Below are 72089 nucleotides of genomic sequence, written 5' to 3'. Positions count from 1 at the left end.
TAGCTTTGACAGATAAGTGAGATTGTGATCAACTCTGGGATCCGGAGGAGAAAACATTTGTTACAGAAATAGCTTTTATGAGTATTCCATGCAGTTTTAGGGTTTTTTTGGGAGGGGGGGAGGTAAATAGCTTTTACACTTTTTGTAGGGTTTATGGCAGATGTGGGTATTTAGAAGTGATCTACATGCATTGAGGGTCAAGAATTGACTAAGATGTTAGAAAGGTATAAAGGACAGCATGAAAGAAAGCCCCAAAATGCCTGTGAGTGAGGATTCTAAAAAAAAATTATAGCTAGTATCTGTAGGAGCGGGAGGAGGGGGGCATGCAAAAAGACCAGATCAGAAATGTAGGGTCTTAAAATTAAGGCTACATATGGAACTTCATGTGGAGATAAATACGCAGTTTGCAAGGCTGGTAGTAAAAAAAAAATCATTTTCCCTATAAAAGGAGGAAATTTGATCTGAAAGTCATTGGTAGACAAATATAGAACCTTTATTGTGCTAGAATATGATGACCTGTACTCTAAGGGCCAGATCCTGAACCACTGAACATGATTGTTTTGTCATGGACTTCAGAGGGTGACAGACTAGCCCATAAAATACCACCTCCCCAAGAGCTTTTCATTTTTTTTTCATGTTTGTTGTTCCCTCCTCGCCATATCAAACATAGATTTTTTTTTTAATGGAAAATTAAAGAGGACTCTATATACTCTCTGATTCAGATTCTTTTCCATGCTAAACCCTGTTTATTCTGCAACTGGATAGATATATAATAGCTTTAAAGTTCTCTATTTGGTCATCATCATACAGCGGCACTGCCTGGCACGCAGTCCTGCTCCGACTGTGGCATGACATGTGGACGTGCTTTAGTTTCCCCTTTCAGAGTCCCCTGAAACAGTCCAAGCAGGGCCGGCTCCAGGAACCAGCTGAGCAAGCTCGTGCTTGGGGCGGCAGATTCCAAGGGGCTGCATTCCGCCCAATCTTAGGGCGGCATGACTGCCCTATTTTTTATTTTTTTTGCTTGGGGCGGCAAAAAAGTCAGAGCTGGCCCTGAGTCCAAGCAGTCTGTCTTAACTCAAATGACCCGTGTGGGGTTAATTTATTACAAAAGAACACACTCCCCCTTGCACATAAGCCCCAACACAGAATCCAGGCAATACATCAAACACAACCCTGGCATCCTTCACCATAACCTCTGATCTCCAGCATAGCCCTCTCAGACCCTTTGGCTTCATCTCTTCATCTGTGCAAGTCAACAGGCATCTCACTCCACTGCCCTCAGACTTTAACCCTCTCCAGCCATCCTTGGCCTTGGCTCTCTGGTTCAGGGAGGTGCCACAAGTACTCCTGTTCTTTTTGGCTCAGAAAGGACAGCTGGCTGAGTCCCCCACCCCCTCCCCCCCCCACACACTGCCTTCCTAGCTCTCAGTCCTTTCCAACCTCCTGCCACTGGCTTCGGCTTTTGAAAGTAAGCAGGCTAGCCCCTCCACTGGCTTCCTGATAATTCTCTCCTCTTTCCAGGGAGCTGTCTGCTCTCTGCAGCTTTCCTCAGAGATCTCCTCCAGTCTCTGGACTCTGGCAGACCTCTCACCAGGTGTCTCTCTCTCTGAATCCCTCCCCTCAGATTCTTCACATTATTTTGTCTCCCCAGGTGCTGCCCTGCCCTCTTAATTAGCCAAATGGGAGCCCCTTTTCTGACATAGGAGAACTGGAACTAATTCACTTACAGGACCAGCCATCCTGTGCCAGTCACCCTGGCTGAAGGTTGGGCTGGGAGTTTGGCTGAGAGAGTTGAAGAGGCTGGCTGGAGAGGGGCCTGACTGGAGGCTGGGATTGAAGTGGCTGGAGGTCGTCTGGCAGGCTGCTGGCTGGAGGTTGGGCTGGGGCTGAGTGCTGGTGTCTGGCTGAAGACAGTGAGGGTAGGCTGTAGAAACAGGCTGGCTGGCTGTGGCTGGTCCCCAGTTGAAAGGAGGCTGAATGTTGAAACTGACAATAGATTGGGGGAGGGAAAGAGAAAGTTGCTTTGGACTATGAAGGAGAAGAAACGGGATGATGAATAGTCTCAGATCAGGAGAAATAAAAAAGGACTAGATATATCAGGATTTGAAGAAGGAGGAATGAATACAAATGAAAAGCAAAAACAGGATAAAAGTCAAATTTAATAGTCATAATGAGCTATGGGGAAGTAAGCAAACTGACCTAAATTGAAATGTTTAGAACAATTTATTGATGTGCCATAACCTGGTAATATTGAATACAGGAGCACCTTCTAGATTTAATTCAGTGGATGGATCCTTTTCTGCTTTGGATCTAGGAACTGCAACAAATAATAATATAGCTAGTAAATGGAGCTGGGAAATTCATAAAGAAGATAGAATGGGAAGCAATGTACTTACTGAATACAGTACAACAGATGAGGAAATGTCAAAAACACAAAAAGAGTTCCTAGCTGGAATTTTCAGAAAGCTGTGTGGGGCCTTAAATGTGATGAATATTTGCACAGTTACTGTACAAGTGACAAGCTCGGCAGACTCTATAATGTAATAAAAGGAATTACAGCAGCAACTGATCTGTCCATCTACAAAACCTCAAATTGCCCTGACTTAGAAATCTGGTTCCCTGTGGAATGAGGATTGTAAATTAGCAATCAAGGAAAGAAAGAAATCATACAAGCCAGCAAAACAGACAATGAATAGTAAAGGCTTAATGAATTATAAAAGATGTAGCCTAAAGGATTACTAAAAAAGAAGTTGGAGAACTTCTGTGGGAAATGAAACAAAAATTCAAGGTTTTCAGAAATATATAAGCAAATTCAAAGAATGAATAACAGGAGTACTTGTATGAATGTAATTCAAAGTAAAAGTAAATCTGTATCTGGTCTTATTGCAAACCATGAAATTTAGCTCTCCAACTTAGGAAGGACAGACATTTCAGCACATAGTTCATAGAGCAAGTTTAGCATTTGACTTAGCACTAAGGCAAGAAACCTATCCTGTAAGGCAGTGGCTTTCAACCTGTGATCCACAGACCCCGGGGGTCTGCCGACTATGTCTAGGATTTCCAAAGGGTCTGTACCTCCATTAGAAATTTTTTAGGGGTCCACAAATGAAAAAAGGTTGAAAACCACTGCCGTATGGCATTAGCTTAAGCAGTTAGCATAAGGCTTTGACACCTATGAGCCTTAGCATAAGTAAGTGACCCAACAATGAAACAGAGCTATGTGGAACTGGGAACATTGTGCTTGAGGGGGTGGGGTTGTACAAAGTGATACCAGGTAACCACAAATTTGGCCTGGCAACAAATAGATGCGCATGATGATAAGTTAAAATCATTATTATACTAACCTATATTATAAGAACACCACAACACTATTAGGGTGAGGAAGATAAATGTGGACAAAGAAGGATGGACATTTGTATGACTATTCATGGCAACTGTCAGGCCCTATAATAGGCTAGACCACCATGTAAGGGGGACAGCTGAATCATTAGACTCATTAGGCATGCAAGGGAGGGAGTAGATTACCACTTGTCTCTTACCAGCAGATCCGCAAGAAAGGGTGTGAGTATATGTAAGGAGTGGTACAAAATATCAATTTAATTTTATATTATTGCTATTTTTTGTGTGGTTTGGAGCATTTGTGTCTTTACTAGTTGTGCTAACAAAATTTCTTAAAGTTTTGCTTTGCCCTTGATGTGAGTGACATCATTGTGCACATTGGGGTTCCCAGCCAGACACTGATCTTGATAACCTTGATGCAGTTGTGCCTGATTCTGGGACTAGAACCCTGCAATCCCCAGCTCTTTAAATTAGTAATTAATTTAAAATCAGTAATAGAATCACTTAAAGAATTGGGCAACAAGCAAAAGAATTCCAAAAGGTCAGTAGTGATTTGAATCAAAACAATGAGTTTTGTGAGGAAAAATAGGAGGTTTATTGAGGATAACTGTGAACTATTAAATGGCTAGAGAAAATATACTGATGATGTGCCAATCAAAGTTTTAGTATGCAGGAGCTTATTGCAGCCATTAGAAGAAAGGAAAATAGAGGCCCAGGTAAAGATAATAGAAGTAACAAAATGCTGCAACACTTGTCAGAAGGGAGTATAAAGAGTCTATTGCAGTTATATAATGACAATGGGAAAAAATGTCTGTTGCCAATAGAGTGGAAACAAGCATTGGTGATACCAATTAGTTAGACCAGGCAAGGTACGTACGACACCTGATGCTCACAAGCCTACTGTCCTCACATCCAGTGTGAGGAAAATCATGGAAAAAATGATAAATGTACGACTAGGGGAATAGTTGGAGAAAAATATTGTAATTGAGGTAAAAAGTTGTTTTAGAAAAGGAAGATGCACAGTTGACCATATTGTCCTGTGGCACCTTTGAGACTAACAGAAGTACTGGGAGCATAAGCTTTCGTGGGTAAGAACCTCACTTCTTCAGATGCAAGAGAAGTGAGGTTCTTACCCACGAAAGCTTATGCTCCCAGTACTTCTGTTAGTCTCAAAGGTGCCACAGGACCCTCTGTTGCTTTTTACAGATTCAGACTAACACGGCTACCCCTCTGATAGTTGACCATATTGTGAGACTAGAAACAGAGGTACAAAAAAACATAAGAACGTTATGATAATAGTCTTCCTGGACATTGAAAAAGGTTATGACATGCTATGCAGGGAAGGCCTCCTATATAAACTAGTCAAAATTGGAATAAAAGGGCGAAGGCTGAGGGACTTTTTAAGTGACAGAACTATAAAAGTCAAAGTGGGAACAACTTTATCAAAAACCTACAGACTAACAAATGGAATTCCATAAGGGAGTATTATCATTCCTACTTTGTTTTCCGTTATGATAGATGACCTTGGAGAAAGTGTGGAGTTGAGAATAGGTATTTCCCTTTTCTTAGATGACTGTACTATGTAGACTAAGCATAAAAGACTTAAAGTAGCTGTGGAAAAGATAATTGAGGCACTCCAGAGACTTTCTACATGGGAAAATGGTTAAGAATTTAACTTCTCACTTGCAAAAACTAAGGGAATGCTTTTAACCAGGAAGAAAGTTAGGAAAGAGTGGGACTTACTTTTTTATGATGAAAAAATTCAGATATTTCACAAGTTTATTTTCCTAGGAGTAGCGTTGGATAATAAATTAACTTGGAAAGGTAACATAGACAATATCATACAAAAGTATAAAAGGGCTACACCTATGAGTCAGCAGGACATATGGGTATATGCCTGTGGACAGGGGACTCCAAGAGCTTTTCCATGCCCATGAGCTGTGAACTTGTGTTTGGGACAAAGGATGTACAAGCTACATGGCAAAGGATATAAAAAGGCAGCTGCATCTTTTCCATTTTGTCTTCACTCCTGTTTCTCACCTCTGGAGTATTTTCTCTACAAACTGAAGCATTGAACAAAGGTTTGATAGACCCATCCAAGCTGTGGATGTGTTCCAGAGGGACTTTACAAGCCAGCACACTCACCAATGCTACTAAGAACCTGATATATGGACTCTGAAGTCATATGCATGTATCTGATTGCTTTGACCATTTAACAACTCTCTTCTTTTTCCGTTCTTTTATAATAAACCTTTAGTTTTAGATACTAAAGGATGGGCTGGCAGCATGGTGTGTTGCATAAATATGCCCTCTGACCTAAGATTGTTGCCGATATTACTTTAGTTCTGGCACGAGAAGAGAAAGTTTGAAGAGGTTGCCGTTAATCCGATATTGGATGCCAATGCCCTGTGGTAGATGGTCTTAGGCTAATGTTTTCATATCTGCTATGAAAATGCAGAAAAGGGTGGGTGCCAACCTTGTTTTACGCCACTTTGGATGACAAAGGGCTCAGAGGTAGAGCCACTGCACAGGATGGAGGCAGTCATCTGGTCATGGAGGAGTCTTACAATGGTGATAAATTTGGTTGGGCAGCCAAACTGTTACATGATTTTCCGCAGAGACTCACAGTTGACAGAGTTGAAGACATTGGTCAGGGTCAGATCGATAAAGGCCATATATAGCTCCTGGTTTTGTTCTTGACATTTTTCCTGGATCTGCCTGGCTCTGAAAATCATGTTGGTTGTGCCTCGTGATGGTCTGAAGCCGCACTGGGACTCTGGAAGTACTTCCTCTGCAAGAGGGAGCAGGCGATTCAGTAAGATTCTAGCAAGAATCTTCCAAGCGATGGAGAGGAGGGCAATGCCTCGATAGTTGCCACAGTTGGCTCAGTCCCCCTTTTAGAAAACGGTGACAATGTTAGCATTACGTAAATCAGCAGAGATTTCTGGGTTTTGAGGTCTGGAGTCGATGGTGTCATCAGTCACATTCGATTCTCGATTTAGAAGCTTTTGATAGTGTTCCTTCCAGCACTCTTTGATGGATTCGTTATCTTTACGAAGGCTACTACTATCTTCGGATCTCAGAGGTGTGAGGCCACGTGAGCTTGGCCTGTACAGGGTCTTCGTCTCACAATAAAAGCTCCACATATCATGTCTGTCAGGGAATGTTTTGATTTATTTTGCTTTTTCCTCCCACCATTTGTTTTTGATTTCTTGGATCCTCCTTTGAACTTCAGCTTTGAGCTGATGGAAAGAGCTCTGTTTCTGACTGGATAATGGTTGGTTTTGCCAGTCACAGAAAGATTTTCTCTTCTGATCCAAAAGGCCTGTGATCTTAATGTTGTCAAACTACTCCTGTTTTAGTCATCTTCAACACTCATGTTATCATTTCCAGGTGTGCATATGGCCAGTTTTTCACTGAGGAGTGTTTGGAAGGTCTCTTGGTGCACTGAGGAATGAAGGCTGTGGATGTTGTATTGTCATCTGTGTAATTTGGGTTGCTTTACATGTTTCGGTGCAATCCTGATGGACATGACTGATCTCACCAGGTAATGGTCAGTCCAGGAATCATTGTATCCTCTCATGACACGGGTGATTTGGACATCTCTTAGATCCTGTGTTCTTACAATGCCATAGTCGAGGAGGTGCCACTGTTTTGAGTAGGGCTGTTACCAAGTTATTTTGTACTTGTTGCTTTGTCTGAAGATTGTGTTTGTGATCACAAGGTTGTGCTCTGCACGTTTGCTGGTAGAGAGAAGAATGCCATTGGAATGGTCTTGTCCACTCCTTCCTTCCCAATGGTGCTACTCCATATGTTAGAATCTCAGCCAACTCTTGCATTAAAGTCCCCTAAAAGTATTATCTTATCTGTTTTTGGAATGGATGACAAAATTTTATAAAGGTCAGTGTAGAAGGATTCTCTCTTTTCTTGTTCAGCGTCAAGAGTTGGTGCATATGCACTGATGATAGTGACAAATGTCTCATTGACCAATTGGATGTGGAGGGTCATAAGGCACTCGCTGATACCGAAAGGGAGCTCAGTCAGCCAGTTGACTAGAAGGTTTTTGATTGCAAAGCCAACAGCATGTATTCACCTGTTGCTTGCTGGTTTTCCTTTCCAGAAGAAAGTGTAACTGCCGCCCTCTTCCCTCAAGTGGCCTTCATCTGCATGTCTTGTTTCGCTGAGAGCAGCAATGTTGCTGTTGTACCTCGAGAGTTCTCTGGCAACAATTGCTGTTCTGTATTTGGGACTTTCACTTTTTGATTCATCTAGTAGGATACAGACATTCCAAGGTACAAGAAACATTTTGGTTTTTCGACTGCATTGGGAGTGATCTCTCTGGACACAGTTATCCAGTCAGGTATGGTGGGATAGCTTATGTTTGGGGCACCTTTTCTAGCTCCTTCCCCATATTGGCTGAGCAGAGGGGTTCCTAAAAAGGTCTGCTCAGTCATGACTGCTGCTGCCGAAACGCTCCCCTATCCTGGTCCATGGAAACATGACAACCATCTTATGGTCACCGCCTGCATATGGGTCTGTGATTAGGGACTGCTGGTGATCACTTCACCTATCCCCGTCATCACTTGCCCACTTGCTGCAGGACTCTTATGGATAGGGGTGTGGGAAAAGTTCTTCCTGTGGAAGAAACCTGCACGTGAGTGCACCAGCAGCCACACAAATGTTGGCGGAAGAGGCACCTGTGTCCAGTAGCAAGGAGATCCAAGATGACTGGGGGTTTCTCCTCCATTGCAGCCTTTGTCCACCTTCACGGCCATTGAGAGTTGATGCTGCTTCATCCGCCTGTTCTGCCATTGAGGTCTTATACTGGGTTGTATTGTGCTGGGCTGCACTTTGACCTTACCACCATGGGTGACCCTACCAGGAGTACAGGACTCCAGAGGCATTGCTCTTAGGGTCTTAAGTATACGCATGCATCTCCACCATGCCAATGTGGCAGCCCAAGGAGAAGTATTTTGTATAGTAAACAGATTTAAATAACTTCTCACTTTACTGGGCCTATATGCTCATTGTAAGCCAGAGACTGGGATGCAATAAAGGGAGCTGTATAGTTTTTTTATTTTATTTTATTGATAACCAGTGTGGGGAATCAGGAGCACAGTTTGTGACTGGTTGGTGAAATTACCTACATTGTTAAAACCACCAGTTTTGGTAGAATCTGCTCTCCTTTTTGGAGCCTGCCCTGACCTTGGCATTTTCAGTGTGGGCTACTCCAGGCATGTTGGGCCACATGCTGTTACTGATATATCCACTCCAAATCAATCTTTCCCTTCCCTTTATATGCTTCCTCTGTATTTCCCCTTGCAAATAAAGTGTACCTTGATTGTTGGTTCATACGATTATCAGGGGACAGTCAAAACCACATAGGGAAGTAAGGTAAGGTTCCTGACTACCCTAAACAGTCAAGTGGAGGTACCAACAGTTAATAGCTAAGAACCCAGACCCCTGAAACGCACTGTGGTCACAGCAGAGTGACAATGAAGAAGGGCTCCTATTGATGATTAGCTGCCCTTAGGGGCATGGCAACCATTGCAACACACTTCCTCACTTTATCAGGGTCAAAAAGGTGGTAAAGGAGATAGATAAAAAAGAAAAAGTAAGAGTCATGGGAAATCAAATTACAGCTAGACAGTTGTCCCCCCATTTGTGGATTTTGAATTGCAGGGAAAAATGCACATTGTGATCAATGACATTTTTGAATTTATTTATGAAAAATGAGAACAGCTTCATCAAGTCTATACAGTTGGCTCAAAAGATGACAGTATGGGTAGATGGGGGAACAGCTTCTTGTGTCCCTAGTCTTCGATTCCAGAAATCTAAAAGGTTGTTGAATTATATGACTGTTCCGACAGCTGAACTAAGAGGGGTAATGTTAACATTAACCTGGATTAGAGATGTTTGAGTGGCTGTAGCTGTAATTTTATTTGATTCCTTGTCAGGGATAATGACGATCAGAACAGGGACTTTGGAACGCAGAAATGACATAAATGAAATAACGTTCCTAACTACTGAAATAATGCAAGCAGGTATCTGTGTAACAGCATGGATTCCAGCACATATTGGAATACCTCGAAATGAGATGGATGACAAAGCAGTAAAACATGCTCTAAAAATGATTAGCTCCTTCAATTTTAGAAGGGTAGTTGAAATAGTTTTTACCAAGAGTAAAATGTCTATCTTTGATGGAGCAGTGTGTGTGTGGGGAGAGGTATATACATAAAGAAGTAAATCCATCAGTTTAATTATATAAACTATTAATCAGTTGGGGCATATTCAAAAGTCACATAGGATTAGATTCTGCAAATGGGATCCACACAGGCACACCTCTTGTAGCCTTTAGACATACACAGTGTTCAATAGACTCACACGTTATATGCTAAATATGTCAAATAGCAAGCGTAATGAGAATATTCAGCACTTATGTTGATTTCAACTTAGCTCCTCCTCCCCCTTTTTTTCAAAATCACTGCCTTTGAATTTAGTTCACCTGTGATGTTCTAGTCATTGAGCACGATGCTAAGACATTGCTGCTACCCCTGAACTTGCTGCAGTAGGTAGCCAGCCTATAAGGTACTAGGCAATTGGTGTTTTTAAATACTGAATATGATATTTTGCAAGCTTATTTTACTTTTGTTGTTTAACAGCATGAGGGCTAATATGCTAAACAGTTCATAGCTCAAAGTGAAAAACTAGAAAATAGAAGTCAAATATTGTCACGTCTTTGAATAAAAGATGTCCAAAGCTTAGCAAAGGTCTAATTTGTATTCCTACATGTAACCCTGTTCTGTATGGATGTCATCTAAAAGAGGATATGAGATCTGTCGCTGCTGGCTAGTGACAATATTACTTTGAGTTACGCTGGAAGATGCTATGGACCAATTTCTGCTCTTCTTTACACAGCTGTAAAGCTGGAGTATTATTCTTAAATTCAAAGTAGTTATTTCATATTTAAACTGGTGAGACAGAACAGAATTTACCTCACTTATTTTGAAACAGGCAAGCTAAGGAAGAAGAAACACAACATCTAATTTCATGTTTTGTTACTGAAAAATCTGAGCATAAATGCAGGCAGTTGACTCTATAGAGGAGGTAATCATTAGAATAGAATGGGCTGGTCCCCTTATAGTGATGTTACAGAACATTCAATTTCTGTTCTCTGGGGATGAGAATATTCTGCCTCTTGGAAACTGAGAGAATGTTTTACTTTGATCACTAGCAGCCTATATGGCAATTGATTGTTGTGATGTGGGGCTGCAACTTTGGGTGCAAAAGCCACTCCACAGAGATGGGAAGGGAAGGACCTTTTGGGGTTCTATAAGGGACACAAAGGAAACAAACTGTCTTGCTAGCTGTGGGAAGGCTTTCAAGAGTGCTCTAAGTTCCTTATTCATTTGGATGGAAAATAGCATCAGAAATGTTATCATCTGTGATGACAGTAACTTCTGTTGAAGTAATGGTACTATTTATTACAGTCTGACTTTGCATCTTCACTAAACTTACTCCATATAATTAGGACAAGTTTCTCATACAACATGATGATAATCAGATTACCTTAAGTAGTGCTTATTCAACCATGCTGTAGTTCCAACTCTTACAAACTTGATATACATAAATGTTGAATGATTCATGGCTCTAAGTTTGAGTTCATTAATACACTTGACTAAATGTACTGATGAATGATTGAGAAGAAAAAGTTAATTTGTCACTTTCTACCATTAGAATCAAGCATGATTTGCTATTTCCTAGCTTGCATACCATTTGTCTTTTTAACGGCGATGTATAATAAATGAAAATAACATATTGACCATTGCCAAGGACATGCTTGACCAAGGTCATTTTGAATGAACTTAACTAAGTGCTTACCTTGCCCTTTTAACATCCATGGGGATCATCACATTGTGCTAATACATCTAGCATCAGAAATGCTATTTATCAGCATGTATTGAAATTATGTCATGGGGAAAAGATTATTGATTACAATGTAGTCCTTTTAGCTGCTGAGCAAACCAGTACAGTCTGTTCCGCTGGAATCTCTAGTTTTAAAATCATTCATAAATGTAATTGCTTCATGCCCACATTAGGATAGAAAAAAAAATTACCAAGAGCCAAATATTGCAGGCCTTCATGTTCTCCACAATTTCCATTTCCCAGGTTGTGTGAGATACAAAGCATGTGCGGTAAGTAGCTTCTTCAAATTGTTGCTGAAGAAACTGGCTCTCCCACAAATGAAACATTTGGCTATGCTAGATGACAGGGTTTCTAATGCCCTGAAAGAGTTGCAGACTGACCCCCTGATCTGTGCCTGGGTTTTGAGGGGTTAAATGTATATTCCAGGTGCACACAGTATAATCCACATTGCGTGAACTTACCCAGGTTGTTTTGGATCCTGGCAATGGGGATCAAGGTTGTCTTGAGTTTCAACATGGTATACAGGAAAACAATGCTTTGTTAATTCTAATAAAACAGGAAAAAATATAACCAAAGCCAGGCAACTGCTACATCCATATTCCCTATACCTATATCTTTTTATGTATCCACTAACTAGGTTGAAAAGCAACCGTGCTGTATCTCCTATCCTGCCTTTCATACCAATCATGCTACTACTTGTAGTACTACTTGTAATAGCATAGGCTCAAGAAATGGAATTGCTTTCTAATGTGGGAATTAGCTACACCTCTCTCGTCAATACTTACTGGAGCCCTGGGGTCTGGCCAGTCCCAGAAATGCATCACCACTGCAGAGGGTGCAAGAGGCTGACTTGGGTTTTTGAACATGTGTGAAATGCAACTTTTCAAATTTGGGTGGATTGTCAAAAGAAAAGACAAAATGTGCATCCCTTATTCCAGGGATCGGCAACCTTTGGCACATGGCCCATCAGGGAAATTCGCTGGTGGGCCTGGACGGTTTGTTTACCTGCAGCATATGCAGATTCGGCCGATCACAGCTCCCACGGGTTGTGGTTCGCTGTTCCAGGCCAATGGGAACGGCAGGAAGTGGCAGCCAGCACATCCCTCGGCCCACAAAGCCGATCCCTGCCTTATTCAAAGAATATCCCATTGCCAAATCTCAAGATCTTGCTCCAAAGCATTGGGGCATTTGACTTTTCAAAGAAAAAGTTGCAGAATGTTTTTTAACATAGGCAAATTGCATTTTTCTCAACCTTCATTCTGAGAAACAGCTGAACTGTTTTGGCAAATTTTCCAAAAAACAAAAATAAAAAAAACCCAGCTTTTTAGAGATACCTGGCATATAAATTTTAGCCCAGACTGTTAAAGTTTTCCACAGATATAAACAACTAAAAATCAGGTCTTATAATGGGAAATGTGCAACCTTGATAGGCAGTGCTACCAGCTCAACCCATATTATAACTTGTGTCCAGTCAAAACTAACCACCACAGCTTAAGTTTTGAACATGTAACAATTTGCAATCTAGAAGCTAAGAATTATTTGTAGAACTTTTAGGTGAATTTTGCATAACAAATAAGCATTAGACAATTTGTAACAGAATGTTTTAAAATGTTTGCAATAAATCGTTTGCCCAGTTCTTATAACAGTATTGAATAAATCAATTGAAAAGGCTCTTAAGCGTTTAAAGCTAACAATGACTTTAGCAATTGTTTAGCCCACATGCTGTTACCACTGGGTATGGAAAGGAACACTTTCCAAGACTTCATTTTTTAATACAATACATACTTAAACTAAGGAATACTGAAATTGTCATGTAAAATGAAAGTCTGATGCCTCTCATCTTTTGATTTTGCTGGGGTTATTAATTGAAAACACATGAGAAACATAGAAGAAAATATAGTGGCTTAAAGAATGTTCAGTGATAAAGAACACATGTATAATACCTCTCTTTGGACCATTTTCAATTCTTCACATGCAAGTGATTTCTTCACATTCTTTACAACATTTGATCAGTAACACTTTTTTTTTCTGAGCCACTCCAAATAAAATTGTGCTAAATTTGAATACAATCAGTGTTCACCATCATCATACTACCAGCAGGGGAATGGTACAATAATGGTTAAAATAGTATCTCAGTGGTACTGGAACAGGATTACGGTGGCAATATTGTCCTTAAACATATGTTGCTCAATTAGTCTCTACTCCTGGGAGTTTTGCCATTAAAAGCAATGAACATAAGATCATCCTCATAGCAAATACTAAAAGGACATGGCCTCCTTGCAAATTGAGCGCCAGCCGGATCAATCTCTAGTTAGGTCCTTAAGGTGGTCTGGCTGGATACTCAATTTATCCATGTGATCACCAATTTAGCCATGTGATCACCAGCTATGTAGTCAAGTATCAGAGGGGTAGCCGTGTTAGTCTGAATCTGTAAAAAGCAACAGAGGGTGCTGTGGCACCTTTGAGACTAACAGAAGTAGTTCTGTTAGTCTCAAAGGTGCCACAGCACCCTCTGTTGCTTTTTACAGCTATGTAGTGCCATTCTTTGGTAAACATGCTTTGTAATTCATTGATCTTCCATCCTTATAACACATCCACATCAAGAAACCAATGCATCCACATCCACCAAAACCAATGCAGCACTAATGGAGACAGATGCTGTTTTTGGCTATGAATATCCTCATTGCTGATCTTGTCCTACTGCTTAATATGGAGCAGCTGACAAAGATGATGAGAACTGAAAATATCAATCTTCAGCCTTCCTTAGCACCACTTCACTGCCATTGTGATAGACAGTACCCTATGTTCACTCTTTTTACAAAACTATGTTACATTTTGTATACAGTATGCCTTGTGAGGTATCATTTGAAAACTCGTAATTTGTTGAGCATTATTGTCCTAGTAAAATATGTGTGGCAACATTGTATATATAAAATTCTACTGTATCAGGCATGTTCCATTTCTGGAGAAACAACTTCAGACCAGTTCCCCAGAGTCAAAAGGCTAGTCAACACCTCAGCCAAGTGTCAACAAAATCAAATGAACTATCGCCTGGTTAAGTGGCCTTTCTTTGGCAGGAAGAAGGGTGTGATCAAGAACTTAACATGTTGGCAGTGGAACATCTGGGGGTTCCTGTGTAAACAGACTGACCGTTGCCTGAACCTCAGCTGGTGATGATTCTCAGAGGAGGAAAAGATATAAAAATGAGGAAGAGAGGCCCCAAATCACCTCTCCCCCCTCATCTCTACTCACAGCATCAACAACATTTGAAAGACAAAGGAAGCATCAGTGAACTGGGGGAGATGTCTTGGCTGAAAGATCAAGCTGGACTGCTTTAAGCATTTGGTGAGAAAAACCTTTTTTGATTTAAATTCACTTAGTTTGTAAAATTAGGTGTTATTTTGCATTTTACCTTTTATTTCTTTGTAACCAATTTTAACTTTTATACCTCATTTCTTTTAATCACATACAATCTATCTTTCTGTAGCTAATAAACTTGTTTTATTGTTTTAACCAAACCAGTGTGTTAGGTTAAAGTGCTTGGGAACTCCATTTGAAATAACATGTTTGTGCATATCATTTTCTATTAGTGAAATTGCTGACTTTCTATGAGCTTGTATTGTCCAGAAGGCTGCTGGGCGGTATAAGATGCACATTTCTGGGGACAAGTCTGGGACTGAGAATTTGTGGTGTCATTCTGCAATATAATTCACAAGTCACTGCTAGAGCACACACATAATTCAGCGGAGAGTGGTTTTGCATGCTAGAGGCTATATGTGAACAGGCCAGAGTGATTGTTCTCACAAAGTTGTCCATTCCTGTTCATCTTTCTGATACTAAACTCCCCGAGTTTGCTTGCTCAGGTATTATTGTCCTTCTTACCTGCACATTATAGATGCCCAGGATAATGATAATATCTTTCCTTGGGGCTTCATTAAGGATTGTCTGCAGTTGATAGTAAAAATTATCTACAGCTGCATTATTGTCCTTGGTATTGGTAGGACCGTACACTGCAGTGATGGTAAAGTTCTGGAATCGGACACTGGTCAGCTGCTTGTTAATCACATGCCAACCCTGCAATGCCCCCATCAGGCACTGGATGAAATTACAATAGCCACCCTTTGCTGGAGCAACCTGTTGGGGCCTCCTGAGAACAAAAATGTATGGGCCTCAATGTAGGATCAACCCCTTATTAACTACAGAGTGCCAAGAATTTACACATCAATTTGATTAGGATTTATTCTTAGGTAAAATGTCCAACATTGAGTTCTGTCACCTGCTTCAATAATACAGGAATTCATTGTTTTGCACGAGAGAAGCAAATTGATTAAACATTGTTTAATACGTACAGAAATATCTTCAAACTACAAGCCTAATATCTAGGTGCGGGTGCCTCTAAATTTTCCTAAATGTTTACTGCAACGTATCCAAACAGACCTAACAACCCAATCCAATTAACTCCAACAGCACATCACCCCCAAAAATAAATATTTACATTGCCTGCAAAATTTAAAATACTTAGTGTTTATATAGACAGTGTTACCATAGACTTTGGTCTCTTGCATAGAACTAAGCTGACTATTCTCTCTACTCCCATTCGTAATTTGTTTTTTGATTTTTTTCTAGGGTTTGTTTGGTATCAACAGAGATCAGGGTTTTTTGTTGGATCTTTGCTTTTGGAAAAGCAAAACAAAGAATAGATTAATGTACACAGAAACTTTTAAATCTAGGTTTAAATCTTTATCAGATATGTTCACTTTCTTTTCATCTTGCTTCATAAAGGAATCTGAGATGCTATGTAAAAGGAGCTCTCTAAATACTAGATTCTGCCACCCTTATGTCTGAGTAACATCTTACTCCACAAATAGCCCCATTTCAATGGGGTACACTCAGAGTAAGGTGATTCCCAGTAAGGGTGTGGATGGCAGAACCTGGGCTAAGATTACTTGGTATATTGCTGAAGTCAGCAAAATTTATATTTTGAAAACCATTTTCCATTGAAATATACCTGGTTTTGGATGCTTGGAATCTCCATGAAGGTAAGAACATAAAAATGGCCATATGGAGTCAGACCAGTGGTTCGTATAGCCCAGTGCCCTGTTTCTGACCGTAGCCAGTATCAATGTTTCAGAGGGAATGAACAGAACAAAGAATTTCAAGTGCTCCATCCCCTATCATCTAGTCCCAGCTTTTGGCAGATGAAGGATTACAGACACACAGAGCATTGGGCTGCATTCCCGACCATCTTGGCTAATAGCCATTGAAGGACCTATCCTCCGGGAACTTATCTAATTCTTTTTTAAACTCAGTTATACTTTAGGCCTTCACAACATTCCCTTGCAATGAGTTCCACAGTTGACTGTGCAGTGTGTGAAGAAATACTTCCTTTTGTTTGTTTTAAACCTGTTGCCTCTTAATTTCATTGGGTGAGTCCTAGTTCCTGAGTTATGTGAAAGGATAAATTATACTTCCTTATTCACTTGCTGTATTCCATTCATGATTTTATAGACTTTAATTACAACCACCCTTTGTCATCTATTTTCTAAGATGAACCATCTGACTTTTTAATCTCTCTTTGAATGGAAGCTGTTCCATACCCCTAATCACTTTTGTTGACTTTCTCTATACCTTTTCTAATTCTAATATATCTTTTTTTAAATGAGGTGACCAGAACTGGATGCAGTATTCAATGTGCGGTGGGGCCATGGGTTTAGATAATGACATTATAATTATAACCTGTGCCAGCACTGCTACTGTCTCCTCCACCTGTGCCTGTAGCCAGACAGAGTGCCTAAGCATGGATGCCTCTACCCAGATCCTGGTGTGGTTTTGCAAAGACTGTAACTTGCAATTTCCACTTACGGATATCCAGGCTGGGGGGACCATCCAATGTGAAAGGTGCCTGCTGGTGGAATCTCTCAGGCAGCAGGTGAGAGAGCTACAGGAGGAGGTGGCTAGGTTGAGGAGCATCCGTATCCACGAGCAATTCCTCGACAGTGTCCATGTGGAGACAGCTGAGGTAGCTGTCCCAGTACACAGGACTGCTGATACACCACTGGTGGAGGAGGAGATGGCTCAGGGTGGACGCTGGCAGCTGGTTACTTCTGGCAGCAGGCAGTGCTCCACCCTTGCTCCGAACCCTCCTGCCGTGGTTATAGGTAACCGTTATGCTCTTCTTGATACAGGAAAGAAGGAATCACTCCCTACAGTAAAGGAGGAGAAGCCTCGTACCCCTAAGGCTGGAGAGTCTGCTGCCACCACTGCGAATAGGAAACGTAGGGTAGTGGTGGTCGGAGACTCTCTGCTGAGGGGGACGGAGGCGCCCATCTGTCGCCCTGACATTTCATCTCGAGAGGTATGCTGCCTGCCGGGGGCCCGTATCCGAGACGTTACGGAGGCATTGTCGAGGATTATCCGGCCCTCTGACTACTACCCCATGCTACTCATCCATGTGGGCACAAATGATACTGCGCGGTGTGACACTGAGCGGATCAAGAGTGACTACAGGGCTCTGGGAGCACGGGTGAAGGAGTTTGGAGCACAGGTGGTATTCTCTTCAATTCTTCCTGTTAAAGGTAGGGGCCCGGGCAGAGACAGATGCATCATGGAGGTGAATGCCTGGCTGCGAAGATGGTGTCACCAGGAGGGCTTTGGCTTCCTAGACCACGGGATGCTATTCGAGGAAGGACTGCTAGGCAGAGATGGCGTTCACCTTTCGAGGAGAGGGAAGACCCTATTCGGACACAGACTGGCTAACCTAGTGAGGAGGGCTTTAAACTAGGTTCGACGGGGACAGGTGAGCAAAGCCCACAGGTAAGTGGGGAACATGGAGACCGGGGAAATGAGTCGGAAACAAGAGGGAGTGTGGGCTATATTGGCAGAGAGAAAGGAGAGTCAGGAAAAAACTGGGAGGAAAGATCAAACCAGTATTTTAGATGCCTATATACAAATGCGAGAAGTATGGGGAATAAGCAGGAAGAACTGGAAGTGCTAATAAATAAATACAACTATGACATTGTTGGCATCACTGAAACTTGGTGGGATAATACACATGATTGGAATGTTGGTGTGGATGGGTACAGCTTGCTCAGGAAGGATAGACAGGGGAAAAAGGGAGGAGGTGTTGCCTTATATATTAAAAATGTACACACTTGGACAGAGGTAGAGATGGACATAGGAGACGGAAGTGTTGAGAGTCTCTGGGTTAGGCTTAAAGGGGCAAAAAACAAGGGAGATGTCATGCTAGGCGTCTACTACAGGCCACCTAACCAGGTGGAAGAGGTGGATGAGGCTTTTTTCAAGCAACTAACAAAATCATCCAAAGCCCAAGACTTGGTGGTGATGGGGGACTTCAACTATCCGGATATATGTTGGGAAAATAACACAGCGGGGAACAGACTATCCAACAAATTCTTGGACTGCATTGGAGACAACTTTTTATTTCAGAAGGTTGAAAAAGCTACTAGGGGGGAAGCTGTTCTAGACTTGATTTTAACAAATAGGGAGGAACTCGTTGAGAATGTGAAAGTAGAAGGCAGCCTGGGTGAAAGTGATCATGAAATCATAGACTTTGCAATTCTAAGGAAGGGTAGAAGGGAGAACAGCAAAATAGAGACAATGGATTTCAGGAAGGCAGATTTTGGGAAGCTCAGAGAGCTGATAGGTAAGGTCCCATGGGAATCAAGACTGAGGGGAAAAACAACTGAGGAGAGTTGGCAGTTTTTCAAAGGGACACTATTAAGGGCCCAAAAGCAAGCTATTCCGCTGGTTAGGAAAGATAGAAAATGTGGCAAAAGACCACCTTGGCTTAACCACGAGATCTTGCACGATCTAAAAAATAAAAAGGAGTCATATAAAAAATGGAAACTAGGACAGATTACAAAGGATGAATATAGGCAAACAACACAGGAATGCAGGGGCAAGATTAGAAAGGCAAAGGCACAAAATGAGCTCAAACTAGCTACGGGAATAAAAGGAAACAAGAAGACTTTTTATCAATACATTAGAAGCAAGAGGAAGACCAAAGACAGGGTAGGCCCACTGCTTAGTGAAGAGGGAGAAACAGTAACAGGAAACTTGGAAATGGCAGAGATGCTTAATGACTTCTTTGTTTCGGTCTTCACCGAGAAGTCTGAAGGAATGCCTAACATAGTGAATGCTAATGGGAAGGGGGTAGGTTTAGCGGATAAAATAAAAAAAGAACAAGTTAAAAATCACTTAGAAAAGTTAGATGCCTGCAAGTCACCCGGGCCTGATGAAATGCATCCTAGAATACTCAAGGAGCTAATAGAGGAGGTATCTGAGCCTCTAGCTATTATCTTTGGAAAGTCATGGGAGACGGGAGAGATTCCAGAAGACTGGAAAAGGGCAAATATAGTGCCCATCTATAAAAAGGGAACTAAAAACAACCCAGGTAACTACAGACCAGTGAGTTTAACTTCTGTGCCAGGGAAGATAATGGAGCAAGTAATTAAGGAAATCATCTGCCAACACTTGGAAGGTGGTAAGGTGATAGGGAATAGCCAGCATGGATTTGTGAAGAACAAATCATGTCAAACCAATCTGATAGCTTTCTTTGATAGGATAACGAGCCTTGTGGATAAGGGTGAAGCGGTGGATGTGGTATACCTAGACTTTAGTAAGGCATTTGATACGGTCTCGCATGATATTCTTATCGATAAACTAGGCAAATACAAATTAGATGGGGCTACTATAAGGTGGGTGCATAACTGGCTGGATAATCGTACTCAGAGAGTTGTTATTAATGGTTCCCAATCCTGCTGGAAAGGCGTAACGAGTGGGGTACCGCAGGGGTCTGTTTTGGGACCGGCTCTGTTCAATATCTTCATCAACGACTTAGATATTGGCATAGAAAGTACGCTTATTAAGTTTGCGGATGATACCAAACTGGGAGGGATTGCAACTACTTTGGAGGACAGGGTCATAATTCAAAATGATCTGGACAAATTGGAGAAATGGTCTGAGTTAAACAGGATGAAGTTTAACAAAGACAAATGCAAAGTGCTCCACTTAGGAAGGAAAAATCAATTTCACACATACAGAATGGGAAAAGACTGTCTAGGAAGGAGTACGGCAGAAAGGGATCTAGGGGTTATAGTGGACCACAAGCTAAATATGAGTCAACAGTGTGATGCTGTTGCAAACAAAGCAAACATGATTCTGGGATGCATTAACAGGTGTGTTGTGAGCAAGACACGAGAAGTCATTCTTCCGCTCTACTCTGCTCTGGTTAGGCCTCAGCTGGAGTATTGTGTCCAGTTCTGGGCGCCGCATTTTAAAAAAGATGTGGAGAAACTGGAAAGGGTCCAAAGAAGAGCAACAAGAATGATTAAAGGTCTTGAGAACATGACCTATGAAGGAAGGCTGAAAGAATTGGGTTTGTTTAGTTTGGAAAAGAGAAGACTGAGAGGGGACATGATAGCAGTTTTCAGGTATATAAAAGGGTGTCATAAGGAGGAGGGAGAGAACTTGTTCACCTTAGCCTCTAAGGATAGAACCAGAAACAATGGGTTTAAACTGCAGCAAGGGAGGTCTAGATTGGACATTAGGAAAAAGTTCCTAACTGTCAGGGTGGTTAAACACTGGAACAAATTGCCTAGGGAGGTTGTGGAATCTCCGTCTCTGGAGATATTTAAGGGTAGGTTAGATAAATGTCTACTAGGGATGGTCTAGGCAGTATTTGGTCCTGCCATGCGGGCAGGGGACTGGACTCGATGACCTCTCGAGGTCCCTTCCAGTCCTAGAATCTATGAATCTATGAATCTATAATGTTTGCTGTCTTATTATCTATCCCTTTCCTAATGGTTCCTAATATTTTGCTAGCTTCTTTGACTGTCATTGCACATTGAGTGGATGTTTTCTGAGTACTATCCACAATGACTCCAAGATCTTTCTTGAGTGGTAACAACTAATTTACATCCCATAATTTTGTGTGTATAGTTGGGATTAGGTTTTCTATGCATTACTTTGCACTTATTGACATTGAATTTTATCTGCCATTTTTTTGGCCAGTCACCCAGTTCTGTGACACCCCTTTGTAATTCTTCAATCAGCTTTGGACTAAACTATGTTGAGTAATTTTGTATCATCTGCAAATTTTGCCACCTCACTGTTTACCCTCTTTTCTAGATCATTTATGAATTTGTTGAACAGCACAAGTCCCAGTACACAGGGCCGGCTCTGGCTTTTTGGCCGCCCCAAGCAAAAAAAAAAATGGAGCGCGGGTGCAGGGGGACTGGTTGGGGGAAGGGGAGGGGAAGGGAGTGGCTGGGGGAGAGAGAGAAGGGGGCGGCCGGGGCTGCAGCGGGGGCACTGCCATGCGGCCCCTCCCGCTGCGCCGCTTCCTGCCGCCTGCCGTGAGGGCTCCGCTCAGGTCGGCGGGGAGGGAAGGAAGAGGACTGCCCTGGTTCTCCACGCCGCCGCCGCCGCCCCCTATAGGGCGGCCGGTGCGGAACAATAACAAAAAACAAAAAACAAACAAAACAAAAAAAAGCAGCCGTGCCACCCTAGGACTGGGTGGAATGTCGCCTCCAACAATCTGACGCCCCAAGCACCAGCTTGCTCAGCTGGTGCCTGGAGCTGGCCCTGCCCATACAGATCCTTGGGAGATCCCACTATTTACTTCTTTCCAGTGTGAAAACTGACTATTTAGTCCTACCCTTTGTTTTCTATCATTTAACCAGCTACAGATCCATGAGAGGGCTTCCCTTATCCCATGACTGTATAGAAGTGTATTGTGAAACATTTACAACATGATTTAAGGGGAAGCAGAGTTTTACCGGATGCTATTACTTTTGAAGCAAAAACTCAGGAAAAGATACCATTAAGCACAACAACTATATATTATTTTATTAAATTATAGTACCACATTTAAAACCTCCTACAAGTTATTTTCATTAAGACAGAACTGGGTTAATCACAGTGAGGTTTTTGTGCAAGAGAAGCTAACCTTTCCCCCCAAAAATCCCAAACAAACAAACAAACAAAACACCCCAGACAAAGCAAAAGACAATATATTCCACTTGCAATTATTTATATGGATATAGGAAATAAAAATCAAAGGTAAGGTAAGCCCAGCATTTTTTTTTTGCATAATATGGACCAAAACATATTACAAAAAATATTCTTGGATTTTACCTGAATTGAAATTAAGGACCTGCAGAATATGATACTTTCATTTAAATGAAATACATTCTATGCCTTCTTCCCCACATTATCAATAACTCTTGAGGTAAGATATTACCACTAATTGAATGTGGGGAAAAAATAGCCCACATGAACCTCGTCTGAAAAATCAAGCAGTTAGGGAATAAATCTACAGCATAAATTACTGTGGGAGACTCAGTGCTATGCTCCTTGACTGTTTTCATGGGTAAATTTTAACATGTATAGCCCTAAAAATCAGTTAACCGGGGAACAGCCACCCATTTTGGCCCATATAGGTCACCTTAGCCTCTCTTATTGAATACAAGTAGCAGTCACACTCTGCTTACAGAGCATTCCACAAATAGGAAACCAAAGCATGCTACACTTGCAATAAACTCTTTTGGATCAGCGTAACTTACTCCTTCTCTTTCATCCCTCTATCCAGTAAAGGTTCACTTTAAAAGTGGGCAAAAAAAGGGGAAAATAAAATATGCTTACGATAAATAAAACAATTCATTCAGAAATTAGCTTTATAACTAGGAAAAAGCTTTACTCAGAAACACTTACATTTCATGTGATGAGTGTATTTTGTTCTGCAGATAAGAAACATGCCATGGCACCTTACAGTTGCTATGGTAACGACATACAGGCTGAAGCACAGGAAATCATTCTGATATCACATAATAGGTATCCAGCTCTGTCTATGGTATTTTAATTACCTGATCCAAATTTCAGAGGGAAGGAGATGGAGCGGTATTTTATTTTATTTTTTTACTTATCTTCAAAAAGTGCCCTAGTAGATCAAATATTTCGAAAACAACAGAACGTTGGCACCTCTGTGAAAATTTGACCTGGAGAAGAGCCATAAGAGTATTATGACAGAAGTCTCTAATTTCATCTTTCTAAATTTTCAGGGAGACCTCTAATTTTGCAACTGAAGTGTTCTGCCTGCAGTCAACTGTGTTCCCAATTGGTGGGTGCCATCAGTGGCAGATGCAAGTGAAAGGTAGGTGTTTAGATAACTCTCTCAGTTGTGGGCACATAACTACCTCGTGTGAGAGCATAAAATGTTCCAAAATCTCCTCTAATATTGGGTCCCTTAATTCTTAGGTACCCAGATAGAAACATCAGCAACCAAAAACTAAAGCACTTAGACACTTCTGAAAGTGTGGGCCTGTCTAAATTCTGCTGCACAATTATATCTGAACATTTGCACAGCAAATTCCCGTAATAAGATGCCACTATACCATCACTTGTGCCCACAGCTGAGTAACAATCTGTGGTAGAAAATATGTCCCTCATCATTGCAGAAGGCCTCACCTGCTTTAAATGCCTTTGGCACCTTTTGTTTTACAAAAGATGCACCTTCACTTTTGTGTCTATTTGACATAGAACCATCACCATATTCAATAGACATCTTATGCTCCCACCCTGCATTGGGATCTATTAACTTGGATGGATTCAGCATCTGTGCAGAATCCAACTGCTTTCAGCCTGTCCTTGTGCCAGCTTGGGCGCATAGCTTATTACCTATCTATATATGTGACATACTGGCAATGTATTTGGTTCTGTATGTGTTACTCCCATCTTTTTTTTTTCTTTTTGCTTTGTTTTTTGCTTTGCTTTTGTTTTGCTTGTTTGTTGTTTCACTATTGAAGCCTGATCTAGCAAGTGCATATTGACAAGTTTGGTGATATCACACCTAGAAAGCGTAGCTGTGAGGGACCTGGAAATTCTTAAGCTTGCTAACAAGATATAGCTTTGTCATGCTATTCGTCCACGCTGCTAGCTGCTTGCAGGTTTGTGAGCAGGTGGAGCACTGAAATATAGAAGAACCTTGCTCTCAGAAGCACACAGTGAATGAGATTTTCATTTTACATTTCAATCTACTGCATGCACAATAAAAGGCAGGAAGACAGCGTGAACAGACAGTGCATGTGTATGTAACTGCAAATAAACCTAGCCCCATTGTTGTTGTTGGAAAGTTGCCCAGCAGAGCTGTTGACATTTTAACAATATTGCAGCTCATTTTAGGGAGCTGCTAAGGTTTTTCATGCGTAGGGAAATGTTTGAAACAAGCTGTGAAGGGTTCTCTGTCATAGAGATGGTGCTTTTTAATAAGAGCCCAGATTCTGATCCTACTGCATAAGTGTAAGTGAGTAAATGTGTTATGAGTATTTTATGGCTGCTACTCCTGATGCAATAGATGGGGAGAGGATCCTATCCCCCTATTGCTACTTCACAAGCAGCAGCAAAAATGTAAATGATTCAATATGTCTGCAGATTGCTTGAACAGCTCTAGAAACTGGGGGAATGACAAACACACATAATCTATTGAGGATCAGTCTGCAAGCCAGGGTGACCAGGATTGATGACATCATACCAGGCATCATGTAGTGAAGTTCCCAGATATGGTTCACTCCTGCAAATTCATGAATCTCTGGGGTAGCCCAACAGGTGACACCAGGTAGTGTCAAGGCATGCACCCCTTTGTGCATCGATGGCCAGTTTGAGAGCACGGTGTGCTGGGGTGTTTTTGTCCATCGTGGCGACATGACTGAAGAGAATGCAATGCCACTTTTGAATGTAGTGAGCAATTGGAGGAAGGCTAGGTCTCTGCGGGACTATGACATTTTGCACAAAGTCAAACCACTTTATGTTCAGGATTTGGCACTGACAGTGCACATGGAACGTTCTAGCTGCTCCAAGTCTGTCTGTAAGAGGATCCAGGTCTATGACCCATATAGTTGTACAGGCAGTATACAGATTTGATCTATTCTGAACTTTGTCTCATGGCAGAGACAGTTTTGCATCCATAAGTGAGACATGGACTTCCTGCAGGAGGCGGTGAGACCTATTTGTCAGAGAACATCCCATTTGTTGTAACCACTTGAACTCTGCTTGCGACCTCGGGAGAAGAACTCATCAGGGCTCAACACAGTGCTCAACCCTACCTGCACTACGGATTCCGAGTTTGAGGTTCTGGACCTTGGTCTTCTGCCATGAGACATTCAATGAAGGTCTTCGAAACCTTGAAGTACGGGGCTGAAATTCTCTGTTTTTGCCACAAACAAGGCAACATTTTTGGCATAGTCTTGGTCAGTGAACATTTATTGACCAACCTTGATTCTGACATGTGGAGCATCAAGACCTAATATCCAGCTGATAGTTTGGCAGAATAGTGGCTGGGTGAGTATACATCCCTACCACACACCTAAGGTTTTTAGAAACACAGTGAAAGACATGAACCAATGCATACTCATTCCGGTTCTGTTGTGAAGATTGCACATCAGCTTTAGCAGAACATTTAGGACATCAGCTCCTTTAAGTGTGAGTAGAAGTGGTAGCCTGCCAACCAAATCAAAAGCTGCTTAGATATTGATATATGCCACGAGAAGCAGGCAGTTAAATTTTCAACTGAGCCAGAAGCTGGAGGATAAAGACTGACCAGCAGTAAAACCTGATTGCTGTGGATGATGATGTCTCTTAAGAATATTAGCAAAGATGTTTCTAGAGACTGGTAGCAAGGAGATTGGCCTGTAGCTACGAGGATTATTTGATGCAAGATTATTTTCCTTTGTACAGGGTTACTATGATGTAGGCTGATGCTCACTGGTTCCAAGGCACTCTTGAGCAGCTCAGGTGGAATACCCTCAGGTCCAGCAGCACATCCATTCTAAAACATTTGGATGACCTTTTGTACTTCCTCAAGCGATGGAGGAGCAGTGTTTGTCCCTGGATCTGTTGAAGGTCACATGGCTTTGGACAGTTATCAGCAGGTGTGTGGTGTGACATGGCAATTTCCTGCCTGATCCTTGGGAGACCTTACTGAATTAAGTTTAATTAGTGTTGGGGTCTATATTAAATTAATGGTTTATGTATTATTGTGGGCCAGGATAATCAAAGGACTATATTGAACAATGTGGCAGACAAGAATGATTTCTTGGGACAATACATGTGAAGTGGATTTCCTGGGAAATCTCTAGGGGACGGTGAATACTAATCCCCCATCCCCAGTTATGAAAAAAAAACAGCCTTTTGAAGCTATGCTCTGAGGAGTGGGGCCATTATCTGCTGATCACCTGTTACATGAGACCAAGATGTATAAAGGAAAGACTGAACTATTCATGGGTGTGCCTGTTCTGAGTTAAGGCTGTAATGAACTTGTAACCACAGAAAATATCCGTTGTGGAGTTTGAAGGACTGACTCCTACAAGATCACATGTTGGAGCTGGTGTGATCCCTGTGAAGCTTATTAGTGCAAAAGTAGGTTCTTTTATTGTTTTAATATATTCTCTTTGTAATGCTTTCACCTTAAGAATAAATGTGCTTGTTTTGAAATGGCTGTTTGGTAAACTATAACTGCTTGCAATCATGCTGTTCATAAGCCTTCCAAGAGAAAGCAAAGCACAGATGCTGGACTGTTCAGGCAGTCTAGTTTGCTGGGGATATCACAGTGCAGGCAGTATGTGCATCCTGGAAAAAATCTCTGATAAGGATGGAGAGATATGCTGGTCTTCACCCAGGAAAAGGTATGGTTCAGGATCAAGAAACCAATGTTGGTGTCTTTGGTGGACCATGAAGGGGGAAAAATAGGTGCAGTTGCCCTGAACTGTAGCATATGGTTCAGTATGCTTTCATAATGTGTTTTCCATTTGTCCAGGACCTCATCTGCTGATGAGACATCTCCCCATTTGCATGCTTATGCTTTTTTCACTAACATATCAAAAACATCTTCAGAAAGCCAGAGTTGCTTGCACGATCAAAAGCTGATTGTTTCAGCAGGGGTGTGTGACATTGCCTGGACTGGTATATGTAATGCTATCTTCATATCACCCAAGAGCATACTGAAATGATATATGTGATTTTCAATTACCTGTGTGTATTCCATGGCTTCAACAGGATCCTTGGAATGATGCTGGGCATTGTGCTGTTGATGACACCTGGCTTTTGAGGAGTTGGAACATGTAGTGGGAGCTGAGCGGCAACTAGTCTAGGGGCTGAGTTTGCTGATGTTTCTGTGCCACTGAAGACCAAGTGAGATTTCACTATGGAGCAATTTCAGATGAGGATGTGATCAATTTCTGTCATAGCACATCGCTGGTTTGAAATCCAGCTCCAGCTATGGTTATTGAGGTACCTAAAGCAGGAGCCCATGACAATGTCTGGCACACAGTGTCAGAAGCTAAGTGGTTGTGGTGTTTGGGGAATCTGAACCAAAGGGGACATATTGTAATAGTAAGATTTTATGTTTTATATTTTGTATGATTTAGAATGAGGGATGAAGAATAATGAGATAATTTAGCATGTATTAAATGTATTGGTGTATGGTTTGATCATCTCCTGTCAGCCACCCTTTTTGAAGAGCAAAAAGGAATGGCCTAATGGGCCATTTGGTAAAGATGCATCAGCCAGAATCTGCATCTGAGCTAATTTCAAGAAAATAACAGATGTTTTAAGGTCACTACTTTGTTGTAGGTTTAGCATTTTAAAATAAGTAAAAGAATGCCATGATTGTTTTCTTGTGCATTGCAACTTGATGTTCCTGTTTAAAATGTTCTGTGTAAATTAATTCTGTTTTGTGTGTGAATGAGGAATGTGTGTGTAAAGAGATAAGTGTGAAGGCCATCGCTGAGCCAGATGTATGAGGGAGGAACCAGAGACAGATGCAAGGGCTCCAGGAAGTTGCAACACGCCCATGTTGAAATGTCAGAGGAGGGCAGATTGATTACTTTAAAGATGAGACAGGCACCTATCAATAGGGACACGATAGCTGTGATAAAGAATGAGAAGGACAATTTAAGAAAACAAGCACTTGTCAAACAACAATTGATTACAGCATGATGGAGCAAAACTCATTGGTCCCAATGAAGGAAAATCACTATCTAAATAGGGTGCCTTGCCATGAAATTTTGAGTTCATCCTGCCAAGACTTCCCCGAAGCATTGTATCATGACCTAAGGAACCCGGCTCCTCCCTACCCATGATCAACCTAGCTGGCCACTAGATTGATCTGGACTCTGGACTGGTAACTATAAATCGATTGGTGGGACTGTGTGTGTGTGTGTGGTGTGACTGAATGCATATGCTAATAGTTGTATCTTCAATAAATGTGGCGTATTGCCTTTTCCCCTGAAAAAGATCCTGTGTGCTTCTCATAAGCATAACATTTTTGGTGGAGAATTGCGAAAGGGGGAAGACATGCACTGTGATTTTTGAACATACTGCTAAATATTGCTAAAAGATATACCATACGTATAAAGTGATCGATCATTCATGTGTGCACACCCCAGGTCGTACATGTGCCAGACCATAATGCGGAGGGTTAGAGTCCTCGCTCCTACCCATCTGTTGCAGAAAAATTGCATAGGTGAATATACTCTCGGTCATAGCAGGATCGAGCCCAAAAGGTAGGGGTCTTAGCGTTTTCCCCCGCCTGCTCTGTTAGGCAGAGGTTTTTTTAGTGGGTATAGACTTTTCTGTTTTGTAAGTCCCAGCATAAGTGTGGGTATGAAAGAGTTATAAAGGTAAAAGAGATTCATAAAGAAATATGTCCAGGTGGTATTTTCTATGTGAGACCCAACTCTGAAGGATATAGGAGTGTGGGCAAATAGTGGTAGCACCAGTGTAAGAAATGTTTAAAAGGAAGCAATCAAAAGATGATACTTTGTTCAAAAGATTACTCCTTTTAAACAGATCTTGTTCTGTTAAACCAAACTCTGAAGGATATAGGAGTTGGGCCATATAGTATTTTGTGTGATTGATATTGTGGTGATTTCACAATTTTGAAAGAAATATTTAAGGAAAGGAACCAGGAAGGGTGGGGGCTAGTTGAGGAGCCCACCCTCCTTGCTAAATTGGTAGTGGAACAAAGCCTGTGTCCATGAAAAGGAATGGTTCAGCGAGGAAAGCAGGATCGGGCCCAGACAAGCAGGTAGGCAACAGATAAAAAAATTGGAAAACAGGTTGGAAGCCTTGAAGGCATAGTGGCAGGAGTAAGGAAAAAAAAGTAAGTAAGGGCATGGGGATTTCAGATCCCTGGAACAATATTTGGAATGGTGAAATCTGAGTTGATTAAAGTGTCATTTTGGGAGATAAGCAAGTGATTTAAGGAAAGAGAGTGAGAAGTTAACTCTGCGGAGGCTGGAGGGAATTAAGCAGTTGAACATTGCAAAAACGTTAAAAAAGAAAAGTGTTATAGAAAGAGAATTCTTGGTTTCTTTGCAGCCATTCTGAAGGAAAAATGGCCCCTTTTCCAAAGGAATGTCTATAAATAAGCCAGGCAAAGAGACAATCTGATTTAAATCATTTGACTACGAACAATTTAGTCAAATTCGCTAAAAGAACATAAGGGGTTTCTATTGGAACTTAATTGCCCCCAAATGTATATAAATGTAATCTATGTACAGCTGTGTAAAAATTAAAGCAGTGTAAGGGATGTTAAGAAAACAGAATATGTGTGTATAAATATATTGTATAAATATGTGGAATGTTTAAACCAACACTCCTGGTTTGTAAAACTCTTGTTTTGTAGGTATAAAATGAATTGGTTTTGTTTTTAAATAATATCACTAAAATCCTACTATTACAATATCATGTTTTCATACCCAGTTTGATCATAACCAGTCACAACACCGAAATCTCTGAGCAGGAGCATTGTGTCATGTTGTGGAGCTGACTGGATGTTTGCTGCTAGTTCGTGTAGAATGTGTCTTTTTTCCACAGATGATGCATCTTCTAGTGGTGCATTAGCCACAATGAAAGATAAGTGTCCATGCCCATGTTGAAGTTGAGCATAAATTAAGAGTGGGGAGCTGTGGTTTCACATGGTTAAAGTCTGTGCTAGAGGTTGTCTAATAACAAGTGCCACACCTTGAATATGGTGTGTCCTGTAGAAATGGAATCCTTCCATAGGGATTTGATAATTTTGTGCCAGGCAAGCCTCTGTGATGCCAGAACTAAAATTCATTTGCAAATTCAACACCATTAATCTGGGCTTGAATAGGGATTGGGAGTGGCTGGCTCACTACAGAAGCAGCTTTTCCTCTCCTGGAATTGACACCTCCTCATCTATTATTGGGAGTGGACTACATCCACCCTGATTGAATTGGCCTTGTCAACACTGGTTCGCCACTTGTGAAGTAACTCCCTGCTCTCCATGTGTCTGTATATAATGCCTGCATCTGTAGCTTTCACTCTATGCATCCGAAGAAGTGAGGTTTTTACTCACGAAAGCTTATGCCCAAATAAATCTGTTAGTCTTTAAGGTGCCACCAGACTCTTTGTTGTTTTTGTGATGCCAGAAATTACAGTCTTGTAGTGGGTGAGGCCTTTGGCAATGCAGTACCATTCAGTATTAACACATTGCATGTGGCAACATAGAATTCACCTTTGAGGTCTGGTTTGGACTTCTGGGGAGTTAGGGCCATCAGGGCTGTGCCTTCCCTGAGCGGGGTTTGGGTCATGCCCATCATATGCATGCAAACCCCGTTCCTCCTCTGAGAGCTGGTCATAATAAGGGGTTTATCCCTGGGGCTGTTGTTGCAGTTTGTCATGGCTGGTTGCCCCATTATTTTGCTCTGCCTCTTTTGGACTCGGAGATGCTTTGGGGGGGATGGAGAGGGTGAACCATCCCCCTTCCTGGGAATTCTTCTGCCAGATGACATTGGTTCCTGAGGATGTGGATGACGGTTCTGAAGATCTAGCTCCTTTTCCGCCCTGTGCAGTGTACGCATCAGCAGTCATTTACCTTCACTACCATTGGGGAACTTGGATCTCATTCACTGGGTCTGCTGTTGCCTTCCCTCAGTACCCTGAGCAGGGGACCTTGTTGGGTGCTGTCAACACAGTCAGAGCCAGTCAGACCTGGGGCTAGCATGGGCAGGGATGACCACCCCCTGAAATAGAGCATCTAATGCTGCTACTTACCTGTATAGGGTGAATGATTTACAAAATTGAGACATGCTTTATTTGTTCATCAAGTTATTTGACCATTTCATTGGAATCAGTAAAGTATATGAAATTGCTTGGAAAAAAATCAGTTTCAGTGGTTTCCAGGGGTGGTTCAAGTTATCACTAGTCCTGTAGTATAGGAATTTTTGCATAGATAATTGTTCACCAAGCAATCCAGGGCTGGATTTCTGTAATGCACTGTGCCTAGATATGAATCTCTAGACCTAAAACTTCAGCTGGTGCAGAATGCAGCTTACTTAGGGATGGGCGCTGGCAAGATCCCTCTGCCTTGTAGTCTGAATTAGTTTCTAGTATTTTTCTGGGTACAGTTTAAAGTTTTAGAGACTGCCTCTTTTCTTAGTTCCATGGCAATTGGCTCAGGCACTCAAATTAATAGTCCTTGGTTTAAATGAGAGCTCCTTGCTAGCCGGGCATTTTCAATGTGAACGGATCTCTGGTCTAGAGCTCATTCCCTCCCTGATTTAAAACATTTCTCTGTTGACTCAAGCATTTGGCAAGGCCTATCTATTTTCCCAGGGTTTCTGTGAGGGGATGAGTTGAGAAAGCAACAAAAGGGCTACAAGGCAAGAGATTTTTAGTTTTGGTGGGCTTGGGAGGCTTTGTATGGTGATACCACTCTAATTAGAGTTCTGTATGCATTATTTTATAGATTGCAACTGCAGTTGTAGAACTGGATAGTTACATTTCTCTAAACTAGAATGAATAAAAAAAATTCTGGGGATGGGGAAAAATAACTTGAAAGAGACTGATCTCAATGTATTCCTGCTCCTAGGGTTGAAACCTAAAGTCGCACACTGTAGTACATGTGTTCCCACCACTCTTCTGGCCAATTCATTTCTGACCATAGTTAGTGTAGATGCCCCTGTGGTGTGCAGTTGTGGTGACCATTCTTCTACCCAAGCATGCTACAGTGAATTGGTTTGTTGCCCATACTAACATGATCCTCCATATAGAGGCAATTATGAGACACCTGTGTTTGTTTGTTCAGGCAGGGGGTGAGGGGGTGGATCATGCTAAGTATTTCTGATTTCTGAAGAAGAGTTAGATTGCATTGAAACCAATCTGGAGAAATGTTAAACCACTGAAACCGAAAGTTTGTCTTAATAGAGCTAAGCATTCTTAACTCACTTTCTCGAAGAAATATTTGGAACTGTATTTATTCATCAGATCTTTCCTGCCTCACACGCTCTACTAGTATCTTCCCTTTCACAGAAGGTTACCAAGGAAACTGGAAAATTAACTTGGTATATTCTTACAGGTTCTAAGAAAGGAAACAAAGCTGGAAATCCCAGCTGCCTTCTTTTCACAGCAGCAGAACTTATCTTCCTCACTTGTTTACTGTTATATGGAAACTTTTCTCCACCTGCTGACTATAAGGAAAGAGCTTCAGGGGTTCAAGCAGAGGACTGGGATGTAGACAACTTATATTACATTATGGGTCACTTGTATGATAATGTCTGTATTGGATTGAGAGTGGTTATTATAATACTGTGACATTTTAAGAGTGCTAGGTTATTTATTAGTAAACATTTTTGTGTGGGACAGCCTATCTTGAACTTGTTCAGAGCAGGGGGTAGGAGGTAATCCTACATGATCAAGTAACATTCCCAGGATACATCTATGTTAAAGATGCAAAAACGGTGCGGGTGTGAAACTGAGATACAAGTTCAACAAGTGGGCAGTATAGCAGAATGACACTCTGACACTCCTTTATATAACCACTGAGCTGTACAAGTTGCCAACATCTATACCTTCTCACATTTTAGGCAGGCTGAAAGCTGACTCATGAAGAGCATGTCTAAATGCATGCATAATTATTTGAAAACAGTCACCATATTATTCATACAGAAAAATGCACTCCTTAAAGGGCATTGAACATCTGTGCAAGCTGCTTTGCTTCCATAATTAGCTCCTTTAGGAACATGAACCTTATTTGGACGAAGTCCATTTTACCATATGTGAAACAGACCCGTGGCTGGTGAAATCCAAAGGAGAATACCAGTGTCCATTGTCAGTAGAGATAAGTAAGTGTCTGAGTCCAGAAGGCTGATGTAACCATCCATTATCACTCTTAGTAATTGATCCCAGATGATCTTTGTAAACAAGGGCAATGTGTGAATTTTATTAGGAATTTAAGGCATCTCTCTCCACAGTATAAATGAAGTTATGTGTAGAAGTGAGTAGAGAAAGTTTCAATCTTTTCCCGTTACCAGTCACATATCTCCTGAGTTTTAGACTTGTCATCTTTGCACTCATATTAGATTGATTAGTTTCTACAAGCGTAAGCTAAAAATGAGGTGCAGAGCTGGCACATAAAAAGAAACCCTGGGATAAATTAACATCAAGCTCATCTGCAAGAGTTGAAAGAGGAAAAGACTTTTCTCCTTTTAGCAAAACCTTGTGGGGAATAACCAATGGTTGAAGGGTAAAAGCTCTCCTGAACTGGAGGAGTGAGGAAAAAGCCACCCTAAGTAATGAATATGTTATACAGTATAGAGTAGGCTATTGCGTATTAGCTGAACAAAAGAGTGATACTATTCTTTAGAGTTCTGCTCTGAGGTTTCGTCTTTGATTTGTTGCTGTATTTTACTTATTTGTTGATATTTAACTATATTAATTTATATTTAAAGAATAAGAAGGATGAAATCCCTTACTTTCTGGGTGGGTGACTGCATTGTACAAACTCCTGTTATCTGTAAGTTTGTTAATGCCTCCTTTAAACAAGCTTTTGTCAACTTCTAAATTCAGTGGTCATCTTAAGAAATAATCACTTAGTATGGTCTCTCACCTCCCTCTTTGGGCAAGGTTATTAAGAAGATTGTGACAACAGGCTTACTCCATTGGTATGTAATTTCCTCTAGTCTTTTGGGCTTCAGGCCTTGATATGGAAATAATGTATAGTGCTAATGGATTATCTCCTCACACCATCATCAATCATATGTCTATGCTATGTCTATGTCTATGGGATGTGGTTGACATGACTGCAGGATCAGGTAGGGGTGGACAGAATTACTTTCAGATAGCTTCATTCATTCCCCTCAAAGATGGTTATCATAGAATTGTTGGACTGGAAGGGACCTCGAGAGGTCATTGTCCAGTGCCCTGCATGATGTGGAGTTGCTCCTTTTTAGGACTGTCGCTGATAGTCTTCTAAGACTCATTTTGCTCATCTTGTTCAATGTGTGTGAGGCTACTTCAGGTATGAATTCTTGATTCAAGAACAATACAAATCCACAATATCCAAACCTTATATTGAAGAGAAGCACCAGGCGACATCTACCATTCTACTGCAGTAGCCAGTTATGTACTGGCTGTGTGCATGTAAGGGCTCTGATGTTGAGACAGCTTAAAGATTTGTTTAGAACATTTTCCTAGAGTGAAGCAAAACACTTTTATTCCAGCTTCATTCCATTTATCTGGATGACCCAAGATGAATAGAGGATCATTACTTTTAACACTTGTAGAAGGAGGATAGTGTTTTGTTTTGAAGGAAAAGTGATGTGTAAAAGGTCAAACAGCATTGTCTTCTCCTAGTAAAGTCTATACTACTGATGGAAACTTGAGCTCTGAGGTGGACAAAGACAGGAACACTGCTAATATCCATTTCCATCAGATTAGCTATTGACTAGACATAACTTCTCAAGTTGTCTGCTTTGAAAAGGTTTCCCCTTGAGTTGTCAAAAGGCACAATTTAAGATCATTTTAAATTTTCAGGGGACATCCAGTAGTAGAAAATTCGCTCACACCGAGAAGTGCAAAGAAATCAGGCAATCAGGAGATTATGTTTCCACAGTTCTGAAGAAGAGGAATATGCAACTTCAATATTTAGGAATTTAGAATTTTATAGAGAGAACCCCCAAAGGAAAAATAGATTTTTTAATCCTCCCCTCATTATAGAATACATCTGCAAAAAGTTGTCTGAATTACTCAATTAAAGAAATAAGGGTAAATGATATTAATAAAACAAAGGCAGATACTTATGAAAAAGAGACACTAAATACTAACACATTATATATGCTTTTAAAAGGAAAATAAAAATTTTTCCTTTCAGCTAATATCTGTCAGTTAGAAAAGGGACACCTGGACACTTTGGATGTATTAGTCCTTTCCTTCACCAGAAAACCTATTAGGATGGGGGGGGGGTCTATATATTCAACATATTCCATAGGCAAGACATAAGATTAATTGTTAGCTACTTAATACAACAATTAGGAGGATGCCATTTTAATAAGGGATATCATCATGTAGAAAAATAATTTGCCACTTATTGCTTGTAATATTCTTAATGAAATGAAATTCTCATGAGATAACTGGTTGAATGAGGAATTAATCCAGAACTGTGCTTGCTGCTGTATTTTCCATGTTGTTTGTTTAAATTCAAACCATTTTAAAGGGATGCAATCTATGTTTAAAATAAACTAGGGCCCAATTCTGCACTCCTTATTCAGGCAAAACTCCCAATGAAGTCACACCCAGTGATTTTGTAATATTTGATGGTCTGTTAAAAATGGTATTTGTGGGCAGGAGTGGGAAACTGTAGAATATCAAATTAAGCACTTGTGTATGTAAACTTTTGCTAAATACCATAGCATAAGAATATTACATTGATTGATAAATTGAAGAAAGCAGCCTGTATGGAGTTAAGAAAATCAGGGATTGTGGTTTTAAATATCAAAGTATAATATTTCCTCATTCATTTTACCCCGCCCCCCCCCCTTTTAAAGGGCAAGTGATAACACAAGATAAGATGAGTTTGGAAAAACAATTTTTTGCAATAATTTGTTTGCATTAATTTGGAAGGGGACATAAAAAAGCCAAAATTTATGTTTTTAGACAACTGCAAACTTTTAGCTTTTTTAACAAAGCAAAAATCCCTTCAATTTGAAAACATGAAATTTTCATTGGTTTATTTTTCATGTAAAACACATTTTTGAGCAGCTGTAACAGCTACTTCCATTCATTTTTGCTTTACATTTTCATGTGCTTCTGCACTTCTAGGTACAGCTGCCGCTGTACGTGGAAATATCAAAACTATCACAAAGTTTGACCCAGTCAGACTACAGTGTTCTTGAAACCTTGCAAAGAAAAATGTTCTTGCAAGAAGACTAAAATCCCCACTGGCAGCATTGTTTCACAGCATCTTTACAGAAGGAATGTAAGGCTTTTTCTGGGAAGCTATTTCTAACTGCGTGGATGATTTTTTTTTGTTGCATTTTCCTTTATTTTCATTAGTTTTTTTGTGGCTAGGCTAATTTAAAATAGGGAAATAGGGCCCCATAACTGCATTATGTTTGTAAGGAAAAATATTTTGCATCATTGGATGCATATATGTATTTATATATAAAAAATCTTTATGCCAAATATTTCATACTTTACTCACAAAAAACTCTCATTAAAGACAAGAGGAGTTTTTTCTACATAATGACCAAATTATTTGGTATTGTGAACCTGATCTTTAAGTGATTTCTGTAGCAGCAATGGGAAGATTACTGAAGCATCCCAAGAAGACTGGTGATCTGGATGTGTCTGTTAATAACTGATTATTTTAAGATGGGAGCATTGAATATTAACGACATCTAGTCAGAAAAAGATTCCCATCCCCATTGGAAAATTGATGAAAATGGGACAGGAAGGGGCAATCTTTGATCTACATTGTCTACCAAATTTGAAAACTGAAAAATTTTGGCTGAAAACAACAACAAAAATATTTTGAAAATGGTGCTCTAGTGTCTCATGGGAGTTGTAGTTTGAGAATTTGAGGCACCCATTCTCCTTACAGGCCAGGTTCTCTGGTCAGGTTCTCTCTCCCATGATGCCCTATAATCTCTCTTCTTGGGACGGCAGGTAGTATATCATGGGAGATGTTGTACACACAGGGAGTCTGGCCTTTAGAAGAGAATGGGGACATGAGACACCTGAACTACAGCTCCCATGAGACACTGTGCCAGCATTTCCAACCTGAATTATTTCAGTTTTAGGGCATTCCGTTTTTCAACGGAAAATAAATTTTCTAGAGAAGATGGATACTTTAGTGAACAATTTTTTTTTTCATCAAACTCACTTATGTTGAAAAACAGTTTTGATGGAAACTTTTTGATCATCCCTAGTGCTAAAAGGACTTCAGTGATTAGCTAATGTAATCCAAATCAATACCTGATTTAAGTGGATTGTCTTCAGGGAGAGTTGCGCCTGCTTGTTCATTTGACATTAAAAATCTGTCATCCAACTGTTATAATTTTAGGGCCCAATCCTGCAAACATGAGCTGATCCTGCAAACATGAACAGATCCTTCTTTCAGTAGGATGAAACATGAAAAGTTACATGCAGGTTTGCAAGACTGGGACCTTAATATCTTTCCAGATCCTAACACCCCTATTAAGTAATTGACGAATGTTATGTGCAAATAACCCATCTTCATCCGAATTAATTGTGTTCTGACAAAGGTGTTACCCTAAATCTTCATACTACATAGGCCACTTAATTTAAATGTATGCTGTCAGGGTTCCCTCCCCACTCTGAACTTTGGGGTACAGGTGTAGGGACCCGCATGAAAGATCCCCTAAGCTTATTTCTACCAGCTTAGGTTAAAACTTCCCCAAGGCACAAATACTTTCTTTATCCTTGGACGGTATTGCTGCCACCACCAAGTGATTTAGATAAAAAATTAGGAAAAAGGGCCACTTGGAGTCCCTGTTTCCCCAAAGTATTCCCCCAAGCCCCCTCACCCCCTTTCCTGGGGAGGCTTGAGAATAATATACTAAACAATTGGTTACAATGTGAGCACAGATCAAACCCCTTAGTTTTTAGGACACTGAAAATCAATCAGGTTCTTAAAAGAAGAATTTTATTTTTTTGTAAAAAGTAAAGGAATCACACCTGCAAAATTGGGATAGAAGGTAACTTTAAAGGGTAAATAAAAAGATTTAAAACACAGAGGATTCCCCTCTGACTCTGCTTTCCAGTTTCAAAACAGGAATGAAATTACCTCTTAGCATAGGGAAAATTTAAAAGATAAAACAAAAGAGAATCTAATGCATTTCCTTGCCTTACTTACAATTTTTGTAATTTTAGATGCTCATTTCAGGTATGTTTTCAGGAGATGTTTTTTTTTCTGCCTGGACCCTCTCTCCGTCCAGAGAGGGAACAAACAAAGAGAGCACAAACAAAACCTCCACCCCACCCCCAGATTTGAAAGTATCTTCTTTTCCCATTGGTCCTTCTGGCCAGGTGCCAACTAGGATAATTGAACTGATTAACCCCTTACAGGTAAGGCAATTTAGTACAGCTGCCCTGTGTATATTTATGACATGCCCCTCCCACCTCAAATCACAGGCACTGCTGGACAGCCTGTTTCACACTGGCTGTGATTTCTTCCTGGAGCTCTAGGAGAAAACAGAGTTAATAAGACACATGCACATCTAGACATACTACTGATTATATAAGAACTAACAATATTTTTTACATTTCAAGGAAGATTTTAATCAGCTGATTCTCTGAAACTTTCAGAGGAGAGTGCATCAGCCACTTTGTTAGAAGCCCCTGAAATGTGCTGTATTTCAAAATCAAAATCTTGGAGAGCTAAACTTCACCAAAGAATTTTTTTGTTATTTTCCTTGATTTTCCACTTCAGCGCAGCATGATCGGTTTGCAGGTGGAAACACCATCCCCAAACATATGGGTGTAGCTTTTTCAGAGCATACACATGGTGTAACATTCCTTTTCTGAGATTGACTAGTGGCTTTCTTTCTCAGACAGTTTTTTGCTGTGAAACGTGACAGGATGGAATTCTTGATCTGGTCCTTCCTGCATTAAGATTGCTCCCACACCACGCTCGGACACATCTGTGGTTACTAGGAAATTCTGAGGCCCTTAGGACAGGGTCAGACATGAGTGTCGCTTTAAGCTGGTTAACGGCCTTTTGACACTCTTCAGACCACTGAACTGCATTTGGCTGTTTCTTTTTGGTCAGGTCTGTCAGTGGGGCAGAGATTTGGCTGTAGTGCAGTACAAATCGCCTCTAATATCAGGCCAAGCCTAAGAAGGATTGGACCTGTTTCTTTGACTTTGGAACAGGCTACTTTTGGATAGCATTCACTTTGGCCTGTAGGGGGTTGATAGTTTCTTGACCCACCTGGTGTCCAAGGTACATCATTCTGTTTAGGCCTATTTGACACTTTTTAGCCTTAACAGTTAGTCCTGCCTCCCTTATGTGCTCAAAGACTTTCCGGAGATGCTTCAGGTGTTCTTCCCATGAATCCCATGAATCCCATGAAAATATGGCCACATTGTCAAGATAGGCGACTGCAGTTTCTCCCAATCCCGCTAGGAGACTATCTACAAGTTTCTGGAAGGTGGCGGGTGCATTTCACAGCCCGAAAGGGAGCACATTAAATTCATACAGCCCCTTATGGGTGATGAAGGCTTACCTTTCCTTGGCAGATTCATCTAGCGATACTTGCCAGTACCCCTTGGTTAAGTCTAAGGTAGAGATGAACTGGGCACGTCCCAGTTTCTCCAATAGCTCATCTGTGCGTGGCATTTGATAGTTGTCTGGGCGAGTTACAGCATTTAGCTTACGGTAGTCCACACAAAAGCGTATTTCCCCATCTGGTTTGGGAACTAGAACCACTGGAGATGCCCAGGCACTTTCAGAGGGGCAGATTACACCCATTTTTAGCATGTCCTGGATCTCTCGTTCTATAGCAGTTTTGGCTTGAGGAGCCACCTGGTAAGATTGGGCTCTAATTGAGCCAGCATTAACTGTGTCAATGGAGTGGTATGCCTGTTCGGTCCATCCCGGGGTGTCTGAGAACATCGGCGCGAAGTTAGTGCACAGCTCCTTGATCTGCTGTTGCTGCATACATACAAGGGTCATGAAGAGTTTCACCTCTTCCATGCCAGTGTCACTTTTTTCTTCATAGTAGACACCTTTAGGCCACTCAGCATCATCTCCTCCCTGGGCTGTAAACTGAAGAACCTTTAACTCTCTGGAATAGAAGGGCTTTAGCGAATTAACATGGTACACTTTAGGCTTTAGGTTTGAGGTTGGGGACGCTAAGGTCTTTTGCTCTTCCTGAACATCTTTTAGGTTTTCTCTAGAAAGGGCTAAAGAGTCTCAGAGGGTGTTTTGTAGGTTGTTTACAAAGTCCAGAATGTTAATTCCTGGAGAAGGCATAAACCCCTCCCATTTCTGCTTCACCAACTGTAATGGCCCCTTAACCTCGCAGCCATACACAAGCTCAAATGGTGAAAAGCCCAAACTGGGATGCGGTAGAGCCCTGTAGGCAAAGAGCAACTGCTGAAACACTAGGCCATAATCGTTGGAGTGTTCATTTATGAATTTACATATCATGGCCCCCAAAGTTCCATTACACTTTTCTACCAGGCCATTTGTTTGATGGTGGTAAGGGCTGGCAACCAAGTGGTTCATCCCATGAGCTTCCCAAAGGCTTTTCATGGTCCCTACCAGGAAATTAGTTCCCGAATCTGTAAGGATGTCGGAGGGCCAACCTACCCTAGCAAAAATGTCTGTTAATGCCGGTCTCATGCTTTTAGCCCTGGTGTTGCTTAGAGCTACTGCTTCCGGCCATCGGCTGGCAAAATCCATGCAAGTCAATATGTACAGCTTTCCTCTGGATGTCTTCTTAGGGAAAGGACCCAGAATATCCAGAACTACATGCTGAAATGGAACCTCAATGATGGGGAGTGGCTGGAGAGGGGCCACTTCCCATTCCCTCCCAGTGGAATGACTTCCCCAAACTGTCCTTGATCCTGTTCACCCCAGCATGGCCACTAAGGTGATCATGAGCTAAGTTTAAGAGCTTTTCCCGATACTTAGTTGGAACTACCAACTGTTTCTGAGGATGCCAGACCTCCTTGTGCCCTCCAGAAAGAGTCTCCTTGTATAAGAGTCCTCCTTCTATAACAAACCTGGACCTGTTATAAGAGCTGAGACAGGGTGGATTGCTCCATGTTGCCGTCCCAGCTCCCTTGAGTCTGTCATCCACTTCCTGCTCTGCCTGGAACTGTTCCATTGATGCTGGAGACATTAGTTCCTCACTGGGGTGTGGACTTGAGCTTGGTCCCATTGGAAGTGATGCAGTGCATGGTGTTGTTTCCATTGTCTGTGAACCACTTTCCTCAGGTGCACTCCAGCTGAGCCTCTTGTGCAGGTTTAGCTGCTGCTGCCAGTGCAGGCTCGGTGGTGCCCTCTGGCGTTGGAGTTGCAGACGGGATTGCAAGCGCTGAACTCAGTGCTGGCAATGGTTTTGGTGTTGGTTGCTCCACCAGTTCCAGTTTTGGGACTGGTTCTGGCTGGGTCTCTGCGACGGGATCCACTACTGCTGTCGCAGATGTTGGAATGGGGTCCGGTTCCACCACCTCAGTCTGGGTCTCTGGTAACACAGACGGGGCCCTTGTAGAAAGCTCAGGAACAGGGATAGGCATGAAAGCTTGCTTAGCCTGTCTGTGGGTGACCATTCCCACCCTCTTGGCCATCTTCACATGGTTGGCCAAGTCTTCCCCCAGCAGCATGGGAATAGGATAATCATCATAGACTGCACAAGTCCACATTCCTGACCAGCCCTTGTACTGGACAGGCAACTTGGCTGCGGGCAAGTCAAAAGAGTTTGACATGAAGAGTTAAATCATCACTTGGGCCTCTGGGTTGATGAATTTGGGGTTCACTAAGGATTGGTGGATAGCTGACATCTGTGCTCCAGTGTCCCTCCATGCTATAACCTTCTTCCCGCCCACACTCACAATTTCCCTTCACTCTGAGGGTATCTGGGAGGCATCTGGGCCTGAGGACCTTTGGTGTAACTCCAGTGCAATGAACTGTAATCTGTTGGGGTTCTTGGGGCAGTTGGCCTTTACATATCCCAGCTCTTTACATTTAAAACATCGCCCAGCTGACTGGTCACTGGGGCGAGGTGGGTTGCTGGAGAAAGCCAAAAGGAAAAAAATGTGTCCTTTTAAAATCCTGTGCTTCTGGTTCAAAATGATCCCACCGCGCTGCCACCATGTCAGGGTTTCCTCCCCACTCTGAATTCTGGGTTACAGATGTGGGGACCCGCATGAAAGACCCCCTAAGCTTATTTCTACCAGCTTAGGTTAAAACTTCCCCAAGGCACAAATTCTTTCCTTGTCCTTGGATGGTATTGCTGCCACCACCAAGTGATTTAGACAAAAATTTAGGAAAAAGAGCCACTTAGGCAATTTAGTACAGCTGCCCTGACATATTTATGACATATGCTATAAACCTTTTCAGTTCAGCTGGCCAGACAAAGGAGGTAATTAAATATATACCAAAAGTTTTGAATCCTGGAAGAAAGACTTGTAGGGAAATTTACTGTTTCCTTAATATCTGTTTACAAAGGTGGACTCAGGACAATGGGATAACACATTGGAACTGGACACATGCTCATCTAAGCCAATGCCAGGAAGGAATAAATGTTTAGCTGCAGCTGAAAAAGTAGGATATTTAATAAGAAACGTATGTATTTTGATTCAGTGTTAATGGTATGTCACCGTTGTACATTGAACTAACTTCAAAGAGAGAGGATGGCTTAAACAAAAGCCTAAGTGTATTTCTGATGCTACTTGGAAAAGATAACACTTTCATGGTAACTTTATGAGATGAAAGTATTGGTAGATTATATGTAAGTGATTAAATAGGGAAGGGAGTCATTTGGAAGATTATGCTAGGGAGAAAAACAGTGTGAGATTTAGAAGCTAAGGGCTTGTCTTTGCTGTGACAAGCTAATGCACTGTAGATTCACACCCTGGCTTGCTGCACACTAATTTGCCGTGTAAACAAGACCTCAGTTTACAAGAGACAGCATCATGATATAAAGTGATGGAAACATTTGGGTATTGGGGAATACTTAAGTCACTTCTTCTGTAGCCTAAGGCTGATGCCACTTGAGTGTCCAGTCGCAGATATTTAAAATTAAACTAACTTGTATGTATTTTGTTCTATAAAATGCCAATAAAATCTTCAACTTATTTCAAAACAAGATGCATTACAGGTTAAAAGGAGAATATTGCAACATAATTTTTTTTGTGTTAAGAAAGGGCACAACACCAGGCATTTCTGGGAGAAGGCAAGTTGGAGCGCTCACAGTGATAAGTCTGGAATATTTGGTTCTGGGGGTTGAAGTTCCAAGAAATCTCCTACTGTCCATGGAAGGTATCCTCCTTAGGTCTCCAGTTGACGCATTTCAGTGACTCAATTTCAGATTTCTTGCATTTGTTATACATTGGTGCAAAATACTCAATCACATCTAGCTCAGTAATGCAGACACTCATGAATCTAGAAAAGGAGATTCTACCTATGTACAAAAGCATTCTGTTAAAATGAACTAATAACCAGATCAGTTTAATAACACTGGTCTACAATTTTTGAGAAGTCGTCTGCTTCAGAGATAAAATGTGCTATTTATTATGTATTTTGATGTGCTGAATTCAAATATGACAATTAAAACAACTGATTGGCTACTGTTTCTAAGATATTTAAGTTTGTACATTTTATGTCTATGTATATTGTGTAGATAGTAGAGTTTTAATCATAAATTGTAAACTTAGGTCTTTTCATGTGTTTAGGGTTGCTTTACATGATAATATTTCACCTGTCCTGTTTATGTAACACTTTAAAAATCAGCAAAAGGGTTATATAAATAAAATTTATTATGAAACAAAAGGCAAAAAACTATTATGTACATAGTTTAGTCCTATTCAGTGTCTACTTGGCACTTCTTGGCTTGTCTCTTGTATTCATTAAATGGAGCATCTCTTGTCACTGTCCAGCAATAGTCTGCAAGCATTGATGGGCTCCATTTGCCCTGATAGCGTTTCTCCATTGTTGCAATGTCCTTGTGAAATCGCTCGCCGTGCTCGTCGCTCACTGCTCCGCAGTTCGGTGGAAAAAAATCTAGATGAGAGTGCAAAAAATGTATCTTTAGTGACATGTTGCAACCAAGGCTTTTGTATGCCTTGAGGAGGTTTTCCACCAACAACCTGTAGTTGTCTGCCTTGTTGTTTCCGAGAAAATGTATTGCCACTAACTGGAAGGCTTTCCATGCCATCTTTTCCTTGCCACGCAGTGCATGGTCAAATGCATCATCTCGAAGAAGTTCACGAATCTGAGGACCAACAAAGACACCTTCCTTTATCTTAGCTTCACTTAACCTTGGAAATTTTCCATGGAGGTACTTGAAAGCTGCTTGTGTTTTGTCAATGGCCTTGACAAAGTTCTTCATCAGACCCAGCTTGATGTGTAAGGGTGGTAACAAAATCTTCCTTGATTCAGCAAGTGGTGGATGCTGAACACTTTCCCTCCCAGGCTCCAATGACTGTCGGAGTGGCCAATCTTTCTTGATGTAGTGGGAATCTCTTGCACGACTATCCCATTCGCAGAGAAAACAGCAGTACTTTGTGTATCCAGTCTGCAGACCAAGCAAGAGAGCAACAACCTTCAAATCGCCACAAAGCTGCCACTGATGTTGGTCATAGTTTATGCACCTGAAAAGTTGTTTCATGTTGTCATAGGTTTCCTTCATAGGGACTGCATGACCAATTGGAATTGATGGCAAAACATTGCCATTATGCAGTAAAACAGCTTTAAGACTCGTCTTCGATGAATCAATGAACAGTCTCCACTCATCTGGATCGTGAACGATGTTGAGGGCTGCCATCACACCATCGATGTTGTTGCAGGCTACAAGATCACCTTCCATGAAGAAGAATGGGACAAGATCCTTTTGATGGTCACGGAATATGGAAACCCTAACATCACCTGCCAAGAGATTCCACTGCTGTAGTCTGGAGCCCAACAGCTCTGCCTTCCTCTTGGGTAGTTCCAAATCCCTGACAAGGTCATTCAGTTCACCTTGTGTTATGAGGTGTGGTTCAGAGGAGGAGGATGGGAGAAAATGTGGGTCCTGTGACATTGATGGTTCAGGACCAGAAGTTTCATCCTCTTCCTCTTCCTCGTCTGACTCAAGTGAGAGTGATTCTGGTGCATCAGGAACCGGCAGTCCTTCTCCGTGGGGTACTGAGCGTATAGCTGATGGAATGTTTGGATAATGCACAGTCCACTTTTTCTTCTTTGACACACCTTTCCCAACTGGAGGCACCATGCAGAAGTAGCAATTGCTGGTATGATCTGTTGGCTCTCTCCAAATTATTGGCACTGCAAAAGGCATAGATTTCCTTTTCCTATTCAACCACTGGCGAAGTTTTGTTGCACAAGTGTTGCAGCATATGTGTGGGGCCCACCTCTTGTCCTGATCTCCAATTTTGCAGCCAAAATAAAGGTGAGAGGCTTTCTTAACCATAGTGATTATACTGCGCTTTCGTGATGCAAAAGTCACTTCACCACGAACATAGCAGAAGTTATCTGCACTGTTCACACAAGTACGAGGCATCTCTGCTCACTTTGACTAAACAGAAATGTGTCCCTTTGCAAAATCAAACACTGACAAATAAGAGAGCACAACACTGTATGATTTCTAGAGCTGATATAGGACAATTTGTTCAGCAGAGTGATATAAGCTTCGTTATGATTGCATCATCCATGACTTCTAGGAATAACATGATGCAATCCCTTTCATGTATGATGCAATACCAGCTTCAGATTGCATCATTCATTGTTTTGCCTAAAAAGCAAGTACTGTCCAAACCCAGTCATAGATTTATTCATAGATCCAGTCAAAGATGGATTTTAGTCATTTCTGGTTTAAATTGAGATCCCTCCCTTTATAACTCACTTATCCTCCGCCATTCCCAAGTCAAGGGTCGTATATACTGACCCAATAGCATATCTTGAAAACTAGAGCCAATCAACAATTTTAAGCATCATTTTCATTCTCAGTGACCCAGAATTAGTAAAGTTTGACTACATTTATTTCAGAAGCATTTTGGCTGTAGATCAGTGTTACATGACAGTGGTGAATATTGGAGTGTCAGGGTGTCAGCCTGCTTACCCATTTTACAGTGTTGTCCTATAAGGATCCCAGAAGATACGGGGAGAAAGCCAGGTGGGGGGGAGGGATAGCTCAGTGGTTTGAGCGTTGGCCTGCTAAACCCAGGGTTGTGAGTTCAATCCTAGAGGGGGCCAGTTAGGGAACTGGGGTAAAAATCTGTCTGGGGATTGATCCTGCTTTGAGCAGGGGGTTGGATTAGCTGACCTCCTGAGGTCACTTCCAACTGTTTGATTCTATGAAAGAATCATATGTTTGGAAGCCTTGAAATGGTAGACTAACAATGGATTTGACCTAATGTTCCAAAGGTAAGGTTGTATAGTAGCTTGTAGCAGACAAGGATGCTCCCAATGTTCTCCAACATGCTCACATGGAGTACAGAAGTTTATTTAACGAGGTTCAGAAGCCAGATGGAGATATTGGAGCTGAACTTTCAAACTGTAGAGCCTGAGGTCTGGAAACTTAATTTTGGCCAGATCAGGAAACAGTTTCTGTCTATTTATATGTACTTAGGGCCACAGTATCTGAGCACCTTATTTTTAATATATTTACCTTCCCAATGCTCAGTCAAGTAGGAAGGTACTATTATCCCCACTTTACAGATGGAGAACTGGGGTAGGAAGAGACTAAGGGTATGTCTATACTTACATCTAAATCGGCACTGCTGCAATCAATGCAGCGGTGTCGATTTAGTGGGTCTAGTGAAGACCTGCTAAGTCGATCACAGAGCGCTCTCCCATTGACTTCTGTACTCCAGCTCCCCAAGAAGCATAACGTAAGTGTAAAGTGAAAAATTGGGAACCTCTGTCAGTATTGTTTTTCTCTTGAGTTCAAGAGTCTGACTAACTATTCAACATACAGGGTGAAACAGAGTTTTGTCATTTACTTTAGGGAAAAAAGGAAGTAGGAAGATAAAGCAGACAGGAGTAATACACAGGCACACAAGCAACTTCATTCATGTGAATAACTCCACTGATGTCAACTGGGTTGGGCCCCACAGTAGCAACATATGGCATGAGGCTGAGCCAAGCCCTACCATTTAAAGGAAATGGAATCTGGGTATATTTGGGTATATATTATTCAGGTCTCACTGGCTTCAGCAAATTATGGTCTGTTGAATTTGAATCAGAGAGTTAGATTATTTGTTTTAAGATAATTTTACATCCAGCACATTTGAAAATATACATATTATGGTATCATGAAGATTAGTCTATACATACTTTATGGTGTTTCAAAACACTTCTGATTAGGCTATAAGTAAGCTACTTTGGTTCCAGTTTTTAGTGATTTTTCCCAAAGAAAATCCTGTTTTTGTTTTTGTTTTTTTAAAAAACAAAAACAAAAAACAACCCATTATTTGGGTTTTACCAATTTTCACACAAATTTTTGAAGTGCTGGAAATCTGCTGACCTATCAGCTTAGTCTCCCTCGTAGAGTTCCCACCACATGGCACAGCTCGTTTGTGCAGAGGAGAGTACCTTCCAGTTGGTGGCTGCTGCTTTGCAGTGGGAACGTGAGACAGGCACGGAAGCCAGGACCACCCGACCCACAGCAGCTGGCCTGCAAGGAGCAAGCTTCCTCAACTTCTACGGCATGAGTAATTGGGCACCCTCACTCCCCCACATGCTGCCACCTCTGAGTACTGGACACCCTCAGCCCCACACTCTCCCCTTCATTTTGGGGTTTTACTGCTTTTGCCTGTTTTAAATTTTAGAATAAATACAAGTATGAGGGGGGTAGAATAAATGCAGAAATTCTCAGGAAGTTTTAAACAAATAAAAACTGAAAATGAAGAGTTTTAGCTATAAAGCTACAAAAAAAAGTTTTGTTATTTTCGATGGAGTTCAGTGAATGTATCATGTGTCCACACAGTCTAGGCCCTGTCTTCTGATCTACCCTAAGCATTTAGGATGCATAAATCACCATAGGTCTGTAAATGCAGCTGTAAGTTATATCTTGTTTAAAAAGCACATTAAGATATTAAACTGCATATTGCTCAGTATAGCAAATCACAAAAAAAGTCTTACGCATAATTAAAAAACAAACTGGGATAAGGCCCTAGTGCTGGTTTGAAGTTATTTGAAGGGCTTCAGCCTTTTTGCCTTTAAATGGATTTTACAGAGTAGTAACTATTTCATTTGACTTTTGTTTCTGGAACTTTAATTCAAAAATTCCATAAAATTAATTAATTATTTCCATTAATTTGATTATCTCCAAAAGACCTTTGATTTCTTTCTAACGTTCCCCTTTTCAAAGTACAACCTATATCAGCTGTGCTACAGTGTAGTGACATTACATTAAACAAATGCATTTTTACCACTGACCCCCAATAACATTGACCCAAACATTAGGATCATAGGAACTGTCATACTTGATCAGACTTGCATGGCCATCTAATTTGGTATTGTGTCTCCAACACTGGCCAGCACCAGATGCTTCACTTTAAGGTGCAAGAAACTACCATCTTCTGGGTGGATGTGGGATAATCTGCCACCCAAAAAGATGTCTTTCTGGTCTGTAACAGCTTTCCTATAACTGGCAAAGAAATGAACTTACAGTTCCATAAAAAAAAATCAAGTTTTTTGGGGGGAAAAAAAAGGTCCCACATTTATTCTACCACCTCTTCTTTATACTGCAGTCACTGCTGGTTCCTAATCTTTATTACTAGAAAAGACCAAATCCAGGTTAGGTATATCTCTAATTTCCTCTGTGGTGAAGACTAAATTGAGAGTTTTAAGGCCTACCTAACCAGAAATTGCTCCAAAGTCAGAAACTCAAAGTATTTCCTTCCATTAACACCCCCCCAATTATACATTAATTTACGTTTTCCTTTTAAATATCACAATGTTATCTACATATCCTAATCTGTTCCTCCCAAACATCTCAAAAAATTTACACACAACATTCAGCAGTGAAAGATTCAGACACATTCAGCCATGGATGTTCTCTGGCCTTATCTTTATTTGGCCACAATCTTCTGATCAAAATGACTCTCTTTCCTCAGATTGCAGGAGTATCAGATGTTATCTGTGGCATTATGTCAAAGAGATGGAAAAAAAGTAATTGCTTGTTTACACTATATATTTATGCAGGAAAAAATCCCTACATTTTTCCAGAAGATGAAACAGAGGTGAAGAATGGCTCAGTGATGAGAATCTAGCCTGTGACTTTGGATACGTGAGTTCAATTTTGTGTTCTGCTACAGACTATATGACCTGGCCAAGTCATTTAGGGATGGTCTACACTAAAGCTGTTAGTCGACCTAAGTTATCCTACTTCCGTTACGTAATTTATGTAACGGAAGTAGACATAATTTAGGTCAATGTACAGACGTGTCTACATTGCACCATGTCGATGGGAGATGCTCTCCCGACAAAAAACATTTTGTTCCAAAAGATTACTTGTGAAATTCCATTAACAATGTGAATATTCTCATTTTTTTCTGTGAATCAAAAAAAGTTTTACCTACAACTGTTTGTAAAATGCAGCTTTCTTACCCCTTACAAAGGAAGCAAGGTTGTCATGTCCCTGACCTCCCTAGTGCTGTACACATTAGTAAGACACAAACAGATACAAAGATTAAGATGTGGTATAAGTGGTGCAGTTCTGGTGACTTTGTTGGAGTTACATCTTCTTATAAGAGAGAACGGAGAAGTTGCAGTGACACTTCAAGTTGATGTGAGTCCCCCGGCCAAATTATTAAATTAAGGCATCCTATATACTTAAAATAATCAGGCAGTGAGCATCTAGTGGGAGGAAGAGAATCTAAGGAGAAGTAGATTGTATGTATTTATCTTTCTTTATGCCTGGAGAGGAAGGATGGTCTTGTTGTTGAGACAATGGGCTCTCATTCAGCAGATTGGGTTAAATTATTTGCTCTACCATAGACTTCAGGTGAGTCACTTATCTTTCTGTGTCTAAGTTCTCCATGTGTAAAATGGGGATAATGCTTCTTTTCTCCCAACCTTTGAAAACCCAACCTACATAGGGAAAGACAAGCAAAAGTTCCTGAGGGAGCGAGGCACCCAAACTCTATTGATAGTCAGTGAGATTTGAATACTTATCTTTCTTTGGATTCTTTGTAAATCTGAGACTGAAATCTTTGGAGAAGAGATTGTCTTACTATTTGGCTGGCACTGACCCCAGTGTTGGGTGTGGCCTCTAAGCACTAATATAAAAATTAACTACAAATTGCTCTTTACATCCCGTTGGATTGGCCTTGCTGATTAAGGACAATTTTGGGAAACAACTGGATCCAAGTGCACGTGCTGAGATGGGGCTTAAATCTATTTACCAAAAATAAGGAGGACAGCTGTGTGAGGGTTCAGTATAATTGGATGATCCACAGGCAGAGCACTGACAGCTACTAGCCATTCTCAAAGGTGACCCTTTCCTGGTGGCTCCCAGTCCTCCGAAGGCAGGTGCATGTGAGTTTTTCCTATGAATGAGTCTGTATTGAACAAGATTCCCACAATGGTGTGGGCTACTACATGGTTATAGGTCAAATCTGGCAAGATTTCCTGCTTGATTTAATTGGGTCAACTAGTTATATAATTAAAGTTGGGGGCAATTTGACCTGCACACTGCATACGTTTGCTTACAGCCTAACACTGTATAAGTGATGAGAATTGAAAAGTCCACAATCTGTTCATGTTTAAAAACAGGGCCTTCCAATCATGCTTGTTAAAGAATCCTTGTTAAAGAAAAGAGTATTGACAGTTTTAACTGGTACAGTGCATTTCTCCAAGTACACTGCAATACAGGGGTCGGCAACCTTTCAGGACTGGTGTGCCGAGTCTTCATTGATTCACTCTAATTTAAGGTTTCACATGCCAGTAATACATTTTAACGTTTTCGAAGGTCTCTTTCTAGAAGTCTATAATATATAACTAAACTATTGTTGTATGTAAAGTAAATAAGGTTTTTAAATGTTTAAGAAGCTTCATTTAAAATTAAATTGAAATGCAGAGCCCCCCAAACCAATGGCTAGGACCCGGGCAATGTGAGTGCCACTGAAAATCAGCCCGCATGCCGCCTTTGGCACGCATGCCATAGGTTGCCTACCTCTGCTGTAATATGTCATTTCCAAATGCTGTTTAATATCGTCATTTTACTTAATGAACACAAATATTCAGCAAGTATGCCCAATTCACCAGCAAATGACTAATTCCAGAATAAAAACAGCTGGTGACAGAGTGTGTTTCTCAATTTGATCTGCCAGCTGTTCTGGGTAGGTGCTTATTTATTTAGAACAAAAGTTTTCACTTTTTAAAAAAAAGATCTCAGAGAGCTTTAGCTTTTCAAAGCATTGTATGAACATTAATTTCCCAACACACTTGTGGGGGAGGTAAGTGGTGGTGTCCTTATTTTAAAGATGGGAAAAAAGGAATGTGGAGCAGTAAAGTGTCTTGTCCATTGCCACACAATGAGTTAGTGGCAGAGCCATGACTAGAAGCCTGAAGCTCCTGGTGAGTAATGGTGCACTTAGAGGACAGAACAGCAACTTAGTGAGTTTAATGATTCTAATGAAGAAAAGACCTTATGAGTCTGAGTTCATTGAGGGGCTAGAATAACGAGGATTGCTTGTTGGTATAGAATTACCCAAGGTCGTTGGTGCATGTATGATGAATTCTCAGGTTATTAATGGCACTTAAAGAATCAAACACTTTCCAAAAAAGGACGATCAGTAGTTTCAGGACCTATATTTGCCTGTACATCCTTTTACTAGTTAATGTGGTTTTACAGTCACATTTTCGCATACCAACAAGGGAGAGAAATATTTTTATAAATAAGAAGGGTCCACACAAGCCCTTGGGGAAGTTGTACATATTGACTTTCACTTTTTCTCATTGGATAGTCAGTCAATTGAAGTGTTTTCAAACGGATGGAGAATTTCCCCCCAGTTTATTACTATCTCCTTTCAGTTACAGTAATCTTAGGTCTGACTTGAAATCTTGGTAGGTAAAAAAAAGACCAAAGAGTTATTTTTAAGTTGACTGTGACTCCTTATAGAAGATAGTTAACTGTTCATCTAGAATTTCATATATATTGTATATTATTTCTCTTGTTTATTTCCTAAAATCTTATTCTAAAAATTTCTAAAATTCAGGAAACTGGACTTAGTATTTAAAAAAATGCAATTAATTTTCATGCCTTCTTGTAACATCCATGGCTCCCTTGATTTTGGTTGCCTAGTTATCTTAAAAACTGACCCTCCATATTGCAGTCATGTTCGGTATAATAGCACTCTGTTCAGTTTCTCCAGATTTAACAAAATTGCAGCCTTATAGCAGCAGGTATGCTATGTTCTGACGCTGCTTGCTAAGATAGGTCTCCACTATATTAAAATAGCATATCTCACAGAAGAGAAACAAATATGAATTTAGGGTGTTTTAGCTTTGAAAATGTAAAGACAATGAGTGTGAAGAATGTTTTACATGAACATGACCTGATTCTTGTGTGCCTGTGTGTGCAGAGATGTGGTTTGATTTTAGCAACCTTGCCTTAGAGGGACTGAACTGATCTATTAATAATTCAGGAGCTGCTACAATATCTAACCCCCCCCACCCCCAAGTCAATTAAAAAATGCAGCTGAACAGATTTGTTTTAAAAGCAAAGCCTTCTAGAACTGAAATAAATAAATGAAGTGGAGTCAGCCTAAGGGAGGGAAATAGTAATCCCTTAAGATACTAAAAGATATGCTATTGTTATAGAAATTATTTCTGGGAAGTTCTATGGCCTATGTTATGTAGACAGTCGGACTGTATAATCACAGTGATCTCTACTCAACTTAGAATCTCTGAATCTCTGAAAAAGACAGGTGTAGGCAATGTTTGATGTATGCATTGATAAGCTGGACAAGAACACTGTTATAAAATCTTCCTATTTTTATGTACATGTTATTTAATGTAAAAAATGTACAATGGAAAATTAAATTTGGGAAAACAAGCACTAAAATGTCAAGATATGCAGTGTTAAGGTTGTGAAATAAAATTCCCCAAAACCAAGAAATTCAGAAATTAGACTGGAAGATCAAATTTAACCCTATCTTCTTGTGCTTATTTGGTCCAGAAGATGTAGCATCTCCTTGCATTAGGGAGATATGAAATGTTGCCTGATCCAACTTCCAACAAAGACAAGAGACATACTTTCATGAATTTCAGTCTGAATTGGATAGGGGCCTAGTTTGATCCTTGCATATTATGGACCTTGTCAATTAAAATTGTATAATCCACCTCTACCTCGATATAACGCTGTCCTCAGGAGCCAAAAAATCTTACAGCGTTATAGGTGAAACCGCGTTATATCGAACTTGCTTTGATCCACCACAGCACGCAGCCCCGCTCCCCAGAGCGCTGCTTTACCGCGTTATATCTGAATTCGTGTTATATTGGGTCGCGTTATATCAGGGTAGAGGTGTATAATTGCATCCAAGAAACTATGTTAAGAACATTAAAGTTGCAAAGTCAAGGACCAAGTTAAGAATTGCCATAATTAAAGGTACCCATTAAACTCCTGCAACATTTCATATCTCCCTAATGCAAGGAGATGCTACATCTTCTGGACCAAATGTATGTAAAACCATTTCTTATCTACTTTGGCAAAAGGTATTTTTTTTTTTACTATTTTATTTTCTAAATGTTTTAGCTAAAACTTTAAAAAAAAAGTGTCTGCCTTAGGCTGAATCATAGAAAATAGAAAAATTCATCCCAATTGGTTTAAGTTTGGCAAAGTTATAAGCAACGGAAAACAGAATTTTCTAGTGGAAAGAGATAGGCAGCCTCAACAAAGGGGGTACAATCTGTGCCATCTATAATACAAAGTAGAATTCTAGACAATTATAGACAAAAGGATTCATACAGGAGTTTACTGGTAAATTTCAACACATATATTGATAAGGCCTAAGATGCAAAATCTCAAAAATTCATCTAGTTACTTGCCTCCCTAGAAATTTCACAGGTCAACTCTGGTCCAATCCACACAGTCAGTCACACCCTGGACCTGATTTTCAGCTTAAATGTCAAGATAGGATACATCACAATACAGCCATTGTCTTGGACAGACCATCACCTCATTAGGGCAATGGTCAGAGACCTTCCAGTGCCCAGGCAACGAGAAAGACTAGTGATGCTGATCTGACCATTAAGACTCATAGACTCTGACAAATTCCAAAACCTGATAAAGGACAACAGCATCCCATCCTCAGGATGAGGCATTGAGGACCCAGTGAATCATTACCTGCAATTCTACAGGGCCTTGGTTATAGACATGTTGGCTGCAAAACAGCCCCTTCCTTCCCATCACCTACACATAACTGATTGGTTTTCTGACTCCCTATACCAGATGAAGAGAGATGGGCAGAATCTCCAGCACCAATAGCAGAAAACAGAGGCTGAATCAGACAGGATGAAACATAATTAACTCCTCAGTGCCTATCCTGAGGCAGAATTACAGGCCAAGAGAACCTTCCGATCATCCTGTGCTGAGGCTGCCATAGAATTTCAAATCAAAGTCAAGGTCTCAGTCCTTATCTTCTTCAAAGTGTTTCATGGCCTGGACCCAAGATATCTACAAGATAGCCTAGAGCTCCAGGAAGAAGGCTGGGCTGAGTCAACAACTGCATTCTTCTGGTACAATGGAACTCTCAAAAATAAGAGTAAAACTCATCTGTGCAGGAGACACATGTGTCTCTGGGGGCTGTCCACGTCTGTGGAATGAACTCCCTCCAGGAACTAAGAATGATCACAAACCTCACCTCTTTTCACTCTAAGAGCAGCATACATTTATTTGACCTTCCTTCTCTAATATAAACATATAGTAGTTGTGTGATGGGTTGTCACCTCTGGGGTGCAGTCTGGGAGCTGTGGAAACCGCGGCACCCTTCTCCGACACACAGCTGGTTTGGGGATACAGCCAGCCTCACCCAGGCCCTGTTATCACCCAACACAACAGCAGGTGGCACCACTCACCCAAACTGGGCTACCTGACAGTCTTGCTAGTCTTCCACCAGAGGGAATATGCTGAGGCCACTTGAGGAAGGAGAAGTTAATTACTAGCCACTGTTGTTCTTTTAGAGTATTGCCTCTTTATATTCATGGTCGCCATCCTTCTTTGCCATTTCTTCAGAGTATCAGGTAAAGAATTCAGAAATTAAAGAATGAACTGATGGATGACTGGAGTCATTCCCCCTTTTATATAGTTGGAATGCTCCATGAGGGTGGGGTGGGGTGGGGTGGGGCGGGACGGGGCGGGGCAAGTGGCCTGATGGACACTGTTTACTAAAAAAAAAAAAAAAAAATCCACTGTTTGATGCCAGGTAAACTATATCCCACAAGTGTGAATATGCAGAGGTGACACTCTCTAACAACAACAGTTACCAGTAAGTAAGCTGTCTTTCTTTTGTGCTCACATGAGTCCAGGAATTGGGGCTTGAAGGAAAATCCCAAATAGCTCAAGACTCATGATAAAATTATGAGACTTGACAACATTGAGTGTCCTTTTTGGATTTCTAATAGCTTTTATTTAGAGTGAAAGACTTGCAAAAACAAAACTAATCAAAATCTGGGTTTTCACTTTGTTACAAACTTGAAAATGGGCTCATCCATTGGAAAAATGGCCACATTATGAAAATAATTTTAGCTTGAAATGAGACCGTTTCTGATAAAAGAGTGGAAAGATGACGTATGACATTTCAATTTTGCAGGGATGCTAAATTTAAGGTCACAAAATTGCCCCAAATGAAATTGCAAAGATTTTCTTTAAAAGTTTTGTGGAAAATGTTTAATCAGGTTTTTCACCTCTCTGCCTGCAAAGGCCCACTCAAAAGGAAAATGCATGAGAAGAGATATGTAGCTGTGAATCTTATTTTGCATGAGTTTAAAATTGCTCTAATATTATGTGTTGGAAAGTTTTTATTTCAGTTCTAATATTATTAGGCTCATGTACTACCTCTGAGATACTGTAAAAGAAGAATCAGAGGGGCTAAAGAAAAGTAAAAGAGGAAAAAAGTAATGACAAACAGAACAGGCAGATGTTTGAAGTGTGGGGTTGTTGTTTTTTAAATCAAGTATTCGATTGGTTAGAGCGGTGTGCAACATAGAATCACATGAAACTGATTTAAATTTAAATGCTACAATTAGCAAATGTGCACAGCTTTAAAGGGAAAGAGGACATGTACGGCTTTATATCAGTTTTGCAGAATTGTTCATGATTTTCATGTAAAAACAAGTGAAACTCATCCGTTTGCACAGAATTTTGCTTTGGAGGTTTTGGATTTGCTTGAGCCTAACACTAACAAAAGAAACAAAGGTGAGAACCAAACCTATGTAGATTTAAACCACATAAAATATTTGTACAAGTCTCTGTGGATTTCACAATTCTATGAGGACAAGGAAGAACACTACTGCAGCTATTGTCTGGGACTCAGGAAGTATGGGTTTTGTTCCAATATCTAGTTTCAGAGTAACAGCCGTGTTAGTCTGTATCCGCAAAAAGAAGAACAGGAGTACTTGTGGCACCTTAGAGACTAACAAATTTATTAGAGCATAAGCTTTCGTGGACTACAGCCCACTTCTTCGGATGCATATATATATGAAGAAGTGGGCTGTAGTCCACGAAAGCTTATGCTCTAATAAATTTGTTAGTCTCTAAGGTGCCACAAGTACTCCTGTTCTTCTTGTTCCAATATCTGCTTCTCAGGCTGGGACAGATGTATGCCATTTTGCTTCTGTACCTCAATTTTTCCATCTGTAGCTGGGTTCTTATAAGACCTCCTGTGAAGGATATGGATATAGCTATTATCAATATTATGTGAGCCTTTGATTATTCTGCTGTTTGCTAGAGGTTAATTCCTACAGGAGTTCACTTTAGGTATTCAGAAAAGCAGACTATGGTTTTAGATGAGTAAATCACAGGCACTTAACTGGCAATAGCAGTGTCAATGCCTTTGAAGTTTTGTTTCTGACCAAGCTGAGCCCAGCACTCCTGGCTTGGGACAGTATGATTCAGATAAGAAACTTGGAACAAAACAACTCTTGAGTGGATACACTTATAAATACCGAGCTGGGAGGAGCTGCAAGTTTAATGGAGGACAGGATTAGAATTCAAAATGTTCTTGACAAACTGGAGAAATGGTCTGAAATAAATAAGGACAAATGCAAAGTACTACACTAAGGAAGGAATAATCAATTGCACACATATAAAATGGGAAATGACTGCGTAGGAAGAAGTACTGCAGAAAAGGATCTATGGGTTATAGTGGATCACAAACTAAATATGAGTCAACGGTGTGATGCAGTAACAAAAAAAGTGAACATTATTTTGGGATGGTTTAGCAGGAGTGTTGTAAGCAGGCCTCAGTTTCTCAACTTTGTGAACATGTCAATGGAACCACCATTGTTTTTATGCCAGGGTGTAATTCTTCACCAGGATCCAAACAGTTAAATCTAGCAGTTTGGCATTTCTAGTTTCTAGTACAAAAGGGTTACTTTTCTAGTCTCACTGAAACTCTATTATCACGTAGGAGAAAATCAAGAAACGGCTTACTCAGGATCTGGTCTAAATTCAAACTTGGTGTAGAAAGAAATATGTAGTCAAAGCATTTCATGTTCTGGAGTTTTTACAAGATGGTTTTGATAATGGCTTGCAGACAAATACCATATTTCTGCACAGAAAATTTTACATTTCACACCATAAGTACATATGTCACTTCATTAGAGCAGTTAATCTATTGTGTCCTTTTAAGGTGCATAGAGCTCTGTACTGGGATTTGAACATTGAGCCCAATGCCTTAATGAAAGCACCCTTTGAACCTACAAAATCAGTTTGATTATATTACTTGTTTATCAAACTGATTTTTTAAATCACTATCAGTTCAGCAAAAAAGGTGTCAGAGTTGGGAGCTTTTTCAGTTGATCCATCTTACTACATCTTTCACAAAAGATAAGATGGTTTTGAGAATGGATCCCACCTTTTTTCCAAAAATTGGATTTTTAATCGCTCAAAAGAGATCTCATTGACTTCTTTTTGTTCACATTCTTCCCACCCAAAGGATAAGGCATTTGCTGGGTATAAGGCAAGCCTTAACATTTTATCTGAAAAGAACTGACAGCATAAAAAAAAACCAGCCTTATAGGTCTTATGTCATCCAGAAAAAAGAGGTGCTAAGACATCTAAATCATCAGTTTCTTGTTGCATTGCTCTCTCCAGCCTGCGCTGTCTCTCACAATGCCTTGCTAGCGACCAGCAGTAAACCTTTCCAGGTGCTGTTATCACTCAGCACAACTGCATGTGAAGACCCCACACTCACCTAGATTGCATGAATGCTCCCAGAGTCACTCATGAATCACACACAGAAAGGTACCAGAGCCAAATCCTCCTAGCTCCCAGCACTGCACCTCAGGAATATACCATCTTGCACTGCTCAAGATGGGCAGTGCAGATTTATTAATTGAATCACCACCTCATCAATGGAAAGTGGACAAACACCAGCCTTTGCAAAACCTGAGCACATTTACCATACACTTCAGGCAAACTCACTGGTAAAGATAAACAGTGAAACAAATGTATTGACTACAAAAGATAGATATTAAGTGATAGGCAAAAAGTTAGTTAGTTACCAAAATAAAATATAATATAAGCATGCAGTCTAAACTCTCAATCCTATTAGACAGGGCAACATCTAGATTAAGCAGCTTTTCTCACCCCACAGGATATTGCAGTCCTTAATATACAAATTCACCCTTGAAATCTGGGCCAGTCCTCTCAGTTGGAGTCTTCAGAGTGTCCTTGCTGCTTGCAGTGTAGGTGGGTGAAGGAGAAAAGGCCAACCTTATGCCCGCTGTGTTCAGTTTTATACCCTCAGTCCATGTGCTTGTAGAACACAAGTCCAGGCATGTCTCGGGGCATTACTGAGTCTCCAGGCAAGATTGATCAATTCCGCTTGTGTGGCCTCATGCAGGTGAGTCATTGAATTGTGGCTCCCTTGCTGGACAAAGGTTGTTGATGGGTTGTTTGAGACCCCGCCCGGGTGTTGGTTACTTTCCTTGCTGTTGCCTCTGGGGAGCTAATATCTGGCTGATTCCCCAATTTACAGCATGTTTTAGTAGCAACCATACAACACAATTCTCATAACTTCATATGCATTAATGATATACATATATGGATAGAGAATTACTTTCAGCAGATCATAACCTTTCCCTTGATACCTTACAAGGCATGCTTTATATGTAAGATCATGATTATATAAAAATGAGGAATATGGGGGTTACAGGATGCTCCCCCAAGGTATAGAATGTCACAGTGGCATCATGGGCCTGAGAAAAGGCAGACCCCTTATGCTTAAATCTGTAAAACTGCAACTTGGTCATTTCTGTTACAAGATAGATAGTCTTCAGCTGATGCATCCTTTGGCAGGCAGATCCTGAATGCTATGGTGATTCCTTAGAGTAAGGAATTATCTCAATTACCTCAGTGACATTAGTTTGTTCCCTCCCTAGGAATTTTGTGATGGATGAAAAAATCCTACACTGAGGATCTGTGGACCTAGCCCTGAGAGAGAATGGGAGAATTGTGGTTGTTTACCTGTAAAACTTCCCTTTTTCTACGGGATAGGTCCACAGTTCCAGCCCTCCCTGAAAAGGGGAGATCTGCTTAACTTATGGTTAATGTTCTCTGCATCTGCAGTCATTAATTTTTTCTTGTTGTTTATGGTGTACTCTTATTGATTATTGTTTTTGCAAGGTGCTGATGCAGGACAAGAGATTTGCTTTTTGTTTCATGGAGGGGCTAACTTTGAAATTGTCTTGAAACTGAAGGAGTCTTTAGAAAATTGGGGATATTCCCTTATCAGCTGTCCAACCAGCTTTGATTCTGCCAGCAACAGAATGGTGATAGCCTACACAAAGAGGTCTTTGGACTTAGCCCTTTAAAGAAGGGAAAATGTTCAACTTGTAACAACCACAAGTTCTCCCATTAATACTAACTGGTTTCATTCTTGGAATTATTTGTAATGTAGAATATCATTTTAGCTACACGACAGAGTTATATTTTGTATGCGTCATTATTTTGGGTGAGTTAAGCTCATGCCAAGATTTAAGCTCTTTAGGCTTGTTTTGAGGTTGAGAAAATTCATACAAGTCCTGTGACTGCATCACTGCAGTTTTCATACTTTTGAATTACATATTTTTGTACTAACTTAAATCCTCTTAGCTATATGTCGATAGGGGTTATGTAATCTTGACAGCCCCAAATGGAAAGCACTCCTCTACTCCTCCCTTAATTTTGTGATGTGACTATCTGAGATGTTTTAAATTTTCAGAGATCTCTTTATAATGAATTCCATGAACTCTAAGTGTTCTTTCTCCCATGTTAGTGAAATTAAGGTTTGAACACTGAAGTTAATTTGATTTGTATATAACAGTACAGCATATCCATTGCAATAATTTTATCTAAGAGTTATTTTTAATTTTCATTCCACTAATATCACAGATGCTTTCCCACACAGTTGGCTGTTTTTAGCCTAATTATATTGTTTTGTGTCATTTTTAGAATATTGCAAAGCATTGGAGGCTGTTCTCCCATTTGGGGCATTATCATCTTAACTGCCACAATCCTGTTCTGATAAAGAAATGGAGCTCAATGTAATTTATTTGCTTATTGAGTCTTCTTGAAGAGGCTGACAAAAGCTTCAGTCTTACATAGAGAATATTAGGTGTCAATAGCTGCAAATTATGAAAAGCTTCCAGAAGTAACCTTGTCATTAGCTTCCAAAACCACTCTTGTTGACACAAATAGGAAAGAACAGATTAATACAAATTCATGGTTTGAAGGCACAACAAGATGACTAGATAAATAAATATGTTTAAAATTCCACAAGGCCATGTAATGTATAAATTATAATCATACCCATCAGATTTTAATTCCTATGTTAAATATGAAGGCTAATAGAAAATAAGTTAGCCATTTTACAATAGTGAATCTTGACATTCTTTCCACTTACCAAGGGTATTTTTTTCGTTTCCATAGAGAAAAGGTTATAAGCTTGATTCAGCACAACACTAAAGAGAAAAGAATTATTCAGCTGAGGTTTGTGTGTGTGTGTAAGTCTGTAAGCTAAATCTTCCATTTCATAAGAACAATTTATCTCATTCTAAAATGTTATTTTTCTATGGTCACATAGTGCATTTAGCCTCATATAGTTGATATATGAACAATCTGAATGAATAAACTATCATAAGCCAAGCATTTTGTTCTTTATGCCATATCCACACCAGGGATCAATTTGGCTCATTGTTTCTCAATTTTAATTTACTCAGACACAGAATCATGGAAAAGCTGGTCTGGTAGGAGCCTTGAGAGATCATGTAGTGCAGCCCACAATGCTGAGGCAGGACCAAGTAAACCTAAACCATCCCTGACAAGTTTATGTTTAACCTGTTCTTAAAAACCTCCAATGACAGGGCTTCCAAACCTCCCTTGGAAGCCTATTCCGGTACTTAGCTATTCTTCTAGTAAGAGCTTTTCCTGCTATTTAACTTAAATCTCCCTTGCTGCAGATTAAGCCCATTACTTCTTGTCCTATCTTCAGTGAACATGGAGAATAATTAGTCATTGTCCTCTTTCTGACTCTCCTTAACATATTGTAAGTGTGTTAGCGGGTGCCCCCTCAGTCTTTTTCTAAACATATCCAGTTTTTACCTTTCTGCATAGGTAAAGTTTCCTAAACCTCTTATAATTTTTGATGTTCTCTTCTGGACTCTTTCCAATTTGTCTACATCTTTCTTAAAGTGTGGTACCCAAAACTGGACACAATACTCCCTCTGAGGCTTCACCAGTGCTGAGTAGAGCAGGACAATTACCTCGTGTGTTTTACATATGGCACTTTTGTTAATACACTCCAGAATCATATTAGCCTTTTTGCAGTTACACCACACTGTACATTCATATTCAGTGCATGATCCGCTATAAGCCCCAGATCATTTTAAGCAGTACTACTATCTAGCCAGTTATTCCCCATTTTCTAGGTGCGCATATGATTTTTCCTGCCTAAGTGTAGTACTTTGCACTTTTCTTTATTGAATTTCATCATGTTGATTTCAGATTAAGCTAGTTTTTAATTCTAAACTTGTCCTCTAAAGTGACTCCTCCCAGCTTGCTGTCATTTGCAAATTTTATAAGTGTGCCCCGTTATCCAAGTCACTAATGAAAATGTTGAATAGTATCAGACCCAGAACAGACCCCTGTGGTACCCTACTAGATACTAGTTTGACTACTCTTTGAGTATGGTCTTTCATCCAGTTATGCACCCACCTTATAGTAATTTTATTAGACCACATTTTCCTAATTTGCTAATGAGACTGTCATATAGGACAGTCTCAAAGCCTCACTAAAATCAAATATATCACATTTATGATTGAAATTCTTGAAATGCTATGTACTCATATAACTTTAAGATAGTCTCTTGTAAAGTTCTAAAAACAATTGGTTCTGCCCTGTAGCAATCATGTTGGGCTCAGTTCAGCAGGAATGTTTAACTCTCTGGATAAGGGCAGGTGCCTTTAGTGCATGCTAACGCTCTTCTGATCTATTTAAAAGAGCTAAGTTATATTGTTATTATCAAAAGGCAAATCAGACGCTGTCAGTAACAGAGTGTGGATTATTATAAACAACACATGTGCTATTCACTCTTCTGTATCTCTTTTTTATTTTAGAGTTGGGCAGAGAGGACATATGATGGAGCAACCTGCTACTGGATGAGGAATGAATATTCTTGACAAATGCAGGGTGGACACAAAGCCCATCTCCTGGATTATTTTACAGATATGTTACCAGAGAGGTGTCTCTTTTATACTTTGACACTGCATGGTTTTTATAGTTTATCATTCCAAAAAAAAGTGTTATTGATTTGTTCTCATCTAAGTACCTTTATGCACAGAGTTATTGTAGGTAGGTGCACCTCCAGTGGCCATGAGTCCTCTATGCAGATATTCATTTCAGTAATGATTATGGTTGTCACCAATTATGCTACAGTAGATTAAACCAGATTTGCCACCATAACAGAGAGGTCTAAATTTACCTATTGTAGCTCAACTCATCTTATGAAAACAGTGGACATAACATTTCTCCTCTTCCCCTCTTTCCTGGAGAATACTGAAAGTCTTCTATTAATCTGACTCCAATAGTATTTTGAAATACTCTTTTATCACACCATCCTTGTTTAGAGGAGTTAGAAAGGGAACATGTTAATGTTTAATGTACTAATGCTTTTAATATGCTTAAAATGTCTGTGAAACCAATTAGGTTTTTGTTTTAAATACATCCCATTACCATTAACCTTCTACATTTTTTTTGTGATCCAAGTAAATTCTTTGGCAGCCATGGGCACAGAGGCCACAATTATCACATGTGGACTGTAGTTCATTTATAAAAGCATTACAGCATTATATAAGCATTAAAGCCTTCTCCTTACTCTGTATATTAAATGAGGGAAGTCTAAGCCCTTAGATAAAGATATGGGAAAGCTCCTTACTTTGCTTATTAATTATAGGGAAAATCCTTTCCACTACTCCCTGTATCAAGTCTATTTACTACTATCTGGGCTAGGTTCAGAGTTGTCCCACAGTGGCTCAGGAGAGGGTTTTGTTTTGTTTTTCTTTATTCCCAAACTTCATAACACTTGATGGAGTCACTCTGCGGACCTCAGCTTTAGGACTATAAGAGCCTTGGCTTGGATTGCATCCCTTGACCCTGCCCCCAAATCTTTTTCCATGGCCATGTACAGGGAATCCCCCACAGTATTGAGTTATGTGAGGCACAGGAGTTGAATGCTTCCTACACAGGTTTCTCAGATTCTGTCCCTAACTGTACAGCTGAGCTGCACACGTTGAATGCAGCCAGGGTCCTTTCTGAAGGAAAGGAAGAAGTAGTTTATATGTAGTAGATAAGGAACCACATATATTCTTCTAGCCATAACTAAATTAACACCAGCTACCTTGTGGCTGCATTTCCATAGCAACACATTATTGAAACAGTGAGAAGAATTTATTATCACAGGTAACAGAGACCCACAGGTGTGGAAAATACTGATTTGTGCCATTAGTGTTGCAAGCTCCCTTCATCTAAAAATGTAATTGTAAATGAGGAATCATCATTGAGCTGGTCGCTTTCCATGGGGTCCCAGAGGGATTGGTTTGTGGCCTGGTGGTTTTTAACACCTCTATCAATGACCTGTAAGAAAACAAAATCATAACTGACAACATTTGCTGATGACACAAAAATTGGGGGAGTGGTAAATATTGAAGAGGACAGGTCACTGATTCAGAGCAATCTAGATCACTGGGTAAACTGGGCATAAGCAAACAATATGTGTTTTAATATGGCTAAATGTAAATTTATACATCTGGGAACAAAGAATGTAGGCCATACTTACAGTATGGTAGATTCTATCTGGGGAAGCAATAACTCTGAAAAAGGTTTGGGGGGTATAGTGGATAATGAGTTGAACATGAGCTCCCAGTGTGATGCAGAGCCCAGAAGAGTTAATCTTATCCTGGGATGCATAAACATGGAAAGCTTTAGTAGGAATTGAGTTTTTTACCTCTGTATTGGGCACTGGTGTGAGTACTGCTAGAATACTGAGCTCAGTTCTGATGCCCGCTATTCAAGAAGGATGCTGATAAATTGCAGGAGTATCAGAGAAGAGCCACAAGAATGATTAAAGGCTGAGAAAACATGTCATATAGTGACAGACTCCAGAAGCACAGTCTATTTAGCTTAACAAAGAGAAGATTAAGAGGTGACTTGATTACAATCTGTAAGTACCTACATGGGGAATATTTAATAATGGACTCTTCAGTTTAACAAGGAAAGGTATAACATGATCCAATGGCTGACAAATTCAAACAGGAAATAAGATGAACATTTTTAATAGTGGGAGTAATTACTCATTGGGACAATTTACCAAGGGTAATGGTGGATTCTCCATCACTGTCAATTTTTTCAATCAAGTTTTTTTTTTTTTTTCCCTAAAATATCTGCTGTAGGAATTGTTTTGGTGAAGTTCTAGGGCCTGTGCTATACAGGAGGTCAGTCTAGATGATCACAGCAGTCGATTTTGGCTTTAGAATATATGAATAATCTTAAAAATACAATCATTTCAAAGCCTATTTTATAAAAATGTATAAGGTACCACTATCAGACCAAACTAAAAGGCAACACTCAAGGCTGAGGTACTTGAAATGTAATGACAACATCCAGTTTGGTGCTAGTCTGTAATATGTCAGTCTCCTGGACTCAAGATTCCTAATTCTACTTAAAAATGGAATCTGCAAGGACAGACATGCTCAGCCCCATCTCTGAACCCACCATTTTCCCCACTCAAATTATTTATCCCCAACTTTTGTAAATTCCTTGGTGCATGTCTAAGTCTATGTACAGCACCTAACACTGCAGATTTTGGGCACAGCTGTGATTCTAATTTATGTATTGTATCATGATAATGCCTGGATGCCTCAGCTGATATGCATATCCCATTTTGCTAACTGCTTTAATACACCTGGTAAGACACAGTCCCTTCCCTAAAAAGCTTATGCTCCAAATAGAAAAAAAAAAAAGGGGGGGGGAAGGAATTATTATACCCCTTTTACAGATGGAGTACTGAGACACAGATAAATTGACTTGCCCAGCGTCCCATAGCAAGACTGTGGTAGAGCCAAGACTTGAACCCAGATCTACTGAGTCCCAGGTCAGTGCCTTATCCAAAAGAAAAAATAATAAATCTGATTAATTCAATCCTTCTACTAACAGAACGATGTGCTTTATGGATAATTTTGTTAGATATATTTATTTTTAAAAATACCTTTTTCCCCTTAACTGTGGATTGATCACAGGCATTTCTGGATTAGCTATTTGAGCTGCTTGTTAGTTGCGAGCAAGCAATTAAGCCCTATAGTGATTCTATTCTCCTGCTGGATGAGCAAAAATATACTTTCATTACAAACAGTTGTGTGTATTTTACATTAGGTTGCTGGAAATACAACACATTGAATTGATATTTATATTAAACTTTACACCTGAAAAATGTGATGACAGATCAAAATTCAAGCAAATATTTATGGATTCTTTTGAGCAGCATTGAGCAGCATTCACTTAGCTTTGGTGTTCACCATGGGAGAAAGCTTTATTCCATTGTAGGTATTACCATAAAACAAATAAACAATCATGTTAGAATTCAACAATAAATGAGAGAGAACACCACTATAAGGACCAAAATAAATAGTTAGGTTCCTAAGATAGACTCCTCCATGGAACTGATCACCATTACTGTTGGTATCATCCCTTTCATTCATAGAAAGTATTTGTTGTTGCTCATGTTAGGATAGTGTTATTGAATATAACTTTAGCAACAATTATTTTAATCTTTCTTACTGATTTGTTTATTTGTAATTGTATTGCACGGACTGCATAGCTTACTCTAGAAGCTTTTAAGTACTAGTAGATATATAAACATTTACAAAATCAGAGCTGGCTGATTTTAAATGAGATAGAAGTGGGTCGGGCTGAGACCACATTGAGAATTTCATTTATAATTTGGGAGGATTGTTTAGCTGTTCTGTCTCATTTTGATCTCTCACATTTCCAGTAGATATAATATTATCGAGACAATAAATCCTTTCTTGACATCATCTATTCCTGTTGAAAGCTCTAACAGATAATCTTGTCCCTTGTGAAGTTCTGAAGGTTGTTTGCAATTTACAAAATCTGCATCAGTCATAACTACTCTTTGAGGACATTGTGCCTGCCTGCAGCACAATGCCACTATGAGTTCCTGCCAAGGCAATGTATCCTTCCCCTGTCAGGCACCATAGCCTTTAACTTTATGCTCCAATTAAACTTAAAGTGTATTGGAAACAGGAAATAAGCCTCAGCTGTAAAATTCGAGTTCAGATCTGAAAAATCTAGTTTGTTTGTAGCAAGTTATATAAAAAATAAGTGTCTAGAAACCCCAGATTGGTTGTATTCAGTTGTCTGCAATGATAGTCAGGACATTTGAGTATTTTTAGAAAGTTTGGCTGGTTTATTTTAGAAATTAAAAGTCACTCTGAAAGGTTGAACCTTTTAAAGGCCATCAGACCCCAGTAGAACTTATCAGTGTTCCTGGTTAACAATTTAGATATCACAGCTAACCTAAGCGTTTAACAAAGTAAGTTCCCAGCCCGTTTCAGTGTGAAGATAGCTTTGAAAATATAAACTAATAGATTGCTATGCTTCGAGTTTGTCACAGTGACATTTCTTCATCGCAGCATAATCCTCTTTCCACCCTTGTCCCAGACAGTGCTTTCCATTCCAAAAGAAGGTGAGGGCATTCAGTGGTGGTGCTAGACCACTGGGGCCCTAAGCAGGAATACCCCCCGCCCCCAAATACTAAACAGGCAAGTTCTTATGAAAATAATAATAAAAAGCAATTGAGGGCCCCCTTGAGCTGCTTGGGGCCCTAAGCAATTGCTTAGTTGGTTTATGTCTAACGCTGGCTCTGGAGGCATTTCTAGAAACTCCAATTCAATAAATGAAGAATTTAGAGGCAGCTATTGGGCAGTCACCTAGCTTCTCTCAGCCAGAACATCTTAGTTAACAGTCACAGAGTTTAAAGCCAAAAGGAAATACCAGATCATCTAGTCTGTCCTCCTCTATATCCCAGACCGCCAGCACCACTCAGCACCTGCACATGGAACACAGTTGGAATGAGACCAAAATATTACAGCCCTCAGGAGACTGGACTGTTGTGTGCCACAGGCAGAGAATAGGAGGGACTGAGGTGCACCAATGCCTGAGCCCCTGTAATGGCAGGGAAATATTTAAGTGAGAGATACACAGATAATCATAGCAAGGGACCCCACCCACACCCTGCAGGGGAAGGCAACTCCCACAGCCAATAATCTTACTTTTGTGAAAACTGCAATGTGATTTTCAGTTCATAAGGTTCTTGGTTCTTCATCTCTGCTGAAGGATTGTTCCTGAATGTCATGGTTCACTAGTATGCAAGAAGGAAGTGTGCCATCTGTTGAATTGACCAACCACCAGATCTTAACACCTGTATTTGTCTAGGATACCTTCCATATAAGTAGTGGCCAGGCCCAAACCTTTTTACTTAATGAGATTTGACAAGGTCACTGCCCAAGAAAATAAAGGTGTATCAAAGTGAAACTGTGTCAATCATCACTCTTCATTGATTACTTCTAGCACTGTCATGTGCAAACTTTAAAATCTACCTTTCACTTTTAGTCTGGCATTTCACTTATGATTTGTTGTATCCTGTTCATGCTTGTTGTGTTTTTGGTTTAACCTAATTTAAATGAGCACATTTAATCCTTTAAAGGGAATATGTGGATAAACACCATTACCAGAGCTGGTGAATACTGCAAAAAACATATTTGATTGAGTTTTACTCCTGTGAATATTCATGGAGGTGAATGTAAGACACTCATGCTAGAATATTCGGAACAAGTACTCCATATAGTCATCCAGTAAGGAAACAGGACCCAACCCATGCGACTTGTATGATCGAAGGACTAATTAGCACAACTTTAATTTGGAATATCAAGTACCATTCTCAGTTTACTGCTCATTATTTAAAATTACTCCATGACATTTCTATGGATTAATAATAAATTAAAGAAAATTGATCTGCTTGCAGATGTTCCCTGACCAGAAAAAGGCTGAATTATTTGCTCAGCTCCAGCTAATTCTACACGAAGTGACAAAGTTTGGTGCAAGAAAAGTTTAGCAGGAATATCCCATATGTATTAAATAAATTAGTACAGTATCCTGCAGTAATGATCTGAAATATTACATCTGGAAGAGATCATAGAATATTGTTTTGTTGTATTACAGTATTGTATTGTAGCTTTTAATATGGGATGACAGAAAGGATGAGAAGCAGAGGTTGACTTTATTTCCTTCTATTTGGGGGTTATTTCCAGTTTAGTTAACATCCACTTGTTTGAACTGGTTGCTCAGATTTATAGTGATAGGTATCAGAAAAGGATTAGATTCACTTGCGTTATTGGTTATTTGCATTTTTTGCTTGAAAAGCATTACAAAATCTGCAGCTAAGGTGTTGCTTCTTAAAACTTACATCTAGTCATTTTTGTTAAAGAAGTCTATAAATGCTGGAATATATTCCCTGTTAGAAAGGAGAAGTTATATATGCAATCTTGTTTAACCCACATCTCAGGTGCAAAATTTACACTATAATCCCCTATGCAGAAAATTCAGATGAACGTGAAGCAAGACTCTGGATCTTGATGTTACTTGAACTTTCCTGGGAGTAAGAGAAGTGTCTGAATTCAAACTGTCTGGGTCTGAATTTTGCTGCTGGCCCTAAGATCCCAATTCAAAAAGACTTTCTGTATACCATCCAGATGGCAATCTCCCTGTGGAACAACTCAGCAACTGTAGTCATCTGAGGAGATTTAGCTAACATTTCCTGGTTTAAGAGCATGAGTCACCAATTCTCTTAGGCTCTTACTAAGAAGGAAATTTTTTGAGGGGTAGGAGGTAGAGGAGTTATTAAGGTGGTAATGTTGAAAAATCATTATTTTATGGGGAGATTGACTGATATGTTGTAGGTATGTTTATATCCTATGGAAGAAAGCTAGGGTCATGAGTGGCTGACTTTCTGTAGGACTGGGGGAGGCCTTTTCACTTTATTTTTGAAAAATACGTATAAGCACCTAGAGGTTATTAATAGGCTGGAGATTGATAATAAAATAAATCTAAATAAAATCCAGACCAGAATTTTGTACCTATGGCTCATCTGTAATATTTTCTAGAAAGACTTTCTTAAACACAACATCTAAGACCATGCCCAAATTCTCCTCCTCTGTATCTCCAGCCTCAAGTGAGTTTGGTAGATCTGAAACAAAAAGGTCCAGATGTTTCTGGCATATCCCATAATGCAAATGAGATTCATGAAATTTCCACTATATGCATCCAAAGAAGTGGGTATTCACCCACGAAAGCTCATGCTCCAATATGTCTGCTAGTCTATAAGGTGCCACAGGACTCTTTGCTGTTTTTACAGATCCAGACTAACACGGTTACCCCTTTGATACATGAAATGGCTGAATCTTTTGTCATTTCCTCAAAGTGAAATTAATAATCTTTGGGTAAATTTAGTTTTGTATCTGTGTGTGTGTGTGTGTGGGGGGGAGAACGTTACCATTATGAAAAATTTGTAGATGTCAAAGAAGGTCCTGTAACATATAGGAAATTCAAAAGATATCAGTGAACAGCTCTGACAAGAATTGCTCTTCTCTACCTGTTGTATCCATGTTCCATTAGGTGCCTAAACTGATCTCCAGGATTCCTGATAGCATTTTTTCCAGAGAAAAGTCTCTTAGGCATATCACTTAACTTTTTCAAAAATTCATGTGGAAAAGTTCCCAGATGACATATGTGACAGATATGGAAATTTCCTGCAATATCCTCGGAAGACCTTATTGTAGTAAGTGTATGTATTTTTGTGAGATCTGGGAGTTCAAAAGATTATACTGAAAATGTGCCAGACAAGCATGGACTCTTGGGATAATAAGGGTTAAGTGGATTTCCTGGGTGTGACAATTGGGATCCAGACACCCCAAAGGCAGAACAGAATGTTTAAACTCCAAAAAGGAGCAGTTAAACCAACTTATTACCTACTGTATTATTGTACAATAGAAGTTATTAAGTAATGTCTTTATGAAAGATTGTCATGTTCTGAACTTGATGCTCATTATGACAGATGTTTACAGACTGTGGTTATTCATTTACAAATTTGTGTATATAGAAAACTCTGCTCATAAACCTCATAACCACTTCACAGCAGGGCAGTGAGCAATCAGGTAGGGAGGGGCACCTTCCAAGCCAGTTTCTTATACAAAACTGACTTCAAGTATCCATCCATTGTCCAGTCCAGGAAAAGAACCTGGTGGCTATACAAGTTAATGGAAAGACAACTGGGAATTACTCTACTTTTAATATCTGTAGTGACTGAAGAAAGAAAACTGCAAACACTTTTAAAATGTAAGGTGTTTGAAGTGAAATTCATCCAGAAACCAAGGGGGAAGCTGTCTGTGAAACACTGGTTACCTCTCTGCCTCCCAACAGTTAGGGGGCACATTGGGAAACTGTTCAAAGGCAATAGGTAACATGTATTTGAAAAGGGATTTTATCTAATAGACAAGGTAAATCCTGAAGCTGCATCTTTGTGTATTTTTGTGTAACTTGTCTATACTTGCTTTTCTTACAGTTTCATCTTTGAATCTGTGTTTTTCTATTAAATAAATGTTTGGTTTATTTTTACCGACAACAGGTCTCTGTTATGCAAACTTTGTAGAGTGTGGGTGCCAAAGGGAATTGACAACTGTGGGGCTGCTTTCATGCTTTTGGGGGTGATGAAGCACAGGGGAATAGTCAGAATGTCTGGTACAAGAACTCAGGAAAGACAGATTTGAGGAGAATTGGGACTGGAAGGGCTGTTGGTGTTAAACTGAATGGAGTAACTAGCTACTGGAAGCCAGGTGAGATCTTGTGCTTATGGGCAGACTCCTGGTGCCCAGAATCTGATCCATAGCAGCACCGCATTAAGGCAGACAGTGACAGAACCCCCTACCAATCTGACTGATTCCCAAAATGTCACAATGGCAATGATATTAAAGGCGTTGTACC

The 72089-nt window shown here is 40.3% G+C and overlaps 1 long non-coding RNA gene across 1 annotated transcript; it reads left to right on the top strand.

Moving 5' to 3' along the window:
* Positions 1-23128: 23128 nt before the first annotated feature.
* LOC128832362 (uncharacterized) lies at positions 23129-63414 on the top strand. Its single transcript, XR_008443972.1, has 4 exons — positions 23129-23184; positions 23346-23437; positions 49478-49562; positions 63095-63414. It is a non-coding gene; the product is annotated as an uncharacterized LOC128832362 (long non-coding RNA).
* The last annotated feature ends 8675 nt before the right edge of the window (positions 63415-72089 follow it).

This window comes from Malaclemys terrapin, chromosome 2 (assembly GCF_027887155.1).
Source record: "Malaclemys terrapin pileata isolate rMalTer1 chromosome 2, rMalTer1.hap1, whole genome shotgun sequence".
Taxonomy (NCBI): domain Eukaryota; kingdom Metazoa; phylum Chordata; order Testudines; family Emydidae; genus Malaclemys; species Malaclemys terrapin.
The sequence above is the reverse complement of the archived record's forward strand: the minus strand, read 5'-3'. Positions and strand labels throughout refer to the sequence as shown.